We start from the raw sequence: 72089 nt of genomic DNA, 5'->3' as shown, positions 1-72089 counted from the left end.
CTCTGTCTGAGGGGTTGGAGCAAATGTGGTTATATCGTAGAGACGACCCAACACTCTCACAAATCTTGGGAGACAGGCCAGTGCTTGCCTATAGACAGCCCCCCAACCTGAAGCGAATACTCACCAGCAACCACATACCACACAACAGAACCACTAACCCAGGAACCTATCCTTGCAACAAAGCCCGTTGCCAACTGTGCCCACATATCTATTCAGGGGACACCATCACAGGGCTTAATAACATCAGCCACACTATCAGAGGCTCGTTCACCTGCACATCTGCCAATGTGATATATGCCATCATGTACCAGCAATGCCCCTTTGCCATGTATATTGGTCAAACTGGACAGTCTCTATGTAAAAGAATAAATGGACACAAATCAGATGTCAAGAATTATAACATTCATAAACCAGTCGGAGAACACTTCAATCTCTCTGGTCACGCGATTACAGACATGAAAGTTGCGATATTACAACAGAAAAACTTCAGAAACAGACTCCAACAAGAGATTGCTGAATTGGAATTCATTTGCAAATTGGATACAATTAACTTAGGCTTGAATAGAGACTGGGAATGGTTGAGTCATTATAAAAAGTAACCTATTTCCCCTTGTTTATCTCCCCCCCCCCACTGTTCCTCAGACGTTCTTGTTAAACCCTGGATTTGTGCTGGAAATGGCCCACCTTGATTACCATACACATTGTAAGGACAGTGATCACTTTAGCTAAGCTATTACCAGCAGGAAAGTGGGGTTGGGGGAGAGAAAACCTTTTGTAGTGATAAACACTCATTTTTTCATGGTCTGTGTGTATAAAAATATCCTCTGTATTTTCCACTGTATGCATCCAATGAAGTGAGCTGTAGCTCACGAAAGCTTATGCTCAAATAAATTGGTTAGTCTCTAAGGTGCCACAAGTACTCCTTTTCTTTTTGCGAATACAGACTAACACGGCTGTTACTCTGAAATCAGTGGTTTCAGTGTCAGAGAGGATGTTCCCAGATGTTGCTTCAAAATTTGCCATCAATGAGTTGATGCAGTGAAAAATACATAGATGCTTTGAATCACATTAAAAAATTCAGCCTCACTAGAAGCTGCTGCTGCATCACTGACCACCAAGTTCAATGAATGAGAACTGCATGAGACAAAAAACGCTCAAGGGTTTAACTCTTGGACCTGTGTCTGTGCTCCTCTGTTCTTTCCTCTCATGTTGGCACCATTATCGTAGCCCTGACCTCTCATGTCAGCTATCGTAATTCCCATATCTTCCATCTTTTTAAGAAGCACATTTGTCATACCAGCTCCTGTAGTATCATCAATGTCAATAAATTCTAGAAAATGCTCTCTGACAGTCACCTTTGCAGGGACATTTTCACTAGGTTCTGTTGTTGTTACAAAACGCACCATTAAAGTCATTTGTTCCGTATGGCTGGTGTCAGGTGTACAGTCCAGAATAACAGAGTAATATCTTGCTGACTTCAGATCTGCCACAATCTTCTGTTTGACCTTTGTTGCCAGTAACTGCGTGATCTCATTTCGAATTGTTTTTCCAAGGTAGTGGTGTGTGTACATTTCTTGGGTGGTGACTCTTCTTAGATGCTCCTGGAGTACAGCATCAAACTCAGCCATCAGCTCCACAATTTTAAGGAAGTTTCCATTGTTTGGCACAAACAGCTGATCTGAAGTGCCACGCAGTGCTAGGTTTTGGGTAGCAAGCACTCTCACAATGGCAACGAGGCTTTTCAGAACATTTTGCCAATAAAGAGACTGATGCAATCTTCTCTTGATGCTGATTATCTATGGTGGCCTTTAACCTTAGTCTCATCTCAAGCTCTTTCCACCAATGGAATGCTATCTGGTGATTTGCTGCCTTCTCATGGCATGCCAGATTTCTAGCCAGATTTTTCCAGTCCTTTGTTCCTCTAGAACCCAATGTGGCTGGAACATTAGACTGGAAGAGTTTGCAATAAAAACAGTGTGCAGCATTCTGGGTTTTTGAGTACATAAGCCATGGCCTCTCCACTTTGTCACCATTGGGGATTTCAGTAATGTATTGGATGGAAACTTCTATTTTCATTGTCTTTGGGGAACATGAAGTTTTTCACTTGCTGTGGCCCATGCAGTACAAGGAAGTCCCTCAGGCTACTGCTCAAGTGGGTCCAGAGTCCTGAATCATCTAGACTTAAGGAACTAAACTCAGCAGCAGCTGTTTCTTGCGCCTCCACCACACTCTTCTCTGACCTACACTTTTCTTCAGGAATGTGCATGGTTACATCCATCTGAGATGGAGATGTTGATGCTGCAGTAGCTGCCAGGTCACCTGCACTCTGACTAACTGGAAGATCAGGCATCTCCTCACCACTCACATCCTCACTGGGGCCAGAAGGCTCACTGTGAACATTTGTGTCTATGTATCTCAGGAGAGCTGCTTCCTGCTTAGATAGAAAACCTTCCTTTGCTTTCTTTTTCTGAATGCTGCCCCAAAGGGGCGTTTTCTTCTTTCACTCATGACTGCTGTTCTGTGCCAGCTCTAGTGGCTCTCAACACTCAATTGAAGAGGACAAATAAGCAGGCTGGTAGCAGGGCCTGAGTCAGGGAAGATATCAGCATCTTAAGGGCCTAACTGGCTCCTACTACTTGAGTTGACTGCCTGTTCTCCTCAGGTGGGTTCAGGGAAGCAGCAGAAAACAGGAAGCTCCCTGAGAAGCTGGTGTTAATCAGTCCAGGTTCCTGGGGGTGCTAGAAAGGTACATAAGAGGCTTCTCCTCCTCTCTCTCCCTGTAGCTCCTGCTGCTTTCTGTTGTTCCCTCTCACCTTTTCTCCTGCCTGCCTGTTATGTCTCTTGTGCTCTCCTTCCTCCAGCACAGCACTCCACCATCTCTGTGCATCTAGAGCAGAGAGAATACATATGCCCCAGCAGCAGACACAATCTTCTACACTCTGGGTCCTAGCGGTGCCCCCCTCTCCCAAGTCTGGCACCTGAGGTAGCCGCCTCACTTTGCCTCATGGTAAAGCCAGCCCTGCAGTTGAGCTATCCACCACTGCTTCGTCTGCACAGAACATAATTGCTGCCTCTGTCACCCTCCTCCCTGTTTCTCTCCAGGGTGTTTGTTGACTCCAAGATTCTCTCCATCAGCTGGACACTCCACGAATATAGGCCATCACTCCTTAATTTGATTATTGGAACACAGCAATCTTACTAGCTGGGATTTTTGTTCTGTGCTCAGGGCTGATCCCCAGTCAGCTGATCTTTTTTTCTTCAGCTGTTCATAATTAAATTACCCCCATCTCTCTTTTTGCTATTTCTTTTCCTGAAAAGATGACTAAGCCTTTTTTTCGTCTGTGTTTTTCCTTCTATAGTATGTGCTCTTACTGCTGTTGGCACCTATGCAATTCACACTGTCACAGATCCCACATGGGCTGCCACTGTATATGTCACAGTTCAGGGCAACTGCACTGATAGTTCCCTTTAATGATTCAACAATGCCACTTGCTTTTGGCTTCCAGCACCCCAGGCATTGCCTTTGTGGGTGGAGACCCATGTCTCCCTCCCTTCTGACTAGGGTATTCCCAGGCTACACAGTTCACTGCCTTCACAATGTATTTCCCAGCACAGACAGGTTGCCCAAGGACACCTGCTTGCTTTCTCTCCAGAGACTGGTAACAGAGGGATTATCAACAGGTAAGTACCACACAGCTCTCTAAACAAGCTTACTTTACTCTTAAGGTAAAAGGTACTACAGAGAAAACCTATCAGAAACAATAAAAGAACCCAGGCTAATAAGCTTACCAGGCATCCCCAATCCTAAAATGGGCTCTGGCAGGAGCAGTCCTTCAAACCCCCACCCTGGGGACATCCTTATAGTTACAAGTTCATCACAGCTTCAGTTCAGCACAAACACCCCTATACTATGTTCAATGTGCTCTTTATACAGATCAGTGTCTTTGATCTGCAGTTTCCAGAAGCAGATAATTAGTACACAAGGAGTCTCTCCCCAGGACATATCTTCAAAAGGCTGGCTTCAGAGAGGAGAATTTTCATCCCCTTCACCCCAAGGTACTCCCTAGAAATCCACTTCACGCATGTTCCCAAAAGACCTTTGAACTTCCCAGTACCTTCCAGAACTTGCATTAATCTTGTCTTCCTGCCAAATAAGTCCCATACAATCTTGCAATAGTACATAAGCACTTTGCATTTCTAATATGAGGTAGCCCAAAGGTATTAAACGCAATTCAATAAAGTTAATTCAGGATATTGTCAATGTTTCACACTCATAGAATGCTGTGATATGATGTGGGTAAACTAAGAACAGAAATTGGAAAAAAGTGAACTTCTCTGGGTTGTGGAATAGAGTGGCCAACAGGATATTTGGGAGACCACCTCTTTCTCTCCTACAGTGGGTGGAGGGGTTGGAAGGGAAAGAATATAACCATTATCAGAGTCTGTCTGAAAAAGGAAGATATAGGCAGAAGTCTGCTGGCTAGCATTCTTACTCACCCCTCTGCACTTGCAGGAGTTACTGACATTTGTAAAGTGCTGAAATTTTGTCGACTGGTGCAAGCCTAGTTCCCACCCCTTCAGTGCTTATAGCAGTGGCTATGATGCTATGGGTTCTTGGTATCTCTGCATTCAGCTTTTCTCTTGGCTTGCAGGTAAGCATTGCCTGTTGAGCTGGGAGTTGCACAATTAACTGTGGCAATTTAAGACAAGTGAAATGTGCAGACCCACTTGTGGGTGGCAGTGATAGCAACCAGCTTATCGAAACTGATAACAGACTAGGAATTCCAGCTCTCTCATTGAGACCTAAATAACAGTGTTCATATTTATCAACTAGCTGGAAGGTAAAAAGAATTTTGGGAGTGGAGGACATGCCAAAAAACAAACAAATCCCAAGACCTCACTGGTTCTTCCAAAATCCTACAGTTCGTACTGTAGAAAGTACCCAGCCCACAACTGCCTTTTCCACTCACCCTCCCAAAACGGAACTAGATTGATTGTTCTCTTAACAGCGGTGTTCACCTTTATTGCCAGCTGCTCAGTTGCACAATGCATGGCCTTTAAATCTGGTAGGTCACATGAGGGGCTCAGTAGTAAGGGGTATAACTTCTTGTCCTCCTGGCCCATGTCATATAACCAAAGACAGGATATTACATTCAGTCTCTTAATGATTCTCTTCTGCCTCTCACCTTTTAAAGACCAATAGCAGGGTTGGGACAGTTTCTATAACGCAGAAGCTACCAACATTTGGAAACTACAGCTAGGAATCTGCTTATTCCTGAGCACTTACGCCCCCTAAACTTTAAAAATGTTTTAACATAGATAACTCTGCTAGTTGTCCCAAGCATGTTACAGGTCCTTGTGGTACCCTGCTGTTTAGCTCTCTCCATTGTGAAAACTGACCATTTATTCCTACCCTTTGTTTCCTATCTTTTAACCAATTACTGATCCAAGAGCGGACCTTCCCTGTTATGGCATGACTACCCAAGAGCTTTTGGTGAAGGACCTTGTTAATGGATTTCTGAAAATCCATGTACACTGTATCAACAGGATCCCTCTTATCCACATGCTTGTAGACCCCCTCAGAGAATTCTAATAGATTGGTGAGGCATAACTTCCCTTTACAAAAGCCATGTTGACTCTTCCTCAACAAATCATGTTCATCATGTAACTGATCATTCTGTTTTTACTACAGTTTCAACCAATTTGCCTGGTATTGAGGTTAGGCTTACCAGCCTGTAACTGCAAGGATTGTCTCTGGTGCCTTTTTTTTTTATAATCAGCATTACATTAGCTATCTTCCAGTCATCTGATATAGAGACTTTTTTCATCAATAGGTTACATACAAGAGTTAGTTATTCTGCAATTTCATATCTGAGTTCCTTCAGAACTCTTGGGTGAATACCATCTGGTCCTGGTGACTGATTACTGGACTGGGATTGTAATATGGTAATTTACCAGTTAAGATCCAGAAGGCCATTTCTCCTTTCTCCTATGCGATTTTTTTTTTTTAGGTCTACCAGACACTTTTATTTTATTTGAAATTACCTGCCTGAAACACATTGATTGTACTCTCCCTTTCCCTCCTCCCTCAGTATTCTTCTCTTTGTTTTGCCAAAGGCTTTCATAGGAGGCACTAATCATATTTTGTTATGGAATTCTGCAATAACTCATATGTTTGTGTTGCACAAGGAAGAAAAGAATAATGGAAAATTACTATCTAGGGGCCATATCTCTCCCTCTATTGTATGGTGAGGAGAGAATGATATGAAAGCAAATAAATTACTGTCTGATTCTAGCCAGTCACCCACTCATTTAACACTGCACGGAGGGTGCTCCATTCCATTTGTTTCAGCATGTACGGATGGTGGGAGGCAGGGCACAGAGACAGGTGCTCCAGGCAACACTGAGCCCTGGCAAACCACCAGAAATATTGCTGCATAAATTCCAGGTTTGCTCGTGTTCTGCGCAGCATTTCATTCTGTAGCATTAACTCTTTCCTTCCAGAAAGGGGAATACTCCAACACAGCTACATGACTTCAGTCCTGCGTGACCTGTGCACTCCAGCTAGTGGGAAGGGGAAGCTCAGGAGCAGCATGAAAAAGCTGGCTCCCTATGCAGGTACCTCAAGGTCCGTAGAGATGGGACTGGATTTCTCCTCCAGCCTTGTGCATCTGAGCAGTTTCAGGCCCACCCCATCCACACACTGCTCCCTCAGAGGATGATGCCTTATATTACAAAAGCTGAAACTCTCATAGTTGTCTGTGTACCTTTTTTCTCCCTTTAGTGGCTTTTTAGTCCTAAAGTGCTGAAAGTGACAATGATTCATGGTTTTTAATGTAGAAATCAGTTACTGTAAAAATGTAATGTCATGTTTTCCTGAGACCCTTCCCTACAGGAAAACCGGGATGGGAGCTTTTAGCCCTAATAACTCGTAAATATCTCCTTTTGAATTAATTAGTAGGGGATGAAATTGGTTGGACTACTTGTGAGTGTACAGAAACTGTCTGGAAAGCTTACAGGATGCATATCAAAACCACACTGTGAAGTGAATAATTGTGATGTTTGTCTGGGGCCAAAAGATAAGACCCATATCAGGGGACTAACTTAATTAATGGGTAGTAATACTAATCAAATTAATAATAATTATTAATGGTTTTAAGTTTTATCAGACATGCATGCCAAAGGCCACTGAGTGCCTAAAGGAAACAAACTGAAATAAAGTAAGAAAGGCAATATAGTCCAATAAATTTTACAGCTGGCAGAAAAATCCACAGTAGTACCTCTCCATTCATTTCATAATTTTTTTTTAAAAAAAGCCAGATCTATGAAACTAAAAGAAAACAAAAGGGCTTGAGCATCAATGGAAAAAATGCCACAGATGTACGTGACCATACATTGATGGGGAGTGCCTTCCAGAGTAGCATGTCTTTAGTGAACAAGACTCTGTTGCCCACATTCTCACAATATACTATACCATGGGATGGTGAGCTGCTCCACCCCTACTTATCTCAGTAGCCGTGTTGGGACAGATGGCAACAAATGGTCTCTGTGGTAGTCTAGTCCTGTACTATTTAGGACTTCGAATGCTAGCAATAAAATTTTCAAGTGCATTCACTAGACAACAGGAAGCCCGTATAGCTCAAAGAGCAAAGGTCAAAGAAAGACTGTGTAAATTCAACTGACAATTTACCAGAGCAAAATTGGAGTTTACAAAAGATAAGGGGCTAGATTCACCTTTGGGGTGAGTGAGATACAAAATATACCTCTCCCAGTCACCAGGGACCCAAGGCAGACACATGATGGGGAAGCAGGCAGTATGCCAATCACTTAAGTGTTTTGGGAATTCACTTGATTCTGTGTAACTCCAGACTCCATTCCAGGGTATTACCTTCAAATAACACTTCAGGCGCTGATTTTCAGAGAGGTTGACTGAGCGTTTCCAGCTCCACTTTACATCAATGGGAGCTGAAGGGGCTCAACACCTCTGAAAATCAGATCCTTATTCAGCAAAAACAAAACAGATTCCTTAGATGTAGTGAAGATATCTTGATTGTGGTTTTTGGTTGTTGTGAGCCAAGGAGTCCATTCTCTCCTGCAGTTTGTTCATGCTCATAGATTCAATTTTTCTACCAAGCAAAGCTATTGCCAGCTGCATTTTGTCTTGCTGCGAAAGTATTTGCTCAAACATGCTACCTACTGACAAATTGTCCTACCCTGAGCCTCCTTCCGTGCTCCCTTCCAAGACCACTGTCAGAGTTGACACTGCTGGCTTGAGGGTTGTGGTTTGAAGTCCTTTTTGAGGCTGGTTAGCTCTGTATTTTAACACTTTTAAGTTGCAGCTTCAAGATAAACATAGGAGAATTGCTATCTCCTCCCCTTCACATTGCTGGCTGGAGCAGAGAGCTGGGTGCTGCCCCTACTGTCCCTTTTGTCACCGTCTCAGTACACCCGGAGGGGACTGAGTTTGCTGCTGCCTCCCTTTCTCTTCTTCTCTTCACTTCAGGGCCAATCAGGAAGCAAGATGGCTGCTAAGATAAAAAGGTTATTGAATACAATTGTGGATATTCCTATTGTCCACATAAAAGTCCAGTTTCTTTTAAATCGTACTTAATTTTTGTCCCTTGATATCTTGTGGCAATGAGTACTATAGGTTAATTATGCATTGTGGTAAAAAATTGTTTCTTTTTATCAATTTTAACTTTGTTGCCTTTCAATTTTATTTTATGACCTCTTGTTTTAGGAGCATCAGATTTATCTTCTCTACACCAGTCATTATTTTATCTCTATCACATCTCTTCATCGTTGTCTTCTCTCTAAACTGAACAATCCTGATCTCTTCAGTCTGTGCTCAGACAGCAATCTCCCCATTTCCATTTACCTGTCATTTCCTGTCTCTTGCGCCCTCTGTCTCTCCTCCAGCTAGAGCCCTCCGATCTACTTCTGTATGCCAGCAGCAGAGATAGAAATGTTTAGGCTGTGGCCCAAGCAGCACACCACTTTAAAGAGATACCCAAGCCCACTGGATAACAGAGCTCGGTCTCATCAGGCCTTTCGGAATTCAATTCTTATACTCCCTCACTAGTCTGTAAAAGGAGACTATGATGTTTCTGGTCAATACGAACTAAAATAAACTAATGGCACTAAAATATAATGGGGGAGGGGTAGATATGATTAATTACAGTAACTCTCAGGGGTCTATACTGCCCTTTGATTGAACTCATTATCTGAGGAGCAATCGGCCAGGTTACCAAGAAATCAGAATGCAGATTTTTACATCTACAATACATGTTAAAGATCAAAGTCAGAAAAGCAGCCTGTAAACTACTTTGGGCCAGTTTCCTGAATTAATTAGCTAATAAGAAGTGCAAACCTAACGGTGGGTCTGGTCCAATCCCCACCGAAGTCATTGGGTGCATTTCCATTGGACTGGACACTAAAGCAGCAAATGTTCTTCCTGTTCAGCTAAGCGATGGATAAAAAGCCACGCTCCCTTTCACTTTTACTCTGACTGGGGAGAAAAGACTCGAAGTGTCTTGACAGTTATGACTGAACCAAAGCAGATATGCCCCAGCCTCTGGGCTAAAAGTTATAAGGTGGGCACTACAGCCACCCTCACCCCACTTTGTGTGGAGTGATCAGGCGCCTTTCTCATTCTGCAAGGGATTCCTAAACCATCTAACTCCAGGCAACTGGTTCCTGTTTGTGGATCCCGAAGCAGAGATAGTACCAGTCACACCCTTGTGACTCACACCCCTCTGGTGGCATCTCCCATTGGCTAGCTTAGGTGGCTCTGTCTGGCATGCTGGCTCTGGGGGATCCCATTGTAAGGCACCTCTCTCTCTCCATTCATTGTACAGGAACCAAGGTGCCTAACTCAGCTTTGTGGATCACAGTGGTGCTTCTGAAATTTTTATTTTTATTTTTATTTTTTTGGCTAGATGCTTAAATGTGAGGCCCTGTGATACTCAGTGTAGCAATGCCCAAGTCCCTTTGGATCCCACCCTCAGGCCCCTTTGGCTGCTCTGGAAGTGCAAAGGTGCCTAGGACAGGGTGTAAGCACTGCCTAAGATTAAATACTCCTTTTTCAGGGAAACACCCCCATTGGTGTAGAACTGGCAGAGACTGCTCAAGCCAATCTGTCACCCTAGGCAACAACACTTCAGTGTGCTGCCCCCACCCCTACTCCCTTGGAAGTTCATGACAGGGACTCACACCCAATCTGCCCTGGCAACCCTCCCCTAGCTGCCTCTTTCCACTCCCTCTCCCCCTGTAACCTTTCCCCTGGAGCCGCTCAGCTCAACCACCGTGGAACCCAGGCTCCCTCCAGCCCAGCACCTATCCGGATGAGCTCTATGCTGTCAGGCTTATGGCACAGGATGAGTCCAAGGCTGCAGGAGGTGCTGGGAGCTGCCCAACCAGCAGAGCCCATGGGGGCAAGGTGCAGAGTGGAAGGCGTGGGCTGGGCACCCACATGGGTCCAGGGGGATCATTCTACTTAGAGCCGAAGCCCTGGTAGTGCCGATGGACCCACCAGGAGCAGCTCTGAGCTGTGCCTGGGCCACAGCTGTGAACCTATCCATGCTGGGAGCAGGGAGCAGCTGGGTCTGGAGTGGGAGTGCTGTCCCTGCAGCCTGCCTGGGGGCCCCTGCCTGCTCACCAGACACCCTCCCACAGGCAGCCCTGCTAGGCTCATCCTGTGGAAGGAACCAGTGGAGGTCTTGAAATCTGCCACTGGCGGCAGCTGCTTAAGTTGCCTCTGCCTAGAGTGGCAGCTGAGAATTGATGTAAGGTATGTGTGCAGGCCTTACTCCCAGCTCCTTGTGTAGTGGGCAGACTGGAGGTGTGGCCAAAATGTACCATACTATAGCTGTTCGCTATATAAGAGCGGCCATACTGGGTCAGACCAAAGGTCCATCTAACCCGGTATCCTGTCTTCCGACAGTGGCCAATGCCAGGTGCCCCAGAGGGAATGGACAGAACAGGTAATCATCAAGTGATCCATCCCCTGTCGCCCATTCCCAACTTCTGGCAAATAGAGGCTCTGGACACCATCCCTGCCCATCTTGGCTAATAGCCATTGATGGACCTATCCTCCATGAACTTATCTAGTTCTTTTTTGAACTCTGCTAGTTTCTTGGCCCTCACAACATCCTCTGGCAAAGAGTTCCACAGGTTGACTATGGGTTGGGTAAATAAAGATTTCCTTTTGTTTGTTTTAAACCTGCTGTCTATTAATTTCATTTGGTGACCTCTAGTTCTTGTGTTATGAGGAGGAGTAAATAACACTTCATTATTCACTTTCTCCATACCACTCATGATTTTATAGACCTCTATCATATCTCCCCTTAGTCATCTCTTTTCCAAGCTGAAAAGTCCCAGTCTTATTAATCTCTCCTCATACGGAAGCCGTTCCATACTCTTAATCATTTTTAAAGGAGTACTTGTGGCACCTTAGAGACTAACCAATTTATTTGAGCATGAGCTTTCGTGAGCTACAGCTCACTTCATCAGATGTTTACCGTGGAAACTGCAGCAGACTTTATATACACACAGAAATCATGAAACAATACCTCCTCCCACCCCACTGTCCTGCTGGTAATAGCTTATCTAAAGTGATCAACAGGTGGGCCATTTCCAGCACAAATCCAGGTTTTCTCACCCTCCACCCCCCCACACAAATTCACTCTCCTGCTGGTGCTAGCCCATCCAAAGTGACAGCTCTTTGCATAATCAAGTCGGGCTATTTCCTGCATAGATCAAGGTTTTCTCACATCCCCCCCACCCCCATACACACACAAACTCACTCTCCTGCTGGTAATAGCTCATCTAAACTGACCATTCTCCAGGTTTAAATCCAAGTTAAACCAGAACATCTGGGGGGGGGGGGGTAGGAAAAAACAAGAGGAAACAGGCTACCTTGCATAATGACTTAGCCACTCCCAGTCTCTATTTAAGCCTAAATTAATAGTATCCAATTTGCAAATGAATTCCAATTCAGCAGTTTCTCGCTGGAGTCTGGATACAGGGAATAAATGCGTTCCTTAAAACTGCCTTCCCCACGTACACTTGATCCTTGCCCCAAGCACATTAACTAGGCATCAGATCCACACAGTAAAGCTACAGGCCCAAAATGCAGCATGATTCCCTATCCTTTTATTTTTCCTTGATTTTCAGAATGAACGGAAGTAAACTATGCATTTCTAGTTAAGCGTTTAGCTAATGAAAGGATGACCCAACACTCTCACAAGTCTTGGGAGACAGGCCAGTCCTTGCCTACAGACAGCCCCGCAACCTGAAGCAAATACTCACCAACAACCACATACCACACAACAGAACCACTAACCCAGGAACTTATCCTTGCAACAAAGCCCGTTGCCAATTGTGCCCACATATCTATTCAGGGGACACCATCACAGGGCCTAATAACATCAGCCACACTATCAGAGGCTCGTTCACCTGCACATCCACCAATGTGATCTATGCCATCATGTGCCAGCAATGCCCCTCTGCCATGTACATTGGTCAAACTGGACAGTCTCTACGTAAAAGAATAAATGGACACAAATCAGATGTCAAGAATTATAACATTCATAAACCAGTCGGAGAACACTTCAATCTCTCTGGTCACGCAATCACAGACATGAAGGTCGCTATCTTAAAACAAAAAAACTTCAAATCCAGACTCCAGCGAGAAACTGCTGAATTGGAATTCATTTGCAAATTGGATACTATTAATTTAGGCTTAAATAGAGACTGGGAGTGGCTAAGTCATTATGCAAGGTAGCCTGTTTCCTCTTGTTTTTTCCTACCCCCCCCCAGATGTTCTGGTTTAACTTGGATTTAAACCTGGAGAATGGTCAGTTTAGATGAGCTATTACCAGCAGGAGAGTGAGTTTGTGTGTGTATGGGGGTGGGGGGGATGTGAGAAAACCTTGATCTATGCAGGAAATAGCCCGACTTGATTATGTAAAGAGCTGTCACTTTGGATGGGCTAGCACCAGCAGGAGAGTGAATTTGTGTGGGGGGGTGGAGGGTGAGAAAACCTGGATTTGTGCTGGAAATGGCCCACCTGTTGATCACTTTAGATAAGCTATTACCAGCAGGACAGTGGGGTGGGAGGAGGTATTGTTTCATGATTTCTGTGTGTATATAAAGTCTGCTGCAGTTTCCACGGTAAACATCTGATGAAGTGAGCTGTAGCTCACGAAAGCTCATGCTCAAATAAATTGGTTAGTCTCTAAGGTGCCACAAGTACTCCTTTTCTTTTTGCGAATACAGACTAACACGGCTGTTCCTCTGAAACCTGAAATTAATCATTTTTGTTGCCCTTTTCTGTACTTTTTCCAATTCCAATATATCTTTTTTTGAGATGGGGTGACCACATCTGCATGCAATATTGAAGATGTGGATTTATATAGAGGCAATATGATAGTTTCTGCTTCCCAAGGGCCATCGAGAGCTACTGAAAGCAGAGTGTCAGCAGCCCTGAGGCTGTTGTGATTTACATCTTGGGCTGGACAGGCCCTTCCACAGCCCCATGATACAGGGAATAAAAGGGTTCCTTAAAACTGCCTTCCCCACGTACACTTGATCCTTGCCCCAAGCACATTAACTAGGCATCAGATCCACACAGTAAAGCTACAGGCCCAAAATGCAGCATGATTCCCTATCCTTTTATTTTTCCTTGATTTTCAGAATGAACGGAAGTAAACTATGCATTTCTAGTTAAGCGTTTAGCTAATGAATTTCTCCATAATGGCAGTGTGGAGTCACAGGGGGGTGGGGACTTACCACTCAGTGGTATGGACAACAGAAATATTAGTATCTTGGCTGACAAAAAGCCATCTTGGAACATTGACTAAAAATACTAATGAAATTATTGGACCACCTGCAAAGGGAAATAAATTGTCAGAAAATATGAGTGTAAGTAAATCAGCTCTGTTAGTGTCACATTGCAGAATGATGAGCAGCGTCCCCAACCTGCAAGGTTTTTTTTAATGCATTTCCTTGGCATCTCAGCTTCTAATTTGGCTCGATGTGTAATGGCAGAGTACTTAGTTGAGATTATTAAAAGCAGCTGTACATGGCTTTCAGAAAGGAAACATGAATAGACTTTCGGAGATTTCCAATAGGGGCGAGTGTTGATAGCTATTCCACACCTTTGTGCTGAAACTTGTTCTCTTGGAATGAAAAATATTGCTCTCCATTATTCTTTATCAGATTGTTTTTGCATTAGCGCTGAATTTATGGGTTTGCAAGAGTGCTGTCCAATTCACTAAACAGCTGGCCGAGATCCATCCTCCAAGTCTTGCCAAGGTAAGGGGGCTGTGACTAACGTGCTTAAAATTATGCTTAATTAGTCCATTTTGTCCTGTGCTGACAATAGTTCACAAGGAGTTGCATTTGTACTTGTCAGGAAGAACCCACCCATGCTGCAGACTTCTCATGAATTAAAGCTCTGTCCATGGGCCTGTAGGATGAAGTGATAAGCTGTAATTTCGGAGAAGGATACACATTCATCTCTGTCAGGTTTGCATGCTTTACAGATTCATACACTAATTTGGTTCACAAATACACACCTTTCATTTTCTACTGATCTCCTTCTTTGGGTGACCTCCAAAGTCAACACTTTGTCATCTAATTTTTTTAATCCTCTCCTTTCTTCCCAGTACCTGATGAAACTCATAATGTCTACAGTGGTGATTTAATTTTCTCCCTTTAAATACTTTCAAGGGCCTGGCCGTGTTATGCCTGCATGTCCATCTTTTTTAGTTTTGATATACATAAATATATATTTTAAACTCTGTTAGGACAGAAGGACATGACATGTAAATCAGAGCCCCGCTTACCGGAACAGCTGTCCTGCACCACCTGAAAAGTTAACATTCCAGACACCACAAGGTAGGTCTCTAAAGAACAGCATGAGCTGATTCTTTTGCATCTTTATTGCCTCATATTCATGCTCCATATATTTTAATCCCAAAAGTCAAATTGATCCTAAATACAAATTAGAGACCAGAATTGACTTTGACTGATTCAATCTTTGTTTTGCCCACAAGGCTACCAGAAACACTAGCCCCAGCAGCAGTAACAACAGCCAGCTACCCCAGTCTACCTTTGATGAATTGTTGCTGGAACAGTGTACCAATAGAATCATAAGGGCTAACTTATGGTATGTAGCCTACTGCTGCCATTCTTCATTCAGATGAAGTGCTGTGAACTGTAAAGGGTAACAATTCTTCAGGTCACTGAGTGAACAATGTGAAGTACATGAGAGGACTGGGGTTTATATATAAGTACTTGGCCCCACAGCTGCTGCTACATTGTTTAAGATTTATTTGGATTTGGAGGCAGACTGGTTTTAAATGTAGCACAAAACCACAGAAAACAAGGAAACATTTTCTTTTCCTCTTGTTTAGGGTAAATGATGGGTTCTTTTCAGGCCAGGGAAAGCTTCCCAAGCGGCCGAACTTCAAACATGTTGACTAATATATGCTGACTAGCATATACATATATGTCTCATTAATATGTATTATCCACAGCATATATATAATTAGTGTGCATGAAACACCAATAACATAAAGCACAAATATTCTAACAATGGTATAGCCTAAACCAGGGATCGGCAACCTTTGGCATGCGGCCATCAGGAAAACCCGTGTTGGGCCGGGGCGGTTTGTTTACCTGCAGCATCCGCAGGTTCGGCCAATTGCAGCTTCCACTGGCGGTGGTTCGCCATTCCAGGCCAATAGGGGCTGCGGGAAGTGGCAGCCAGCACATCCTTTGGCCCACACCGCTTCCCGCAGCCCCCATTGGCTTGGAGCGGCGAACCGTAGCCAGTGGGAGCCGTGATCGGCCGAACCTGCGGACATGGCAGCTAAACAAACCGGCCCGGTGCACCAGGGGCTTTCTCTGATGGACCATGTGCCAAAGGTTGCTGATCACTGTCCTAGACTAATCTATACTATAATCCTGTTCACTTCTGCTAAGTATCCCATAACTCCCTAAGCAAATGCAAATAAGTGTAAGCAGAGTCGAGATGAGCTCCACCCTGACATCTGGTGGTGAGGTGTAGCAAGTTGTGGAAAAGAACTTCAGGGGCCAATCTCATTTGCATAGGCACACCCACCCCACCTAGAATGAGGCCATAGCTGCCCAAATGGTCACTTTGGCTGCTGTGGGATCCCCAGTGTCTCTGTTATTGGGGCAGGAAGAAAAAATTGTTATTACCCTGATTATGGGAATCAAAGACAGTGGAACTGTACTTGGCCTTTTGTTATGATGGAGAGACTCGCCATCAACTAAGTAGCACTCGCTAGGCAAGGGACATGGGTTCCAAAACCCTGTGAATTGAGAGAGGCTGGGGACAGTTATTAATACTTGGTGGCATGGGCCCCCTGGTGAGGGCCTTATATGCTGATTGCACTTCTTCCTCTCTCCACTGTGGAGTATCAGAGCTAATTTTGATTCCACTAGGAGTCTAGTTACAGGCTGCTGAGCTGAATTCACTTTGGGCTAATGGTGCACCAGCACTGAGGCTCCCCTACTACAAGCTGAAATCACAAAAGAGCTGAACTGACTAAGAGCTGAAATCACTGAGTGTTGTGTTAAGTAGTGGGGGAGCCTGAAGATATATTGTGGAGCAGTTTGTGGGATGGCGAGCAGAGTGGCTGGTGGAGCAGAGCAGTTTGTCAGACGCCTAGAGCAGCTCATGGGGCGGCCGGCAGAGCGGAGCCCCATGGAGAGGTGGGGCCATCAGCTTTGGACCACGTAAGGTGCCCCTTAATGCCCCCCCATCTCCACCCAGGTTGGGAGGTAAAACTCTGCAGATAAACTTTCAAACTCTGGGGCTGCCCTGACCAGGGACAGAGACTTTTGGGTCATTGGACTTTTGGGACTTTGGGTGATTTTGGGTTGCTGGACTCAAGAACCAAAGGAAAAGGACACACCCCAATTTGCTTGGGGTGGGTTTTTTTTGCTCATGAGTTGTGTTATGAATCCTGTTGCTGGTGTTTCCCCCAACATAATGCCACATTGTTTCTCTCTGTTATTAAAAGGCTTTTTGCTACACTCAGACTATGTGCGTGCGAGAGGGGAAGTATTGCCTCTTGGAGGCGCCCAGCGGGGGTGGTATATATTTGTCCCAGGTCACTGGGTGGGGGCTCGAGCCGGTTTTGCATTGTGTTATTGGAATGGAACCCCTAGATACTGAACCCGGCCCTTGTTGCTGCCAACTCTGACAGGCAGAAGGGTTACATAAGCATTTGGCATAAGCAGATACATTTGTTCTATGCTTTACCAGAAGCTAGGGAAGTACCTTCGTGGACCAGTACCTGGAATGCTAATATCCAAAACAAAGATAAGGAAAGAACAGAACAACAAGTTAGGGAACTGGGACAAGCTGATGGGTTGGATTTTAGTGACATGTGAAGAGAGGTGTAACTTGTAAAATCATCGTATAAATGATACCGTCTGAAATGTGTAACTTGGGGAGCGTACATTTTGTGTAAGGTAAATGTAACCTTGTTGCACGGGACAGCTCCTCGGAGACTAGTATCATATAGAATCTTTTTCCTGTACCATATTAATAAACCTGACTGACACTGGTCATTTGCTCTCTTGAGTATATTTCATAGTGAACCAAAGTGTGGTCAAGCAATTGATTATACAATTTATCAACAGCCTTAATTTACCTATGGCAAGCTCATTAGCACAGGGATCTGCACTTGACATATAGGGTTTAGTCTTCAATGATAAGAAGCCACCACATTCCCTATTCTGAAAAATATCCTCTGATGTTACAGTAGTTGGCAGACATCCCATAGGTCTACTCCTTACATTTGCAAGCCCAGGCCAAGAGTAACAGAGAGACCAGCAGGCCACAGGATCTACTAAGAAATAATCTAGCAATATTTGTTCAAAGCAAAAGTTCGTCTGAAAGTGACTCTGTTTTCATGCTTTGATTTTGTTTAGTAAGTAGATATGCTAAGCTGTTTTAGATATTGCAGTGCTACCCCAATGCCATTGCTACAAGAATGTATATGGTATCACACTCAGCTGTGTGAATACTGTACAGCATTTTTCATGACAGGAACAGCCCTCTGCCATAAGGGCACGTGCAGCCTGAATGTAAATTAGAGTATGAGGGCTGCTCTGACTTATACCAGCAATTGAACATCCCCCCTGCAGAGCCCAGAATATGGGTGGCAGAGAGGTGATTTACTATTGCCTTTTGCCCACCATCCCACCAGAACATCAGTATGTCTTAGGCAGACTGGAGAATCAGGCCCACAGAGAATTGTTCCCACTCAATCCATAGACTATATATAGAAAAGGAGGACTTGTGGAACCTTAGAGACTAACCAATTCATTTGAGCATAAGCTTTCGTGAGCTACAGCTCACTTCATCGGATGCATACGGTGGAAAGTACAGAAGACGTTTTTATACACACAAACCATGAAAAAATGGGTGATTATCACTACAAAAGGTTTTCTCTCCCCCCACTCCACTCTCCTGCTGGTAACAGCTTATCTAAAGTGATCACTCTCCTTACAATGTGTATGATAATCAAGTTGGGCCATTTCCAGCACATATCCAGGGTTTAACAAGAACGTCTTGGGGGGGGGGGGGAATAGGAAAAAACAAGGGGAAATAGGTTACCTTGCATAATGACTTAGCCACTCCCAGTCTCTATTCAAGCCGAAGTTAATTGTATCCAATTTGCAAATGAATTCCAATTCAGCAGTCTCTCGCTGGAGTCTGGATTTGAAGTTTTTCTGTTGTAATATCACAACTTTCATGTCTGTAATCGCGTGACCAGAGAGATTGAAGTGTTCTCCGACTGGTTTATGAATGTTATGATTCTTGACATCTGATTTGTGTCCATTTATTCTTTTACATAGAGACTGTCCAGTTTGATCAATATACATGGCAAAGGGGCATTGCTGGTACATGATGGCATGTATCACATTGGCAGATGTGTATGTGAACGAGCCTCTGATAGTGTAGCTGATGTTATTAAGCCCTGTGATGGTGTCCCCTGAATAGATATGTGGGCACAGTTGGCAACTGGCTTTGTTGCAAGGATAGGTTCCTGGGTCAGTGGTTCTGTTGTGTGGTATGTGGTTGCTGGTGAGTATTCGCTTCAGGTTGGGGGGTTGTCTGTAGGTAAGGACTGACCTGTCTCCCAAGATTTGTGAGAGTGTTGGGTCATCCTTCAGGATAGGTTGTAGATCCTTGATAATGCGTTGGAAGGGTTTTAGTTGGGGGTGAAGGTGACAGCTAGTGGCGTTCTGTTATTTTCTTTGTTAGGCCTGTCCTGTAGTAGGTGACTTCTGGGAACTCTTCTGGCTCTATCAATCTGTTTTTCACTTCTGCAGGTGGGTATTGTAGTTGTAAGAATGCTTGATAGAGATCGTGTAGGTGTTTGTCTCTGTCTGAGGGGTTGGAGCAAATGCGGCTGTTACTCTGAAACCTGTAGACTATATATGTTTTCTTTTTTTCTTTTGCTTGATTTGCTCCTGGACATTCTTCAAGGAGGCTAAATTAGCTGGATAAATTATTCATTACAAATTATTCACTCTATGCAGCATATTCTGATTGTTTACGAAATTCATTCTTTCTGTCCTAGAACTGTCACTGGCTGTAACTTATCTTCTCACCGACACGTTCTGTGGACTGCTTGCTCGCTGACCTTAACTAATATATGGTTTATGGATTATAAGAATCATCCTAGCCACTTCTCTTTACACAAGAGGATCTCAAAGGCCCCCATCCACAAAGGCACGTAAGTGCCTAAATTCCAGTTTTAGGCTCCACTACTATCCAAAAACTCCTGCCGAACCCTGTAGACACCTACACTCACTCGGCTCCTAAATTTTTGCCTCTGTGTATGCATACTGCTGCCTGGCTGTAGGCGTTCAGACATGCATCTCCTATCTAAGCCCCAGTGTGACCCATGAAGCTAGGGGGCAGGGGTGAGAGGCATTTGTCTGCCCATCTCACATGTGGGCTCGGTCCAGTAAGCATTCGCAGAAGCTGCCTGCTGGATCAGGTCCCATTGAAAAAATCTATCTGGAGGAGGAGATGCTGCTGCCCACCTTATAATGTTAACCCCAGTGATTAGAGCACTCACCTGGGATGCGGGAGACCCAGATTCAATTCTCCACTTGGCCTGCTGGGAAGAAGGGAAACCCATATTTAGAGCACTCTCCAGAGGGGTAGGATTTGATTTGTTAGGATATAGATATTCAGGCCTGTCGGTAAAGGCCTGTACTCTAAGAATTTAGGTGTATTCTTATCACTTGGCTAGTTATAGAGGTATAAAAGAAAGAATCAAAATCACTGTCTGCCAGTGTAAGGTCCTTCTCTTACTGTGACAGTCTGAGGCCCTGTGCTTAGGCTAAGGCCTTTGGCTAAGCAGCAGAGGCAGCCATAAGCTGGGAAGCGACTGGTCACATCCTCACATTCCAAACTAGTCACATTGAAAGAAGGTGCTATTGGGCTGTTAGGAATACAATCCTGTTGCCGGCACCCAGTGCCGAGAGGCTGAACAACAGCTTGAGTTGGTTCGTTACCCGGTGTGCTGCACCCAATAATCACAACGGGGTGGAGAAGCAGAAAAGTTTATTTGCGGCTGCAAAAAGGTACAGGGAGAATAAAATCTCAAATCCTGCACAACAGAGCAGGAAGTTACACAGGCTTTTATACATCCTTTTTCCCAGCATACTTATCCAATAGCAAGCTGCTCCAAGTATCCATATAGCCAGCCAATCCAGTTCCCAGCTAGTTCCCTGATTCTCTGTATCATTTGTTAAACTATACATAAAGCTGCTTTATTCAGCATTGTTCTTCCATATCTGCCCGGTTTGGCCTTGCTTAGTTTCAGGCAGTCTGACTCTGCAACATACTGTTGCAGACTCTCAGCATAACTGCTGTGTGTGCCTCCAGGCGGGGGGGCCAAGGACACTTGGGCCTAGCACGCAGAGCTACTGCAAGTGCCTCCAGGCGGGAGGGGGGGGGGCAAGGACACCGGGGCCTAGTGCGAGGGGGCTTCATCGACACTCGTGGTCTTCCATCCCCTCGAGTTACCTAGTGGCCATGCCCCAGTGTTCCCAACAATCCTGTCCTGATAGTGCCTATCACCTCCAGAGAAAGGGAAGTGCCTAGAAAATGTAAAAGGAAACTTAGTTTGATAGTTTTCTGTCTGGTAAGAACTCACTTATCAATAGACACAGCTGGGGTACTCTTATGTCTTTATAGATGTAGTTGTGAAATCCTCACTTCTGTATTGTTCTTTCATTATAGTTCCCACTTTGCTATTGTTTATTGGCATGGTCTCTGTCTGGTTCTGTGATTGTTTCTGTCTGCTGTATAATTAATTTTGCTGGGTGTAAACTAATTAAGGTGGTGGGATATAATTGGTTAGCTAATCATGTTACAATATGTTAGGATTGGTTAGTTAAATTTCAGTAGAATGATTGGTTAAGGTATAGCTAAGAATATTACTATATAAATTAGGGGCAAACAGGAAGTTGGGATTCGAAAATAAGGAAAAAGGAACTTGTATTTAAGCTTGCTGGAAGTTCACCCCAATAAACATGTAATTGCTTGCACCTTTGGACTTCGGGAATTGTTGCTCTCTGTTCATGCAAGAAGGACCAGGGAAGTGGGAGAGTGAAGGAATAAGCTCTCTAACACTGATCACCTAAACTATGACATATTTTGCTGTTGGGGGAGGGGAGGCTCTCCTCCATCTCTCCCGTTGAAACTGTTCCATGGTGGGTATATAAAGAAAAAGTGATTGAACCAGGGGGACAGACCACAGGGTCTCCTATCTCCCAGGTGGGTGATCTAATCACCAGGCTACAGAATCATTCCCACTCACCCCTTGGCCCAATGACTAATTCAACATTTATCCACAATGGAACGGTCATTAGCCAGAGAGAGAGAGAATGACTCTGGAGGTTAGATCACCCACTGGGGAGGTGGGAGACCTCAGTTCAGCCCCCTGCTCCAATCACTCTCTTTATCTGCAATGGAACAGCTTCAACAGGAGAGATGGACAGAACCCCACACATCCCACAGCTCAGTGGTTCAAGTAGCCCTCCTGAGATTTGAACAAGCGTCTCCCTCCTCCAGCAGGGAATTGAACTTGGATCACCCACAATCTAAGGGAATGCTCTAACCACTGGGCTAACAGTCAGATGATAGGTGGTAGCAGCAACAACATCTCCTCTGGCTGTTTTGTGTAGCATAAGGCAGGCGAGGTGCCTAAGCCACCTGACTCTTGGAGAGGGGTTCCCATTCGTGGATCACTAAGCAGAGATAGACGCCTCCCTGAAGCCTGGTCTTAGGTGTCTATCTCTGATAGAGGGGTGGGGCTTAGGACATGCCCCTCCCATCAGCATCTCCCATTAGCTTGCTTAGAGAGCTCTCTACCTACTGTGCTGGCTTTGTGGATCCCATTTGAAGGTGCCTGTCTTTCCCCATTTATTGTATAGGGAGCCTAGGCACCTAACTCAGGCTTTGTGGATTGCGGTATTGTTGTTGCTGTGGTTTTCTAGGCACCTAGAAGTTAAGCACCATGATGCTCAGTGTTGCAACGTCTAAGTCTCTTTGTGGATCCAGGCCTAAATGCTTTGGAAATGTTTATGAATCTCCAGAGCACCTGTCAGGTAAAGAATTCTTATCTTTATGGCAAGTTTGTGGATTTCAGACCCTATGAGGAAGTGTAAAACTATTCTGCTGATTCACACAAGCCTTTACATGAGGTGGGTCACATTAACTCCAACTCACCAAGATAAAAGGCTGAGTGCTACATGAGCAGGGACAGGAAATTATATAGGGAAAACCTCTGGGAGTAGCTTTTTTAGGAATAAATTAGAAATTAAGGTTTCTGTTGAACTGTGTGAAAGCATTGTCCTGTCTCAAGGTTTGGTTCTTAGTAAAGTCATTGAGGCAGCTGAATAAAAGCCAGTCTCCAGAAAGGGGGTGAATGGGATAAGATCCTACCTTGGGATAGATCTGTAACCCTTTTTGTGTTTTGCAAAGCACAAAGCAGTTAAAGAGCTGATTCATTTGTGAGCTAAGGATTCTCCTTGCATAAGGGAATCTCTGGGTGATGTAAAGTTCTGGTGAGGCTGTTCGCTGCATTATGTTGGGGCCAAATTGGCTTTGGCCAGCCAGACGAGTGGAATATGTGTCAAGGTGGCTTTGAGCCACCTTACCCAACTCCAGGGTCCTGCACCAAGCACAGCTTGGTCAGACCTGAGGACCAGGACCCTTGAGTCTGTGTTACAGGATGTGCCTCTGTTCATTTGATCTCCAGTTTACAGACTGGTAAACTGAGGCACAAAAAGGTTATACTTGCCCAGTTGTTGGAAGATGACACCCAGGAGTTCTAACCTGAAGTCCTGTGTGGGAAAACATCAGCCCACAGGTTTGTTTGTTCTCCCCTGTGTTTGTTTCCTACTATTCCTCTCCTTGCCACATTTGAAATAAAAACTTATGTAGGATAACAATATAAGTACGTCTTTTAAAGTGGGCACTTGGAAAGCCAAGTATTTCATGTTCTGCATCACAGGAGCTTGGGTCAATTACAGTATGTACATGGCCAGACTGCTCTCTCATGTCAGTTTTATATTGCTTCTAAAAGTGGAAGGATATAGGAGGCTTGTGGCAGAGATTGAGGAAAAGACACATACTTTACATTGAAAATGACCAAGCAAGAGACAAGGTTAATACTTACACATTACCAATGCTGGACAATTTATTTTAACAAATAAACTGGAGATGGAAAAAGAACAGAATACAGAGGGAAATGGGAATGTGACATTTAGCACAGTCTCTTGTCCAAAAGCATACAATATGGCAGCTAATACTTGTGCTTTTAAAAACATGATTATTTTCTAATCTAAAAAACGAACTCAGTAGCTGCACAGACAGAGAGAGTGATAGACGGAGACCGCCGTATGGCTGCAGGCTGTGACACAGGGCTGCTGACACTGCTTTGGCATTGACACATTTGTTTGAGAAAGGAGAAAACAACTAATTTTTCCAGTGATTCAAAGGGAAAACAGTGTTCCAGCTTAGAGAGGCACATACAGAAAGACAGGCACTGACCTAGACCCAGAGAGAGTGATAGAAAGAAGCTTATGTATGGCTGCAGGTTGTACTGCAGGGTTCCTGGCTTTGGGATGGATCAATGTGAATGCCTGATTAAATAAAGGGTGTGGGGGGGGGAGCAAACAGATCTGTGTTTAAATTTAGCTAAAGCATTCTTTCTATCCTTTGTTCAAAGCTCTGTAGCATCAAGAGGAAATAGACTGATTGCATCTGCATGACCTGATTCTAATCTCACATCAGTGATTAGCAGGAATATCTTCCTGGAAGTTAATGGCTTTAGACTGGTCTGTAAACTAGAGGAAAGTCTGGTCCTAAATCTAAGGATTTATCGACACAGTGCATTTGTCTGCTTCAGAGGGGTGAGGATTCTAGTCCACACTTGGGTGTCACATGCTAACCGGCCCTTACTGGTGTTCACTCCTTAGTGCGAGTTATTGTTTCAGACAAGACTACATTACTGTTTGGGCCAGTTAGTGCATGACACGCTAGTGCCAATGTGAATTTACACCCCTCTGGTGCAAACTAATGCACCATGTAGAGCAGCCCTAAAACTAAAGAAGTGATAGTAGAGGATCCAGCAGATCTCCTCCACAGAAATAACCCTGGCACTGTTAGTAATGAGGGGTTTGTCATTAGTTGTACAGAAAGATACTTAGAAGCACAAAACATGTTGCCACATTTTCCTGTGTACTGCCTATTTCAATGTCACAGAGCATAGAGTCTGAGTCAGAGAGATGATGGGATAGCCCTTGAAATCTTTTACTGAATGGCTGTTCTTAGTCTTACAAAGTTTAGAGACCACTATGTCAATCTTCACCTCGACAAAATGGCCACTCATAAATCTGAGAGGAGGAAGCTGGACAGGGAGGCTGTCTGCTACTGTAAACTGGTTTTCTCACACTCATTAGAGCACTTATCCAGGCAGAGTTCCTGTACAAAATGTCCCTTGATTCCCTTGACACCTTTTTGGAGCAGCAAGAATTGTTTGGATTCCTGCTAAGTGTCCTCTTCTGGATCCCCAGTTTGAACATTTGACCTCACTTCTGTTGCCAGTACTTAGTTGACCCTTGTATTTTTGTCACCCTCCCCTCTGCTGAGGCAGAGACCCACAGTTATCAAACAGGCTGTATAGTTGTTCTCTTCACTCAGGTGATGCCAGAGAATAGGACTCATAATAAAGAAGCATGAAACATAAGAACATAAGAGCGGCCATAGTGGGTCAGACCAAAGGTCCATCCAGCCCAGTGTCCTGTCTTCTGACAGTGGCCAATGCCAGGTGCCCCAGAGGGAATGAGCAGAACAGGTAATCATCAAGTGATCCTTCCACTGTTGCCCATTCCCAGCTTCTGGCAAACAGACGCTAGGGACACCATCCCTGCGCATCCTGGCTAATAGCCATTGATGGACCTATTCTCCATGAATTTATCTAGTTCTTTTTTTGAACCCTGTTATGGTGTTGGCCTTCACAACATCCTCTGGCAAGGAGTTCCACAGGTTGACTATGCGTTGTGTGAAGAAATACTTCCTTTTATTTGTTTTAAACCTGCTGCCTATTAATTTCATTGGGTGATCTCTAGTTCTTGTTTTATGAGAAGGAGTAAACAACATTTGCTGATCTATTTTCTCTATACCAGTCATGATTTTATAGACCTCAATCATATCTCCCCTTAGCCGTCTCTTTTCCAAGCTGAAAAGTCCCAGTCTTAATAATCTCTCCTCATACGGAAGCCGTTCCAAACCCCTTATAATTTTTGTTGCCCTTTTCTGAAACTTTTCCAATTCCAATATATCTTTTTTGAGATGGGGCAACCACATCTGCACACAGTATTCAAGCTGTGAGCGTATCATGGATTTATATAGAGGCAACATGATCTTTTATGTCCTATTATCTATCCCTTTCTTAATTATTCCCAGCATTCTGTTCGCTTTTTTGACTGCCGCTGCACATTGAGTTGATGTTTTCAGAGAACTATCCACAATGACTGCAAGATCTCTTTCTTGAGAGGTAACAGCTAATTTAGACCCCCATCCTTTTAAATGTATAGTTGGGATTATGCTTTCCAATGTGCATTACTTTGCATTTATCAACATTAAATTTCATCTGCCATTTTGTTGCCCAATCACCCAGTTTTGTTCAACATCTTCATTAATTATCTGGATGATGGGATGGATTTCACCCTCAGCAAGTTTGCGGATGACACTAAGCTGGGGGGAGAGGTAGATATGCTGGAGATTAGGGATAGGGTCCAGAGCAGTGGTGTGCTGCACATGGCCCATCAGGGTAATCCTCTGGGGGGGCCTCAAGATCATTTGTTTACACTGACTGTCCGCAGGCCCAGTCGCCCACAGCTCCCAGGGCCATGGTTTGCCTCGATTCGACACCGGTGAGGCCATATCTATTCCCCTGTATTTGACACTGGCGAGGCCATATCTGGAGCATAGCATCCAGTTTTGGGCCCCCACTACAGAAAGGATGTGGACAAATTGGAGAGAGTCCAGCAGAGGGCAACGAAAATTATTAGAGGGTTGGGGCACATGACTTACGAGGAGAGGCTGAGGGAACTGGGATTATTTAGTCTGCAGAAGAGAAAAGTCAGGAGCGATTTGATAGCAGCCTTCAACTACCTGAAGGGGGGCTCCAAAGAGGATGGAGCTCAGCTGTTCTCAGTGGTGGCAGATGACAGAACAAGGAGCAATGGTCTCAAGTTTCAGTGGGGGAGGTCTAGGTTGGATATTAGGAAAAACTATTTCACTAGGAGGGTGGTGAAACACTGGAATGGGTTACCTAGGGAGGTGGTGGAATCTCCATCATTACAGGTTTTTAAGGCCCGGCTTGACAAAGCCCTGGCTGGGATGATTTAGTTGGGGTGGGTCCTGCTTTGAGCAGGGGGTTGGACTAGATGGCCTCCTGAAGTCTTTTCCAACCCTAATCTTCTATGGCTCAAGAGCATGAGCACCATCCTCAGGGCAAACTGTTAAGAACCAGGGTACAAACACCAAACTGGTTGTGAGTCCTATACTTAGATGTCATCAACCATTTATCCAGTGTGAACTCCTCAAGCACTATAACAGCCATAACATGGAGTCACAGGCAGTCCCCTTGGGTACTCTAACTATCTTGCCACCCAGGTAAGCTTACCTTTGTGATAGATGATCTCTTATACACGCTAATATTTAGGTTACTCCCAGTCCCAAAGGACCAGTCATTTACCCCAGGTCAATTGCACCTTAGATCTCACACCAAAGACAACGTTTGTAGGCAATCCTATAATAAATTATCTAAAGATTTATTAATTAGGAAAAGGAAATAAAACTTATTTACAAATTAAAACAGATAACATATAAACACACAAATGAGTTCCAGTCTTAAGCTTCAAAAGATAATCATTTCTATAATAAGCAAGCTCTACATGTCCTTTTAAAGGACAGGGGCGTAGGGGGTTTGGCCTAGTGGTCATAGCCAGGCTGAGGTCAGCACACCAAGGATGGTAGTCATCAAGCAGGAGTTGGAGGAATCACAAGAGCCAGGTCCCATAAACAAGAGTGAGGGTAAGAGTCAGGCTAGAGTTGGAGGACAGAGATCGGAGGCAGTACCAGGCTAAAATCAAGAGACAGGAATCAGGGTCAGAATCAGACTGGAGTTGGAGACAGGAGATCAAGCAAAGTCTTGATTGCCCAGACAACTTCTCGGAGCAATCACTGGGGTTAAATAGGGTTCTTGGCCAATCAAAGGGCCACAAGGTACTCTGGGTCTCTTTGGGTCGTATTTTTTGCAGCTCCTACTCTCCATGGTGCTCCTTGGCTGTGCATCTGCATGGCTTCCTGGTGGCACAGTGGGAGCATCAGCTGTTCCAGGCTGTGTAAATGTGGGTTCTAGTCCCTGGATCCTTCCATCCCCTTAGGGCTAACCCAGGCCAGCTACTGGAGATCTTATGCTTAGTAATTCTTGCCCCCCAGAGTCCAAGAAGGATAAAAGATGCAGTTTCTCTATGATAGGGCCTTTCATTCTCTCCCTCCCACCCCTTCTGATTTAAATTGCAAGTTCAGCTTTTGGGAGGAACTCAGTTGCACATCTTCTCTTCATGGTGGAGGGGCAGGCAGGAGCAATCAGCAAAATCTTTTGTCCTCTGATGTTTCACAGTGGTTCGTCTGTTGATGGACCTTCTTTTGTTGGGCCGGAGATAACACCTCCTATGGCAAACTAGTATTTCACACTTAATAATGCTACTCTCCTATCCGGTGACTTAATGCTGCAGTGTAGACATAGCCCAAGTCGACACAAGTTACGCTGATGATCATAAATCACAATAATAACATTGTTTGTGCATGTTCACACATTGTTCCCTGTGTCATCGGAGCACGTCCACAGTTGGTTCTCTAGCATCTACAGAGAGAGCAGTGCACCGTCAGTAGCTATCTCACTGTGCAACTCCCCACCTTCTGCCACTAGGATTTGTGGGAATGGGGAATGGATCCCAGTGCACCATGGTTGCGGACTCACCATCCCATGATGCAGCTTTTTATGTCCCATCATTCCATGGGTTTCCAACTACATTTCATGCCATTTTTCAACAGCCCCTATAAACTGTGCGCCTTCCATGTCCACCTGAAAGCATGGATCCTGCACTGCTCTCCAGTCTTGTAATAAGCGTTATGTGTGAGTAGTGATATAGAATGGCCACCCAGAAAAGGATTATAATGTGTTTGGGACGGAATTAAAAAAGAAAGGGCCAAATCTACTCCATGGGCTTCTGGAGAACTACAGCAGGGATAATTTGTTTCAGTCACAGAGCAAATTGAAAGCATTCTGGCAAGAAAACCTGAATGCGTACCTCTGTGGCTGGAGTTGTGAAACTGATGACACGTCGTGTGTAAGCTTTTGGCTGGGTTGTTTGTTTCATTCATCCTTGATAAAGGTAATAAGAGGAACTATGTTTACCCTTTACATAAAAGTAAAATAGGAGAGAGAATGTCCCGAGTCTGTCTCCATTCATTTTTCTTTCCATGAAGAAATAACAACCCTGTTCAGGATTAGTAAACTAGTAAAACCCTTCTTTACTAGTTGGAAGCCAGGACAGTATCCTGATAGCAGTCTGAACAGAGCAGACAATAGGTGACTAGGCACAGAGGCCAAAGTACCCCTTCTCCAAAGATGTGGGTTGAGGCACATTAGTGGGGAAGCTTGTATTGCTGACGTCTCTGCTATGTATAGACACACGGCTTCAGTTTTCAGGGCTGACACTTTGGCATCTCTCACAAACACTGAAACACTCTTAAGAAAGCAAAAACTAATTTTAAAAAGTTCTGGTGGTATGAGTTATTGCTCACCTTCTTATGCTATCGTTGCTGTGTGTGCTATTTCTATGTGCTGTCCATTCTCCTTCATTACATTTTCCTCATTCTTACTTGTCATAGTGAAGTGTATTTCCCCTGCTTTCCAGATTCCCCACGTGCCCCCACAAAAAACATTACCATCATTAAAAATGACCACTAATATGCTGTTGAGACTGCTTTAATGAATTTCACCTGTTAGAGGGATTTTCAAACTACTGCAGGGTATTGTGTTTTGTATTTTATTTTCCCATTCTCGGCTTATTTTCGCATATATTCACAGCTCCTGCTCTCTAAGTATTAGCTCTTAGATACGGTGCCATTAGGTTACTCTTCCTTCCCCTCCCCCCTTCATCTAGAAAATTTGTAATTTCCTTAATCACTTTGATTTTTCTGCTCAGCTCTTGTGCTACAAGTTTAGCACTTCTTACATCACTTGGGCTTTCTGGCTGATGTGGCTGAGACTTAAAAGAGGAGCTTTTCCAAAAATATAATTCTGTTTTACCCGAAATACTGCTATTTCAACTTTTTGTTTTCATCTCAAAATGGGACGAAACGTCAAACTATGTATATTTTTAAAAAGTGGATTGAACATTCTGAGAATTTTTTATTAAAAACTTTGAAAGTAAAAATGTTGACATTGTTGATTTTTTTCAAAGCAAAATATTAACCTTTCAAAATGTTTCATTTTTGAATTTTCTCATTGAAAAATTTAATTGAAATTTTAAATCTAACATTTTCCTGTGAATATATTCAATTTTGACGACTCCCATATTTCATCAGAAATTTTTTTCACTCACATTTCAACCAAAAAATGTTATACACATATGTATCATTGTGTATAAAATAATGGTACCCTCTTCCTGTAGATTGCTTTTGTTTTGCATTCCTAAGATTTTACCTTGCTTACTTTTGCATGTTTGCAGTGAGAGATATGTCTTCAACCTGTTTGTCACACTGAGTGGAGCCTGTGGTAGTTCATTACTGTCAGTTAAAACGTATTATGCTATTAGCAAAGAGAAGATATCGGTGGGACCTGCAAAGCCAACAGAAACTTCTCTTTTTATTTTGTCTTCAATCCTTACAAGCTAGATGCTGACATATAATAATGACTTTAAAGAACACTAATAAAAGACAGTTGCTTTTTTTTCTGTTCCTGTTTAGAAAGGGGCTTATGAAATTCTTGCAGGCCTCAGATCTCATTTGAATCATCGTGTTTTTTAAAAAAACTGTTTAATACTCTTATTTAATATAATGGGTCTTCTCTCTTTTTTTCTTTTGTCAAGTCATTCTTAGTCTCCTAAATGATTCTTTCACCTTCCATTCCAAATTAATGCATCTGAATAATAGTATAAACCATAACATCCAAAGAATGTCAAAACCCCTGCGTGCTTAGCATGCTGTGTGGCACAGTTCATATGGAGGGTCCACTATTCAGGTTTTTATGTCATTCTTACTTCCTAGACCAGTGGAGCTTGGCCATCGGTGAAATGTTCAGACTCTTGGGGCAGAGAGACATGGTAAGTGTGTTAGCTATTCTGTTCTCTTAGCATTCCTTTGCCCACTGATTCACAGGATGATATTTGCAGCAGTCCTGAATGGCTCTATTTCCCCATGCATGGGAGTGAAAGGAAGAACATTGCTATTGATGGTGTTCCCACATGGATCCCCACTGCAAATAAGAGAAAACAGAAGAATGAATGCAGTTTCTCCTTGCATTCTTATATCAACTATACTGATGCAGAAATTGCAATGCAAAAGAGGTAAAGAAAACTCCAGACTTCTTAGATTTCATACATTTAGGATTTTAGGATTTATAGGAAAAAGTCATTTGTTTGTACATTCCCAATCTTTATTTAATGAATAGACAGCTATCCTAATGAGAGTGGTTTGTAACAGATTTATGAGCCAGTCTTATGCATTTAATTAACATATAGCACTGTAATCTACTTACAGACAAAACGAATAAAGAATGGAAACAGATGGACTTTTTATCTTGCACAGAATGAAGACATACTCAATTCTTTTGTCCATGATGTAATCCAATATTGATCTATAGCCAGAGATTCTGATGATAAATCCATTCGCTGAATTATTCAAGGTGTAAAAACAGTCAAGATTAAGATCCACGATCTTATCTTCAAACTGTCTGCCTAGGAAGTGTAAAACTGTTCATGTTCCTGGGTGTATCAGTTTCCTCTCTCTCCCCCTGATATCATAATTGTTTTTAATGATTTCCCTCACCATTCTATTGAAAAACATCATCCACAAAGTCAGAGACAGTCAGAATATGAATGCCAGAAATATACAGGCTGGGTGTGACCTCAATGATCAGTTAAACAAGGTCAGATGTAGGCTGGTAAATCAGTCATATGTGCAAGAGGCTCCATAGGGATGATCTGTGTCTTGCTAGCAGCTGCTAACAGTAACTGCAATAATGGTCTCTTATGCCTGCGTGGTGTTCCCAGATAGCCGTTTAGCATTATAACAACAACTTTGACCTGATTAATGCGGCGCAGCAAGGATTTCAATAGAAAGCAGTAGTAGCATGCCTTGGAGTATATGAACTTAACATTAAGTAGCTACAGGTGGCCTTTTTGTGTTGGAGGGAAGAAAATGTAACTTCATATTGCTGAATCCTCTTGGAATCACATATCATGGGCACTATTATCCCTAAGCATAAAAATCACATGCTTCCTACATTGTTGTGTTTTTTGTATTTTGGAATCGTCATCATTTGGGAACAGAACATTAATCAGCCATGCTTTTTTCCCGTGAAAATAATCTGTATGAGGCTACAAATTAAGGTGTTAAAACAGTGAGACCAGGACTCTGAGCTAAATTTTGCTCTTATTTACATTGGTGTAGAGCCAGAGTATCTCCACTGAAGTCAATAGATTTTCTCTAGATTTGCAGTACTGTAATTGGGAAATGGCCCAAAGAGCAGATGGTACATTATGCACCACTGTGGCAAAATTAAATATGGAAGGATTAGATTTTTATCAGTTGATGTTGGTATACATCGATTTCACTGTGCATAATCAAACTGATGAAAAAATATTTCCATCGATGATAATCAAAAATTACAGATAGGCATAGTAAGAAAAATGCTGTTTGAGAACTTAAGAGTATGATTTCAGGATGTTTTCTGAGTGAATGATGACAATTTTTGTGTGTTAATGGTTATAAAGCTTTAATTTTTTGAATCTCAACATCTACTGTCATTAAATAATTGTCTGACCCTCCATTCCTTGTTGTCTGACTCCCAGCCCCCAATTTCCCATGTTTATGAAAGTGTAAATCAATAAAAATAGAAAAAATGCTTAAAATATATATCAATATTATCCACTGAAATTATAAAAAAAAATTAAAATTGAATTCTGCCAAACCTAGACACAATGCATTTTTCTCCTTTAGATTACAGCTGTGCAGGAACCAAATTTTTTGTTTCATGGGAAACTGTTGTTGTTGTTGTTTGTTGTTTGTTTGCTTTTTAAAAAACAAAACAAAAAACAATTCCATTAGGAAACAAAACAAAATCAAACCATTTCAAAATTTCCTGTAAAACAAAATTTGAAAAAAATGTTTTGGGTCAATTGCAATGTTTCATTTAATCAAATCCAGACATTTCATTCCAATTTTGATGTTTTATATTATGTTAAAATTAAAATTAAAACATGTGAAATGAAAAGTCATTTTGAAAAGGAAAATTGAAAGGTTCAAATTTTTTCCTAAATTTAATTTTGTTGAAATTGATCCATTTCTGCAAAATGTTTTTATTTTGGCAATGGCATTTTCCAATGGAAAAATGTTCCATTGGGAAATTTCTGACTAGCTGCAGTCTTGATCAAATGGAGTTAGTGTGTGAAATTAGAAGAACTGTGCTCTGAATATGCAAGTCTGATATTATCCCCTACTTAATGAAGTTGTTCATTGAACTACTCCATCATGAGTTTCAATAGAGTGTAAAAGTGAAATATGTTTGTTGAGACATCTAAAAGAACATGTAAAAGCTTCCAATATTCTAAATATTCACAGGAAAACTGGGGGTTGCATAAAGGGAAAGGGCCAAACAAGCAGGGATGCTGGAATAAGTTTTATAGCAGGGCTGCTCAGAGCCCTTGAACAAAATTGTAAACCCTGTATATGATGGAAACCACTCCAAGCACCCCTAGTTACAGCACCTATGCTCACAATCAGCTGAGAGCACAGTCAATTGTGAGTATAATGATCAAATGCAGACCTATAATTGTATGATTTGTGGGTGCAATCAAATAATTATGTCAACATTTCATAATTTGTTTGCACAGTTCATTGCAGGCACATAAGTGTAGGTGCAAAATTAGAGGCCTATTTTTTTCAAATTTGGCCGATAATTAAGGCTATGTTTTAGTAACGGGTATTTTTAGTAAAAGTAATGGACAGGTCATGGGCAGTAAACAAAAATTCATGGCCCGTGATCTGTCCATGACTTGTACTATAGACCCCTAACTAAAATTTGTCCTGGAGTGCAATGGGTGCTGGGGGAGAGTGGTGGCCCGGGACCCCCGGTAGTGCTGGGGGTGGGGGCAGGCACAGGACTCCAGCTGGAGCTGGCGAGGGAGGTTGGCTGGGCAGGCAGGCTGCCTACCTGACTCTGTGTGTCCCTGCTGCTCCTAGGGGGAGGGAAGGCCAGGGGGCTCTGCACATTGCCCCCACCATGAGCTCCAGCTCCACAGCTCCCATTGGCCAAGAACTGCAGCCAATGAGAGCTGTGGGGGCAGTGCCTGCAAATAGGGACAGTGCGCAGAGACCCCTGACCCCTCTGCCTATATCAGGAGATGCCAGCAGCCTCTGGGGAGACCCCCTGCAGCTAAGCGCCGCCTCGCACCTCAGTCCCCTGACCCAGCCCTCAGCCCTCTCCAACACCCAAACTGCTGCTGGTTCAGGGGCTGCCCGAGTGTTTGGGCAACCCCTGAGCCAGCCGCACCAGCCACTGCAAAAGTCATGGAGGTCATGGAAATCTATAATCCATGACTTCCATGACCTCCATGACAGACACACAGCCTTACCCATAATTAATAGTAAATTGTATTATATACAGTAATGTTAGGCTCCCAAATGAGTATGGCCCTACCTTTTTCCAGGAGATTATGATATCATGGAAATGATTTTGCAAACATGGGGAGAAAGCCAGGGCTGCCAGCTGCTCCCAGGAGTCATCAGGATACAGAGCATCCCAGCTATCAAGGTTCCAGTGTTCTCTTCACCACTGCACAGATCTCCCACTGTGGGTACCGCTTGCAGCTCTTTTTTTGACGTGGCCTTTCATTGTTCCTAGAACAGACCAATAACACCAAGGACACCCCTTCACAACCTCCCACCGAAGCCTGACCTCATCTTCAGCTTTCTTACTAACAGAAGAATGTCCTTACTGGGTCAGACCAATGGTCCACGTAGCCCAGTATGTTGTCTTCCAACAGTGGCCAGTGCCAGATGCTTCAGAGGGAATGAAGAGAACAGGGCAATTATTGAGTGATCCATTCTCTGTTGTTCAGTTCCAGCTTCCTGCGGTCACAGGCTTAGGGTCATCTGAAACATGGTTTTGCATCTCTGACCATCTTGGTTAACAGCTATTGATGGACCTATCCTCAATGAAGTTATCCAATTCTTTTTTGTTATTCTTTTAGTCTTCATAACATCCCATGGCAACATATTCCATGAGTTGACAGTACTTCTTCACGCAATGCACATCCTTATGTTTTTTTTAAACCTGCTGCCTATTAATGTCATTGGGTGACTGGTGGTTCTTATAAAAAGAAAAGGAGTACTTGTGGCACCTTAGAGACTAACCAAGTTATTTGAGCATAAGCTTTCGTGAGCTACAGCTCACTTCATCAGATGGTGGTTCTTATGTTATGTGAAGAGGTAAATAACACTTTTTCTCCACAGAATTCATAATTTTATTGACCTCTATCATAGCCTCTCCCTCCCCTCATTAGTTGTCTCTTTTCTAAGCTAAATGGTCCCAGTCTTTTTAATCTTTCCTCATATGGAAGCTATTCCATACCCCTCATCATTTTTGTTGCCCTTCTCTGTACTTTTTCCAATTCTAATTTTTTTTTTGAGATGGGGCAATGAGAACTGCACACAGCATTCCAGCATTCAAGCATGGGCGTACCATGGATTTATATGGTGGCATCATGATATTTTGTGTTATCTATCCCTTTTTTAATGGTTTCTAACATTGTTAGTTTCTTTTGATAGCCACTGTACACTGAGCAGATGTTTTCAGAGAACTACCCACAATGACTCTAAGATCTTTCTTGAGTGCTAACAGCTAATTTAGACCCCATCATTTTGTATGTATAGTTGGGATTATGATTTCCAGTGTGCACTACTTTGCATTTATCAACACTGAATTTCACTGGCCATTTTATCACCCAGTCACCCAGTTTTGTGAGATACCTTTGTAAATCTTTACAGTCAGCTTAGTACTTAACTATCTTCAGTAATTTTGTACCATCTGCAACCTTTGCCACCTTACTCTTTACCCCCTTTTTCCAGATCATTTATGAATATGTTGAACAGCACGGATCCCAGTACATAGCCTTGGGGAACCATGCTATATACCTCTCTCCACTGTGAAAACTGACCACTTATTCCTGTCCTTTATTTCCTATCTTTTAACTCTTGTTCCTCCTGATGTCATCAGCACTTCTCCACTTCATTGCAAGGGATTCCAGACACTTACCATGCAATGTCACTACCATGACAGGGTTCATGGGGTTTGGGGTGCAATCCAGACTAGTGAGGGACTGTGTCACCACTTGCCCTGCAACCCTGGGTGCCTCTCAATGCTTTGATGTTGTAGTTCCCAGTCTGGATTGCTCACAACCAGCCTACCAGCATGCAGGTCACACCATGAATGTTTATGTTCTAGACAGCCCTGATTCAGCACCTCTGACCCCAGCAGCCTGTCTACAGCCCCACTCTGGCTTTCATCAGCTGTTACAACCAGTAAGGTGACCACAACATGCTTCCAGTCCTAAATTTCCCCAAAACCATGCACTCTGCAATGTCCATCCCACTCCTGGAGAGTTCAGAGAAATAATATGGTTCATTCGTTCCTCTAAAGAGACAAAAAGCACATCACAGCTCATTAACTTAATGGGGCTGTAGTGGGGTAGCTGCCCTACTCCTAAACTAGAGGGAACTCCAGCAGGCCAGAAAGGCTGTGCGAGTGGGTGGCCAATCAGAGAAGGCTTGCTAGGGAGCCAATCAGAGGCTGAGTAAGAGATAGTCAATCAGGGCCAGGCTCAGCCCTATATAAAGGCTGCCCAGGAAGGGAGCAGGCATTCTCTCTCAGACCTTCAGAGGGTGAAGGTTTGTCTCCTCTGTGAGGGGACTAGCACCAGGGACAGCGCAGCAGCGCAGGCAAGGGGAGCAGAAGGAAACTCCAGCCTGGTATCTGCCAGGCTGCAAGCCCCGAGGGAAGGGCTTGGCCAGGCCGGGGCAAAGGGGATGAAGGGGAAGTGACCCAGGGAGAGAGGCAGAAAAGGGGAGAGAAGGAGGGCAGGAAGGCTGCCACCAAAGGGTCCCTGGGTTGGGACTCAGAGTAGAGGGCGGGCCTGGGTCCCCCCCCTTTGCACTTACACCCAGCTATTGGATGTGGCGATAGTAGACTGCACTCGGGAGGTGGTAGAATCTCCTTCCTTAGATATTTTTAAGGTCAGGCTTGAGAAAGCCCTGGCTGGGATGATTTAGTTGGGGATTGGTCCTGCTTTGAGCAGGGGGTTGGACTAGATGATCTCCTGAGGTCCCTTCCAACCCTGATATTCTATGATTCTATGATATACTGGACCCCTGGCAAAAGGGGTTAGACTTTGGGGTGTGGTTGGCAGCTGGGTGAAGTGAAAGACTGCTGGGGTGTGTAAGGGGGTGAACGAGGACTAGGGGGCACTGCTGGAGGGCAGTGTCTTGAAGAGGATGCCACAAGAAGGGAGCAACACGGGTCCAGGCACCAAGAGAGGGTGAGAGACAGATGGGACACCACCAGTGGAGGGCGTGCCACACTGGACTGAGCTAATTCCCTGATGAGTCCGCAGGAGGCCCTGCGGTGGTGAGTCCCAACCCCGTCACAGGGACTAAACACTGCGTTTCATTTAAACACCACACTGAGTTTGTATATAGTACAAAAATAAAACAAATGTATTAATAGCAGGACATAGCTTAAGTGATGCCAAATAAAAGGAATAAAGTTAGAAAGGGTTACAAACAAATAAAAGTGAAAACACACATCTAAAAGTCTAAAACGTATTCAAGATGGTTTATCTCACCAGACATTCTTCTCCCCAGCCATGGCTGACTTTCCCTCATGTAGGACTTTCCACAAAAGTACAAAGTGCTGGCTTCCCTTGTTTTGTTAGGTTAAAGATCTTTGCCTAAGAAGGTTTCTCACCTATATTAAACTCCAGAGACTTCAATACCCCTGAGGTGAAGGACTTGTCTTTCTCAGTTTTCAAGAGCTCTGGTCCCTTGTGTCTCTCTAGAGATGGATGCCAAAGATGGCTTCTGTCCTTGCTTATATCTTTCAAAGTTCAATGAACTTGTTTCAAGAGGTAGTCTGACCTCATGTTGTTCTTCCCTTCCTGCAGGCTTCCCATCCCCCTATATTATTTCTGTGCAATTGGGGCTTCCTTTTTTTATGGTCACACCTTGCTTTAATCTCATTGGAGACTGGTCTGGGAGGGACCTGTTTCTTCTTTCGTTGGGACACCAATTGTAAAACATAATATCAAGGATCCCTATTTCCTCGTATAGTGTTAATGCATCCATTTCACAATTATATTAATCACCAGTGTGTCATTAGCTTTCCAATAAGACCTCACTCTATATACATTTTTATAACACAATATTATTTTATACAATCATTATATTGTTTATCACTTGAAGCTGAGCCCTGCTGTCTTTATAGACCAGTAAACCTTTGAAATGGATTCTTCTGAAAAGTAAAACCCAGGCCAAGCTTCTTTCTCCTGCTGGGGCATAGATGCCATGCTGTCTCCTTCTCAACTTGTAAGTGTGAGGTTTATACCACCCCTTGTGGTTTGGTGGGTCTGTTTACGCAATATGTAAATACATTTTCATTCTCTTTGGAAGTAACCCGTGGGTGGGGAAAATATTTTCTCTTGTCTAGTGCAGACCTGTTTACCAACCCCCTGGCATGCCTCGTTTAAACACACTTCAGTCATAATTCTAGTATATATCCATAACTCTTAAAACCCACCATCTACATACATCATGCCAGAACATGAATGATCAATGAGTTATTAGTTTTCAAATTATACCTCACAAGGCACGTTTTGTACAAAGATTATTACGCTAGTATGTAGGGTGTGAATACAGAGGTGCTTAGTGTCACAACTATTACATACCCGTTGGGGCCAAGTTCTCTCCTACTCTCCACTTCTCAGTCACTTTGATTTAACTATCTTCTCATCATGTTTCCTGTTTCTCACCTCTAGCCTTTACACTACTTCTCTTCCCCATTCCTATCTCTCTTCCCCTGCATTCTCTTGTGGCCCATACCTCCCACCTCTTGCACTTTGGGCTCTCTTTCTCTCTCTCTCTGTCACACACACATGCACACACACAAATATTGCTATAATAAATTTACTCCTATAAAAAAAAGAAATCCCTCCCAATAAAACCAGACTTAAACCACCTTTAAAAGATGAAGAACTGTAAAGGTGCCAGCATAACAAAACAAGGTGACAGCTGCATGATTTTATTGTTGTGATGCTTGTCTTCCTAGCTCCCCTTGTTTGTAGTTAGTACTTGTCATGTTATGACTACACTTAGATTGTAAATTTAAGACAGGGACTAGTTCTTTAATTTGTCTGTAAAGCACTGTGCACACCTTCAATATAGCCATGTATAAATAATTACAGAATAATCTCTGATGCAATTAATGGTATATTTTTCAAAGCTAATTGGATAATGCAGCATATACTTTCTGGATCTTAATACTTTGGCAACTGCTGTCCCTGAAAACTATCCCCTAAGGACTCTTGACCGTCGTAGTTCATATATGAAAGATTGATAGTCACAGTTATCCCTTTCTATTTGCTTAATTTTAATTTATTCAGCTTAAGTCAGATTTTTTTACACACATAAAATGTGTTAATTTCTTTCTTATTCCTTAATGTCCCTCCCAGGAGAGGAGATGATGTAATAGAGATATGGAATACATAATCAAGTTGTCATTTTGATTATATTTTTGTCTTCCAAAGAAGGACAAGGGGATTGGCTCCAGCAGTGCTCTCCCTTTATACATTCACTAATGACTGAAAGAGGTTTAATGTAATGACTTAGCATTGTAGGGAGATACCACACCAAGTAAAGAAAACTGCAGTGTACTAATTTAATAGGTCATTGATGTGTCAGTATGTCCCTTGGTGCATTATCTGTATCTATGGCTCCTGGTTTAGTGTAATTGATTTTAAAGCCTGATAGTTTGCCAAACTGATAATATGAATCACTGCCAGGACTGAAGTTCTAGATACAGATATAAATAATAAAATATCAACATATACAGTCAGCCTATGCCCATACCTGCTGCCTTCTTTATTACTGTTATGATGATTCTCACCAATTCCTCTGAGAGGCTTGAGGAACAGTATGAAAAATAAAGGGACAGAATGGGTTCCTTGCTTTGTGCCCATGGGCAGTGAGTAGCATGGGCCGGGGAAGGCTGTGCCTCCCCAAACAGCCTGGCATGGCCCCACCCATGCTCTGCCCCCAGACCCCCTCCTGCCTGCTTCCAGTTCCCTTCGTGGTACTCTTCTGTGGCCAAGAGGCTGGGACAGGCAGGCTGGGGCCAGTGCTCACAAGGCCTGGGGCTGGGCATGCTGGGGCCATGCCATGCCACCTGTGTCCCCAGCGCTGGAGTTGGGGTGCTCTGGCTGCGCTGCCTGCTCCGGCCACACTGCCCGCCCAGAGTGTTGGGATTAGGGGCACTCCAGCTATGCTGCCTGCCTGGCGCTCCGGGGGCGCAGGCGGTGTGCTCTGGGCTTTGGTGGGGGTGCAAGGGAAGGGGCAGAGCAGAGGGAGAGGGGCCAGGGGCTAGTCTTCCGCAATGGTTTGTTCAACCACTGTCCATGTTTGTGCCTCCTTTATAAAGGAAAAGAATACGAATGTGAGTTGTCTAGTTAGCACCCATTATGGGCCTGTATCCAAGCTCATACTGGCATTTTGCTTGTATAACTCCATTGACTTTACTGGATTTGTTCCTGATTTACATCAGTGTGAGTGAAATGAGAATTAGACACCTGTCTCCAAGGCCATGATACAGGAAAGCATCCCTTTTTTAGTCTATGGCTAAACTTAAGCACACAAAATTAAGTGAATGGGATTTAAGTACATGATTAAATGTAAGCACATGCTTAAGTATTTTCCCGCATTGGGGCCCAAGGAAAGAATATAAAAATTATGTTCATCCAAATATTGCCTAAAAGCATACAAAACTGTTGAAAACCATTCAGCTCAAAGGCATGTCTTTCTAGCATCTAAGAGGATATAAGTGTTGCTTTGATAATCAGCGTATATAATAAACACAAGGACGAATGAATATCAGTGGTTGAACGTTTGCAGATGATGCTACATGCTTTAACAGAATCAAGTGAGCTGGGAAGAATTCTTTAATATTGGAGAAAATATTTTATACCCTCATATAGTGGCAGACATGAAAGAGGAAATCTTTATCTTGTCTGTATTGTAATGAATTGTGATATTTTCCCATTCATAGAATGTAATATTCTGCTGAGATTTTATTGTGATAAGATTCTTTGTGTGTGCATCAGTCTGCATGTGGTTGGGATATTGGTATGTAAGGAAGTGGGCACATCTGCACTGTTGCAGTTCTGGACTAGGACTTTAAATCTGTGCAAGTTCCTGAACAATGGACAGGTATCAATCGATATTTGCAAATGAGTCCTCATGTAAAAGAAGAAAATATATCTGTAATAGGAGAGCAGGGTCTCCTATTACCCTAGATTTCCCTACTTAACCTATCTTTCATGCAGTGCCTTTTCTTTCTTGTGAAGTGCAGTATCCTCACATAATTGCTCCAAAGAAAATGAATGAATCAGGAAACTCCTTAGTTCATCGGTTGTAGGGAGATATTTCATTCCAAAAGGCATTAAACATCTTGAGACTTTGAGAGTCATAAAGTGAGGAAGTAACTGGGCAAAATCTTATATCCATTTATTGTAGTCATACTCTATTAATGTCATTGCTAGCGTAGAGTGTTGTATGATACTTTAGTCGCTTTCAGGCCATGATCACCAGATCATGATACAGCTTGTGTTGACCAGGAACAGAAATACATTCAAAGCTAGGATCAGAGCACCTTGTTGCCTTTGAAAATGACCCCAATACTGATATGCTATATATAGATGCCTCAACAAACCCTCTAAATCTTCTGGGTACCATAACATTCTTCAGAGGCCCCCAGTGTTTTGATTCTCGTTAGGTTAGGACTCTAAAATTGGAATCAAACTGGAATGAACTTTTTCTCTTTTCACCTTTATTAATACCCAGATCCTTTAGGGTATATCTACATTGCAATGTAAGCCCAGAGTTTGAACTCAGGCTCAAACCTAATCCCTCTTCTGTCTACAGACAAATTGCTCTAACCAGGGCTTGGATCCAGGATCTCCCAGGGTGAAGTGTCCAAGCCTGAGTCAAGCCAGGACCCAAGCTTTAAGCCCTATTGCTTTGCAGTGTTCTGGAAGTCCACCAAGAGTATCCCACAGACTGACTTTCTTTGTCCTCTGAACAGTCAAGTTGTTTGGACAGTCAAGTTTTTCCACATTGCACCACAAACAAAGGGGTAGAGCAGCCACATATTGGGATGGTGCTAGGAAGTCTGGGATATGGGTGGTTGGATTTGGGCCTGCATAATGCAGTGCAGACCCTGGAGCCCCAGGCTGGGATCCAGGGTTCAACAGTTCCTAACTTGGGGTTACAAATGAGTGTAGATGCTCAAGTCCTAGGTAAACAAACCCAGAGACTGCTAACTTGAGTTTTACTAACTCTGGGTTTATACTACAGTGTAGACATACCCTTAAAGTAAGAATCAGGTCAGACTCAATCCTGCTGCTGCAACCTTCTACAAAACTAGTCATGCAAAAGTACTATGTATGTGCAAATGTGGCCAAGTGAAGGTTGTTTTGGGAAACTTAAGGTGGAGAATTTAAGTGCATAAAATTCAAGAGTCAAAATTAACATACTGGTAGCTTTCTTTTTCTCCATTGAATTTACACAAGAGCCTCAAGAAGCTTTATGAAAGGCTTTACAGTTTCTTGTAAAGGATGTTGCTGGGTGGGACATCATCCAGTCGTTGAGGAAGGACATAAATGAAACTGCCTTTTGAAACAAAGAAGGTCTCAAAGAGAAATGACTAGTTCTTTCACAGAGAAGTCTATTTCTGCATCTATTCAACAGGAATTTATTTTCTCCCCATCTATTCAACATCATGACGGATGCAGATTTTGAAACAAAAAAGCTGGTTCCCACCCAGCTCTACTCTCCTGTCTGCCACAAACTCAGCAGTACATAACTCTTCCTTTTGCATTCCTGTCCCTCTGACAATGGCTGATAGTTGTTTGACAAGGCATTGTAAGTAAACTGGTAATATTAGAATATCATGCCCTTTTTCTAACATTTTTCTACTCCAGTCTTCTCCGTAATAGGAACAATTTTGTATCTGAACCCTGTTCTTTTCAGAGTTCTGTTATTTAAAGCTTACATGTTGGATCAATGGAAATTCTTTTCAGAGATAAATGTCATTCAGATAACCTATCCTGGAGATAGCTAAAATGTACTGGTAGGTGTAATTTTTAACTCCTGGCTGCAAAACACCACCACCACAAATGAAAAACTGTTAGAATTGGAGCACTGAATTGCTTGCTGCTTTACAGGAGGTCAAAGAAAGGGGAACTACTTCTAGCTGGCTGGCTGAAACCAGACACAGCCAGGTATGCACATAATCAGGTCTTCACTGTATGTGAATCTTCTTTGTGCAATGTGACCTGGTGTTACAAGCAGGGAAATGATTCAAGGAAGATACTGGCCCAATTGATTCAGGAGCACAGAGATTCAAATCCAGTTTTAGGGCCATGGAGTGCAGAAAATGTTATCTTAATACAAAACCTCCAGAGCTCAAGCAATAGCCAAAACCTCTTTCTTTGCATGATGCCTCACTGTTTACTGAGAAAAAGCACCATGCAGAAGCAGGGCCGGCTGCAGACACCAGCTTTCCAAGCAGGTGCTTGGGGTGGCATTCAGAATGGGGCGGCAGTTCATGTCCCGCGGCAGCAATTTGGCAGCAGCTCCGCCGCTCTTCCGGGGGTGGCGGAAATTTGGCAGCAACTGCTTGGGGTGGCAAACTTGGTAGAGCCACCCCTAGAATCATAGAATATCAGGGTTGGAAGGGACCTCAGGAGGTCATCTAGTCCAACTCCCTGCTCAAAGCAGGACCAATCCCTAATTTTTGCCCCAGATCCCTAAATGGCCCCCTCAAGGATTGAACTCACAACCCTGGGTTTAGCAGGCCAACGCGCAAATCACTGAGCTATCCCTCCCCATCTGAGCTATCCCTCCTCCCCTGCACAGAAGATCTGCAGAATACAAAAATGGGAGTCTGTGCAAGTGTGGGAATAGTCAGGGAGGAGAGGAAGTGATATTTATGATGCCCTGGAATCAAAACGTAATGTACAATAGAAAAACATCTGCATTTGGGTATGGCATAACATAAATATGAGTGGATTTCCAGGTATATAAGAGTCATTAACAAACAATTGCGGGGGGGGCTACATTTCAAGAAGCAAGAGTATTGAAAAATTATCACTAATTGCTGTTGTATACTCTGGCCCCTACTCTGCAGGAACATGCAAAGAAATATAAAACTACATGGTCTCTGCCAGGGTCTACAAGTTTCATCTTCTACAATGGGTTTAATGTAGCCATCACTTACTCCCCAACCCATCCTAGGAGTTGCCACACCTTGGTTTTCTGTGGATCATGTTATATGGCAACATATTATGCCAACTTCCTATAATTGTTAGTGTATTGCTGAGCCTTTCTGCAGAAAAGGAACTGTTGCCCTTTGTAATTATGCCTCAAAGAGCAAGAGTTGAGGAAAAGTAAAGGAGTTGCTACAATTTTTTCTGCGGGTTTTATTCCTTACAAGGTGTAGGTTCAGAACAAAAAATGATGTGCCAGGCTTTCAGCTGGTGCAGGGTGAGAAGTACGCCAGTTTATGCATGCTGAGGAGCTGAAATGGAGTTGGTTGTGAAACAAAGAAAATAGGTTTTGTGAAGGAAAAAAAATGAAATGTTAACATCGCTTTGTTTCAATACTGATTTTTTTAAAAAAAATTTGCAAGAAATTTTTTTACATTTCAAATCCCCAAAGTATTGACATTTCCATTTTCAGTGGAAAAACCAGAAAATTTTGAAAAACTGGAAGCTTTTTGTGAAATTTTCCAGTTTTGAAAAGAGGCCATTTAAAAAATTTTTTTTTGTATGACTAGCTCCAATCTCCTCTCCCCAGTCATTGAGTTGCTTTTCTTTTCTTTCCTTACTGGAGATGGGAGGAGGGAGGAAGAGAGGGCGGGGGAGAGAGAGAGATCCTTGTTGTGTTTCCTTTCAGAACAATCTGTGTATTAGGGTAAACGCCAATAAACCTATGTACCTTACTCTTTGGATTTGTTCTTCCTGGGCTTTTTTTAATGCCTCAGAGTCATTTATGGTGCTGAAATAATGCAGAAGCTGCTCTTCTCATGCTATTTTCACCACCAGGAACTGAAATACCATAAAAATAAGTCTCTTGTTGTTTGAGCCACAGAAAGTGCTCACCCAAGACATTTAGAAAGGCCCACAAAAATACGAACAATAAATATAGTCAAGTGTAAGAAATACAATTGCAGTGACATGCACAAAAATCAGAACCCTTTGCACGGTGAAATAAGTGATGTCCCACATATTGAGGTGCTCTTCTCTATGTTGCTGTAATTTGGGGGATAAGTGGCATTTGGTAAATGGGATCACTGAAAAAGGCAGTTGGGTTAACAGAAGAAGGGATCAAATTTAGTGTATTTAACGGGACTGGACAAAGAACAAATGCCTTTAGAGACTGTTGGAGGGACTCAAGTTTCTAGCACACTCTTGGTGCAATAGAACTAATACAAAATACGGCACCAGATTCTTAGCTGATGTCAATTGTCATAATGCCATTACGTCAATGGAGCTATGCCACTTTTTATCAGCTGAGCCTCTTACCCAATGAATTCACATAAACAGACATCTGGAATTTAGAACGAGGTTGGGTAGTGAGTCGGTTGGGCCAAAAAGGCAATTGAAGAGGAGGAGAGCTATGATGATAGCTTTCACTCTGCATAGAGCCATGCGATTGAAAATAATCTGACATTTTCTCTGGATTTGATTGCCTAGGAGCTTCCCATTGTGGCATAATTTAAAACAATGCCCTTCTGGCTCCCTGGCAAGTTTAGAGCTAGCCAAACTTTGCTCAGACTAGATACAGATATCAGCTAGATACTATAGAAGTAATAAAATGTTCAAGATATTAACCGTTGAGCTTGCAGCAGCCTTTCCCCACTGAGGATTGCATGCCTTCATTTGTTTTCATTTCTGCTAACGAAAACAAATAGAAATGAGAATTCCAGGGAGAGAAGGAAGAAACTACATTTATGTTTCAAAGCTCTGCAGTCTGTTCTCTGGGCTGCAGTGTGCAGCCCAGTGCTATGTGCATGCCTCATTAAAGAAAAAACAGAGAGAGCAGGAGTGATATTTTACGGAAAGCACAGATTTAGCCTCCCATTCACTGTTATACAGATCCCTAGCAGCATCTGGCCTAGGGCTATATGAACACGTAATAATAGCAACTTCCTTGCTCATCTCAAAAACACAAACACAATCTCACCAGAAATCAGCTTCAAGTTAAAATGGGTGAAAAGCTCCCTAAATGTTGCAAGCTGACTCATTCTTAATGCAACCAGAAAAGACCAATATCAAGTCCCTTTTCAGCTCCTGTCTCTCCAGGAGAGTGGGAACGTGGACTGACTTATGAGTGGGTCTGCCTTCCTGCGTGGGCCCCACAAGTACTTCAACAGTCAAAATCCAATACATTAATCTGTTCTTTCTCCATTTAGTATTCCAATTAGCCCCTGAAAAGGAGGTTGTTTTAAAACCTCCATCTGTGTTCTTACTTCCTAATAATTTCAAGGGAAGTGGCAATTAAAAATCTTTGTGTTAATCAGAACACTAACTGCTGCCTGATTTTCAGACAATAGTCAATCAGCAAGACCAGCTCAGAGAAAGCTGACAAACAAGCAGTAAGCACTGCCCCACATGCATGGATAAAATGTTGAGTACATTAGCCCCGACCATTTTCCCACCAAAGAGGATGCATAATATGTCACCCCAGAGGCAAATGCATATTGTTGATGAGTAGGACCTGCGGCGATAGCACCACAAGATGTGATCTCATCAGATTTTATGAGTTAAGCTGCATCAAACAAACCTGGTCTATGCTTGGTTCTGTGGCCTCTTTCTCAAAAAATCCAACGTGCTGGAGGAAGTGGTGTTGCTGATTCGGTAGCTAGCACTATCCCTGTTAGTCAGGTTCGAATGAATGTTTCAGCATGGTGCTAGAAGGCACCGTGTTACTGGAGGAGCTGTCTTTCAGGTCAGATATTGGGTCATTTTAAGAAAATCCATATGAAAGCCTGTTCTACTGAGAGGTGAACTGCCATGTTCTTAATATAGTTTTCACTGAAATCCTTCAAGACAGAAAAAAGGAGAAAAACAAGAAATCTAACATGTCCAGTAGGGTTTGACTGCTCCACTCTGACATTGCTTACAAGCTACAGCACTTACAGCTTATAAAACTCATTCATACATGTTTGCTCTTTACTCAGCCTACAATGCAGGCTTCCCACTTCAAAGACCTCATTGAGTTTGTACTGCCTGCTTCAGTTCACCTAGCTATCCTTTCAAAAATGTTGCTTTTAGTGTCAGAGTGAATGCTACATTTGTTAAGCATAAGGGGAGGGGGCTTGGTTCATTCTCCCTCTTTTGTTGTGTTGTCCGATTATAAGTCAGCCATTGTCGTATGTAATTGTAGCTATGTCAGTCCCAGAATATTAGTACCTTTTCCCAGACTTGAAGAAGAGCTCTGTGTGGCTTGAAAGTTTGTCTCTCTCACCAACAGCAGTTGATCCAGTAAAAGAGATTACTTCACCCAACTTGTTTCTCTATAAGTCGGCCAGTCTCTCCAATCCCTTTGTTGTATTTTTCTCCCTCTTCTCCTTATTTCTCCTTCCTTCCTCTCTATTAGAATTGTGACATCAGAGGTAAGGTAGCTATTCATCAGAAAATACAACCAATTCCTAAGAAGTCTATGGCCCAGATTCTACTTCCATTTACAGTGGCGCAGTCCTATTGAGTGAGATAGTGGCTCACTCAGTGCATCTCAGAGCAGAATTTGGCCAGGAGTATCTGGTAAATCTTGAAAAGAAAAGGAGTACTTGTGGCACCTTAGAGACTAACCAATTTATTAGAGCATAAGCTTTCGTGAGCTACAGCTCACTTCATCAGATGCAAGATAAAGGTAAATCTTGCTCCATTTCTGCTTCAAACTTTCCTATGATCAAATAACTAGCTTGACCCTTCTGGATCCGTTCTTCTCCACAAGCTCTTTTAAATCTATTTGTGCATATGGTAAAATAAGTATTTGACCATGTAATTAGAGTTTCAAGAACAGCATCAAGACAGCATATGGCCCTAGTTCATGAAAGTATCACTATGCAGGACAGCACTAAGCATGTGCTTAAGTCCCAAATGAAGTCATGGGACTTAAGAACTTATTTAAAATTAGCCACAAATTTAAATGCTGTCCTGAATTGGGCCCCATGGCCCTGACAGATGTTTCCCAATATAATTGTAATGTAGGTCAGATTGATGGGAGTAACCCCATCGAAACCACATAAAAATCCAGAGGAGTCCCTTGTGATGACAATACCTAACTCCTGGAGAAAGTTTGTCAGGTTTTAATGTGGGTGAAAAGAATGAGAAACTTCGCCATTGTGTTACTGGGGGTTGTGCCTCTATGGGCAGCACTGCCCATACAGTCTGGGCAGGGCTTTGTGAAGCTCTTGTTACATATAGCTAGTTGAAACTGGACTTAGAATAAAGCAGAGCTCTGGCAGCACCTTAAGCACTGAGTGATCAGTGAAACACCACATGGTGCCAGGAGTAAAACAACCGAAAACAATACTCTGAATGGAAGAATGAAACCGTTAAAAACCCCACCAGAGCTGAAACTCTCTGGAAATATGAGAGCACCTGTTAGAATTAGAGAGCAATTTTATTTGGTGGTTTGTTTGACTGTATTGTCGGTGTAAAACTAAACTGCACAATGAATATGAAGGGAAATGAACTTAGAACAAGAACAGAAGAAGTAAAAAAAAAAAGAAGACATATTTAAGGCCTGATCTTGTAGATGTCCTACATATGAAACTCCCATCAGTCTTTCATACTATCTAATGCTTACATTAAATGTTATCTATACATTATTCTTTCCTACGAATCTGTTTCTGTAATCCATGCTCTTACATTAGGCTTTGAGTCTGCTTTCCAGTGGCTTAAAATTATATAACACTTTATCCATATTAGACTCTATAGATAATATTAATAGTTTACACAGCATTTAAAAGATGCAATTCAGAAAAAACAGGGACCATATGACTGGTAATTACCTGTATTCGGTTTCAATGTGGTAGAGTACAAATTTTATTTTTATAATGAAGACGACAAAATTAAGTGCTTCTAAAAAATTAGAATAGTTCCACATTATAATATTAGCTTAAGGGTACATCTATGCTACCTAGATGACAGCTAGTGTCAATGTGCCCAACCAAGCTGCGATCACACCTCTGATTGACATGCCCTAATTATGTCTATACTGCGACACTAGAAAGTTAGATTGACCCAACTATATTGTTCAGGGATTTTTCACACCCTTTACAGACTTAATTAAGCCAACCTATCCCCCAGTGTAGACAGCACTAGGTTGACGGAAGAATTCTTCCATTAACCTAGCTACTGCCTCTCAGAGAGGTGGATTTACTACAGCAATGGGCGAACCACTTCCATGGCTGTAGTAAGTGTCTATACTACAGCAGCAGGGCTGCAGTTGTACCCTATAGTGTTTCTAGTATACAGACATAGGCTTAGTTGCACTGTTTTGGCTGAGCTGTATGAAAGCTTGCAGAGCACCCATCTACCTGTCTCTAACCAATGCTAATAGCCTTTCTTTGTATAAGTCCTAATATTCGCCTAAATGTTAGCATACAAAGACAAACATTGAAGAAGCCACAACCACAGTAAGAAAAGCAGAGCACACCATACACAGTGATCTTATCTTCCTGACTTCAACTGATAAATAGCTAACAACATTTCTTCCTGCATTTTCATTCTAAAAACTGCTGCCTTGGTTTCTATAGCAACTTCTTTTGTTTGTAACTTCTAACCCATACTAAAAATACCCTATTTTTAGGGGAGAAATATTCTGAAAAAACTTTGGCATAAATAGTAATAGTAAAGAGAAAAGACTGGAACCTTAAAATGAATACAAAGTCCAATACGTATTCTAAATAAGTAGCTTATTCATTATCAGTAGCACTGAATGCAACATCCATTAAGTAGTTTAAAAATATAAATAGCAATTTTATTTGTATTTTTCAGGTTCTTTACCACAATCTGAATTATTGCCAAATTGAATTACTAGCTGGCATTGTCACTTATAAATTCAATTTCTCTGTAATGAATTGAGAGCAATTCTGCAGCCACATATGCACATCCTATTGCAGTAGGACCTCAGTTACATAGACATAAGAACAATATGTGAAATTAATGTGGTCGTTTTTCAACTCCAGCTAGTTCAGCAGTAAAAGTCCCATGTCACATGAAACTGAATTTTGAGGAAAGAAGCTCTGCAAATACCCAGTGCTCACAAGATAAATTGTGACAGGCACTGCCCTCCTCTTTTTCCCCTAAAACAAAAAAGAAATAAATCTTTTTAGTATTATCCTTCACCAACCTATCAGTGTTGTAGATTTGCAGAGCTTTATAGTCAGATAAAGTCTGTGAAAACATTAGGATGATTATTCTATGTTACTTTATTTTTGTGTATATATATATATATATATATATGGGTGTATTATGGTGTGTGGATGTGTGTGTTTAAACACAGAGACTTAATATAAAATATGTACCTTTTGAACATTTTGCTCCTTAGCACTGTAGTACAACATATGTAAGAGTAGTAATATTCTTAGAGAACTAAATTTCAGGTGAATCCTGGTCAGCTGACCGCTACATCTCATCTCTTCTCTAATGCTCTGATTCAGCAAGGTACTTAAGCACATGCTTATCTATTAAGTAGTGAGAGGGGATCATATATTACAGTGACGAGGGCTGAAGTACTTGGATGGATGGAAGCACATGAGTAATATGATTAAGCATTTTGTTGAAAGGGGATGGGATTACTTACATTCTTAAGGGCTACACTTATTGTCAGCATTCAATACATGTAATCATAATAAATAGAGTTGTCTTATTATGGCACAGTTCTGTACAAGAAGTTTCTGCTGGGACTGTGTTAATGTGGTTGGATGCTTCTCCCTTGAACTTATTTTGTTACTTTCTGCATCCTCTAGGCAGATATTCCTTAGGTTTTCCTTAGTAGCTCCTTGACAAGCTGTAATGTTACCCCTAAAAGGAGACCCACCTATTGCCCCTTCCTGGGCCTACCAAAGGTTCCCTTTGCTTTACTCATTGATCTGTTTTTGCAAGGTGAAAGGGGGCCTGCCCCAGAGAAACTGTCAGGGTTTTACAGGAAACACTTTTAGGAAAAACTTACCAGCATAGCTTAGACCTGTCACACTTGGAAGCACACGGATACAGCCGTCTGCTCAAAGGATTGACACCCAGGCAGTACTTTTCCAAAAGCAGGGCCGTCCCTAGTAAGCAGGGCATGGGGCCCATGGTGGAAGTGACAGACTTGTCTTTTCCGGGACTGACCACGCCGGCCAATCATACCAAAGCCCAGGGCCCGGAGCCAGGGGGGGCCCAGGGCAGAAGTGATGGATTCGTCTCTTCTGGGACCAACCATGCCGGCCAATTGCACCGGCCCATGTGGCCCCACGAGGCATGGGGCCCGGAGTGATAGCCCTGATCTGCCCTACCCAAGGGATGGCTCTGTCCAAAATGAAGTATTTTCTTTATTTAGTGTAACCAATCTTTCCTAATACAATTAATCTAAACCTAAATTAAAACATAAACAAATCCCTTAGCACAGGTATACAAATTATAGTACCCGAGACCGTAATGTCATACATTGGAATGTCTTAAGTGATTAAGTTCTACACATGGTGATCAGTCATATGCAGGACACTGACAGGAAGCGTAATAAACTTCAAACTTTATACATAGTAACAGACATACACAACACAGACAGCCCCTTTATTATCCCAAGCATACACATTCATTAACCCTATTTCTATACTATAGCTGGCATGCTTACTCTCCGTAGGCTTCTTTCCCTCTGTTCTATCAGGGACCTTCTGCTCTGTCCCGGCAACACTGCTGCTGCTCCCCTGCAACTGCTGTTACAGCTGCTGCTTGTGGTGTTTGCTTGTTCCACCACAAAAACCCAACAGAGTTCTAGCCCTGATCTTCTCTTCTTCTGAGCCTTCAGTCTTCTTCTCCTACTCCTGACCATCCAGTCTACCAACTGACTTTTACCTGCTGACCCTCTAACCTTTTATACAGTTGTTGACCTGTTCTGATTGGCTTGTTTCCCAGGCCTCATATTAGCATACTCTAGCCTCCAGTTACCTTTAAACCCTCTCTGACTGGGCCATCCTTTCAGACCAATCACAACTGCTAAATTTAACTATCAAACAAGTCTTCGTATTATAGTCTGTTTACTATTTTGGTGACCTTTTTGCACTGAGCATGCCTGACTGACCCCTCCTTGCAGTGTTGGAGTGACCTTTACCTGACTTCAGTCTACACTTGTCTGCCTACCAGCATACTAGCCATAGGCTAAAACTGAAACAGCTAACTCATTCATCTTGGCTGTGTGCCAACATTTTACACATACCAGATTACCAAAACTATTAAACTGTAAGCAGTTACCTCATCCCTTTTCGTATATATTCACATGTTAATTTATGCATCTTAATGTTAAGGTCTGCTGTTGCCATCCTATTTCTTACCAATTTAGTTAATTTTATTTCAGTTCTTCCCCTATTGTCAGCTAATGATGGCAAAGCAATGTTTTCAGTGCAGTCCCTAGGAAACAGAATAGAATAGCCCAAAATTTTCCATATCAGTAACAGCTGCCCAGGGGGGCACAAAAGATGTCTTAGTTTCCCTCATTTCACACTTAAATTTATGCACTTCGCTCATCCCCAATTGCTGGCAACTGTCATTACCTTTTAACACCATTAGGGTCCTTATTGGATTATTCTGTCATCACCCAGCCAATCGATGGAACAGAACTCCAAAGCCTCCCTCTGGTCATTAAATTCTCAGGACAGATGTTTCAGGCAAGGGGGCAGGGTTAGTATGCAGGACACAGTGTTGTCTAATGGTTAGATCAAAAAATCTCTTAAGAATTAGGAAAATAGAGTTCCATTCCTGACTCTGCCGTAGACCCTGGGCAAGTCACACAAGCTCCCTGTGCCTCCGTTTCTTCCCTTTCTAGAAAATGGCGAGTGTGTGTGTGTTTGTTGTAAAGTATTTTGTGAACCTCAGATGGCAGATGCTAGTTCAAATATTTAGTAGATATCCCATAAAAACTGTGGTGACACTGAGCAGTTATGCACTCAGGAAATGATGAAATTAAGGAACGCATTTATGTATTTTTGTCTTCTTTTAATACAGTTTAGCAGCTGGATACGAGGACAGCCAGCATCAGGTGACCTGCCCTGTCTCCACAGATCACCAGCCACTGTTCTGTGGAGCACAGTTTGGGAACCTCAGGTTTTTTTAACACTACTTTTTCTGGCCCTCAGGGGGCTGGGGGGCCCCAGGAAACCTGGGAGAGGAAAGCAGAATGTGAGATGCTGCTTCTGCACCTGCCTCCTCCTGTCTCAGCTGAATGGCCAAACCCCCCCCACACACACACACACCCGCAAATGCCTTGGAATCTTCAAACTCCAGCATTCAGCCTGGCAGTTCCCATCTACAATCCCCCTCTCTCTGCACTGTGGATGTATTCACACTGCAGTAGTATTTCACTAGCCATAGTGCAACGGTTATTCACCTTGTCCCTCTTTTTTTCCTTCTACACTATTCAAACCTTTCTCTTTCTCTCCACTGCTTCAGTTTCTCTGCTGCTGGCCTGAGCGGGGAGGACAGGGAATTTAAGTGGCTTCTGAGATTTCTTCTGCTCTAGACAGAAGCCCAGAAAGGCACCTTTCTCAGACTCCGAAGCATTTGCCATTCTGTTCAACTCAATTGTTTTTCCAGTGCAAGAAGCAACTAGTGATTGAATCCAGTTTAGTGGGAAAGATCCTAAGAGATATAGATCTAACATAAAGCTGCCATCTCCTCCTAAAAGTAAGCTGTGTATTAGACAGACAATATTGTTTCCTCTGTGCTTGACCAGTCACAGTTTACTGAAGTTCTGGATTTAATTCCAGTTTATTTAGTTACTTGTATTTGAGTCTCTAAGCTAAATCCCAAGGGCCAATAGAAAAACAAAATCACAAATACAGGCCCAGGTCCTCAGATGTAGGTGGGCACAATTCTATTTAAAGCCAATGTGGCTGCACCTTATTAAAGCAGCTGATGATCTGCCCCTGCAATCTATCCAGATTCCTGTGTGTTCTTGAGATGTTAAAGATTTGCTGAAAAATTTCAAACCCTATTAGCCTAGAGAACCCTAAAAGTGCAAGCTGGTCCTTTGGTAAAGCATTCAATAGAAAGCTATATGCCTCTGACTGTTTACTTGCTGCCAATGTCGTCAGATCCTTTGTTGTGATAAATGCATTTCTAAAATTAATTTCTATTAAAAATCTGCTGTCTCAGGAAGGTGCCACGCAGCCTTTCAAATCAGTTAGCATTTTAATCTTTAGTAGGGAAGACTTTATTTGCATTCAAAATATGGTCAGAGTGAATGGTAATGCATCCATTTGTTTTGCACAGCAGTATTGAAAGGATGCCACATTAAGTATTCCAAATATAGGTAACTTTCCTAAGCTGCTACTGAATATTCAGAAATATACTTCTGTGCCTAAAAATTTGATGCAGCTGTAGTGGATTGTAGCTGGCATGGCCTTTAACAGAGGGGTTTGTGTAAACAGGTGAGTATGCTTGTTTCAGCACAGTTTCTAGTACCTAATGTCCAATTTTAATTCAAACATATGTTCAAGAAATTCCAAGTATCCAGCACTAAGCAAGTTTCTGAATTACCTTTTTGTCCACCTTAAGAACAGTAATAGTCACTAGGGCTAAAATTGCCCCCTTTGTAGAAAGTATGCAGGAGGCTCTCAGCATTGCAGGAGCTCTGTGAAATAGCCAGAGGATGTCCTCTCCAGATTCTTGACCAGGACTTTGGAACAACCAAGGGATAGTCTGCCATTGGACAATCCATCCCCGGTTTTAAAATGAGCCCCATGCATACTGGGACAAGACTTTGAGAGTTTAGTTAGTTCTGTATGAATACACATTGTGCAGATATGAGCAGTACAGCTCAGGGCTGTGTATCAAAAAACCCCACCTTGATTAGTGTTTTGATTTAAGGAGCTCTCAGTAGCATGAGTCACAAGCTCCTGCAGAGGGGTGATGTGTGGATGGAGTGGTTATGTAGCGGGGCCCCCTACATTCTTCTGACTGGACTCAAAATAGTCCTGTGCAATGGGGAATGTTGAGGGTTTTCTAGATAAGGGCCACTGGATCTGCTCAGTACCCTTACATAGCAGGACAGTGGCCCCTATGCCAACTCATAAACTGGTAAGCAGCCAAGAAGGCTTTGAAGGTGCTATGCTGCAGCCTCTCTGCTTATCCCTGGGCTAGAAGGGGGTAGACTTAGGTCTCTCCCACAAATGGCAGCCACATAAAAGCCTGATTATTTGGTCTTTATCCAGGATTCCAGAATTTCACTCTGGATCATCTCCTAGATGCTCAAGCCAGAGTTTGATGAAAACTACCCCTGTATTTGGTTGGCTGGAGTGATTCAGCCATAGTTTGTCTGGTGAAAATGTGTCTGCCTATTGAATGCCTCCAGAGTGCACATTGCTTGAAAACAGCAGCTTGCTCAAGATATAATTAGGAGGGTTGTAACCAGCCACCTTTGGGGCCCTATCACTTTTGTGAGAAATTTTACCAACCTAAGTAAGAAATAAAATTTACAAATCAACAATAACAACAACCTTTTCTGTATTCAGTTGGTTCTCAGCATAAATACACATAATTAGCAGGGGTACAATTTCAGTTTGGGGAAGTTCAACTCATTCCCTCTCCCTCTCTCCTTGCAATATTTCAATCATCACAGCTTGTTGAGGAGAAAAATCTTCCTAGCTGCAGATTGTAACCAGCCTAACTTTGGCTCTAATCAAATCCACATCTGGGATTTATTACCACACACTGGCATTTTTAAAATATGGGTGTCAAGCTTTACTCATTTATTCACATTTTGACATATGATACTCACATTGAATTCAAGACCAATTTTGGTCTTTTGATTTTAAATTTATCTTTTAATGTTGGCTCCATTCTGTTGCCTTTTTCTTCTGGAAATGGATTTGTGTTGGCCTGTGATCAACTCCATTATTCAAGGGCAGAGTCTCTTAAAACAACAGTTAGATTTTATGCAAGACAAGGAAGAAGGTTCAATTTAAAAGAAAATAATATAGAGGGGTTTTTTTAATCTACGCTTTATTTGCTTTTGAAGAGCGTGATGAAGTTTCTTCTACCTAAGGGGCAGCTCTTGGATACTGCCTTATTCTCTTCCTCCAAACAACTCAGTTCTCCTGTGCAGAATATGAGTACATGCATTCAGCAGTGACAGAGAATAATAACTGACATCCAAACCCACTCTTGCAGAAAACTAATATCTGAGGGGTGTTTCTCTTAGATTATCCTGTCCTATTAATATTAATCCATCTTCATCCTATGAAGAACAGCACTGGGAATTTGGTCCAATGAGACTTCTGAATCAAAATGAAGAGAGCAGAGAGGATTGAGCTGACTGGTCTGGAAGTGCTTCTCCACCCCTAATCGCCCCTCGCTTAAGAGCTGAAGGAAGAGAATGCAATTAAAGAGAAAATATCTTTTTAGGGAGAGCAAAGGGTGTCATTTCTCTCTCTTCGCCCACAAATCCTAAACCCTTTTTGCCTTTTAAAGTAACCCAAAACAAGTTAAAGGAAAGCAATAGATACCCACCAAAAACATATGTAAGTGTTGAAACTTCCTTAAAATCAGCTGAAACCAGAGTGCGTTCATCCTTTTTTATTTGCAGTAATAGGAAAGAGCTTCTCAAAAATGTCAGTAACCTCCTTGGGATGAGTGAGTTTTACTATTTTTAAAATTGTCTACAGTGTGAATTTAAAGGAAAGAGTCATTTCTTTTGTTGTGGATTACAAAAATCACTAATGGCTTTCTTTGAGTATAGTCCTTTTGCACAGTGCATAGCACTGTACTGAAAGTGCCCCTGGATGGCCTTAATCAGAATCTGAAGAGACCAACCAGGACTTGTAAGCATAAGGAACTGCAGAGTGTAGCTCTACTATAAGAGATTTATAAGACTAAATCTGGTTGGCAACTACCAGTACGGTCATTATCATGAAGTATATACAATGTCTTGTTTGGCAAGCACCACAATACGTTAAATATCTACTTTTTCAGAGCATGCTGACAGAGGGCACAATCCTGTTCTTACTGAAGCAGTAGTGATAGTCCTGTTCCATTCAATGGTGGCAGTATATGCTGGAATTTTACATCCACACAAGCACACTCCGAAGCCATGTCTGTTCCTAAGTAGAAGGAGATGAGCAAAAAAATTGAATTACTTGAATAATTTGGAGTATTATCCAGCTGACATTTCAGGTTGAAATAGGTGCAAATGCAGGTTGGTGAAAGAACTTTCCTGACGAGCAACTGATTCTTTTCAGTTTTCAGGAAGCTAGATCATGTAACCAGGCTTTCCTTCATTGAAAACTGCCACTATCAAACTAATCTTTTGGCTATAAAATATGCATGTAAGAGAAAAGCTCTGTAAAGTCTGAGAAAAATCTGAGAAACCAGCTCAGCCATTAAAACGTGTGGCAAGGTATACTGGGCTGTGAATTCAACTCCTTCTCTTTTAACTTTTTCATTTAATTAATGTTTGTCTGAAGGTCATGTTCTTGTTACTCAGAAGCATGTCTCAACGGTGCTAATGTACAGCTGAGGTGACCTCAAATTGGTTAACAATGATCACCCTATAGTTTTCCGGCCAGTTATCTCCAAAGGTACTGGAAAGGATTATTTATTACACTTGTTTAAAAAAAAAGAAAAACAAACCTGAAAATTAATTTAGTTTCCTTAAGGAAAATTATAAATCCATGATATAACATTATGAAAGGGCTATGAACAGTAGCCATGTTTTTAATTGATCTCTGAATTTTCATACAATCTCCCTTCTCACCTAAGATATCATACAGTTGCAAAATGCTTTGGGGTTGTTTGGTACTTTTGCTGTATGAATTGCAGCAAAGATAGTTTCTTAAGGTGTTGTGGAAGAATTAATGTAGCATAAGCACATATATGGGGATGCGTGCTCTGTGGGTAGATAATATATAGTGTGCTCTACATAGTCATACTTACAATACACACATATCCCATTTATATAAATAGGATTGCACAGAATAGCTACTCTGTGTGTGTGTGTGCGTTTGTGTAAAAGTACACATTGAGTTCCATATATATATGAGTTCCATTTATATGTCCAGTATTTCTATTGGCCTAGGTTTTTATATTGTTTCCCCCTTTGATCCCTTTTGACTTGAGTAGCTAGCAAAAAATGTGGGCTCTTGCATGTTCTGGTTAGGAAGAGAAATTGATTATGGAACCAGGAATCTTTGGTGCAATCCTGTTTATTTACAAGGAATTTACGAAGTCCTGTTTCCCTGAACAGAGGAGGAATCAAACAACAGAAGATATATTCTTTACTCCAAGCCTCTTTCAGCCAGCACTCTATGCAAAAGCTTTCTCTATCTAGGCATTTTCTCAGGGTCATGCTCCAGTGCTTCTGTTGCTATGTCTGCCTTCCTGCTCCTTCTGTGTCTCTGTTGCTGTGCAGTCACACACACAAAGATACAAACCCCCTACCCAAAACAGTGCCCAGGTAAGCCGCCCACTCACATAGTGCTAATTCCTGAATGGACTTGCATATTTTGTGGGGAGTGACATGTGCCTATGTTTTGCTTTGAGGCCCTCTATTGTTTCTTACATTGAACCTGAATGTAGAGGGGTGGTTACACTCACCAGTTTCAATAAGATTTAACAGAGCTTACAACATTATCAATTTAGTCTCTACATTTTTTTCAACCAACAACACAGCTTTCCTTAAGTGTAATTTAAGGGGATGAGATAGTTAACTCTATGAAGCTAATATACCATGCACACACATACACACATTGAACATCCTTAACTGTAACTCAGATGAGACAGTTAATTATGAGGGTAACTTTGTTGCACCCCCAGGTGACCTATGAATACCAGCCAATGTTCACCGTTATTCTATGAGGCACTCATCTTCTGGAGTGTGTTGAGTATTTTGACTAGGTAGTTTTCATATCAGTGACTTTAATGTACTCTCTCTCTCCCTAGAACACACACAGTGGTACACAATACTGCAGGAATACAATACTGCTGTAGAATTATATCTCAAATTGGGAAAATATTATATGATGTATTATTTTAGAAATAGTTTGAACATGTAGCTAAGGGCCATAGTCCAGATTGTCTTAACCACAAGCCCATTCTTTCCCCAGATGGTCCTGATAGTATTAGGGTTACCATAGGAACAAAAACTGAGGGATCTGTGGTGCTCATAGAGCCCCAAGATGTGTTTAGTCTTAATCATGTGTTTTTGTGTTGCTCTGCTGTACAGTATGTAACCATGAAATAATCTACTTGCCAAAGCACCTGGGGAAAGGGCAAGCAAGTAGGTTTTGTGCCTGGGCTAATTTTCCTGACAGTTTTTAACAGCTGCTCTTCATATATTTGACAACTTACACAATTGGATATTGAGAAGGTTTTGCGCTAGAAGTCAAGGTTCTATTCTATTCATGTTACACCATCCTTACCCCTTTCTAGAAGTGCATTAAGTAATTAATATATGCTATTTCCGTACCATCAGGTCTACATATCAAATTACTTAAAATACCGATAAGTCCTTTACAACTAATAGTCAGTCCCATGGGATAGTGATGGTACAATACCAGTATATAGTGAAACCAAAGTTTAAAGAAGGGTCTGAGGATTACATCCCTAAGGGTCTAAATTGGCTGCTCCTACGAAGAGTGAACAGCGCAGAAGAGAAGCTGTCTTCAGTATATCTTGGCCTAACATGCTTACTGACCCACCACAGAAAAGGCTAATATCAGTTAATAGATAATGGATGGTGTGGGAGAAACAAAACAGAAATAAACTGCAATAAAGCAAACTACGTGCATCCGAAACCTTCCTGAAGAGCTGCTGTTCATATCCCTAGACTCCTAATTTATCTGGTTTCTCCTATTTTATTCACTTTCATGCTTGTTACAGATATCTGTCACTTATCTGCTTAACTGTGTTATGATATTTTGGAATGCAGAACCTGAAACAGAGAATTTAAAATGAACATGTCAGTGATCACAGCACAGTTTAATTAGTCAAAACAAGTAATTCTCTACTACAGCATTACATGTAAATGACTCCTCAACATCTCATAAAATTTATAATAGGCATGACTCAAACCATGGACAAAACCCCTCAGCACTCTACCCGTTCTCATCACTCAGTGGTTCAGAAGGTAAGCTGGTAACAATTTTTCCTAGACGTGCATACATATAACCTGACCAGATTGCAAATGAACACCTAGAGTGAAATCTCACTCAAGAATGCCCCTTTTGTCACTGACTTTGGACTGTGATTTGAAGCAGGAATTTATAATATCTCAGTGCAGCACCTCTCCCTTCATATGTCAGCTGATCTAAATTGTTTTGTCATTGTTTCCACCCATGATCGGATTCTAGATGTACAAGGATAAATTATGGGCTGGATACAGGAATCAATTGGAAAAATTCTATGTGTCTGTGTTATGCAGGAGATAAGTCTATCTAGATTTACATAATGGTCCCTTCTGGCCTGAGAGCATTTACCCAGTTCTCTACCACCCTCTTGACACAATTACTGCTAGGGTCCACCTCTACCATCATTCTATCTAGCACCATGCCAGGTGGCAAGAACCATTGGCCTTGCTTCTGAAGCAACCAATGTCCTCATCCCTGGTGTCCTTGATCAATCAGCCTGTCTTTGTGGGGTGATATCATAACTCTGCCAGGAAGTCAAGTGTGTTAATGAACTGAACAGCAGTCCACAACATGGAAGAGGGAGATTAATCCCCGGTCCTGTGATTTCTCTTGTCCCCTAAAACTATGTCAGACACATAATAACCCATATGGCTATAAAAGTGAGGTATTTCATAGTCTGTCTCATGCAGACTTGAACATTAGTACCTGTTTTAACAAGAGAGGTCATATTTACAAGAACATGGGGTATCTCTGACTCTTTTCAGTAAGTGACATAGGATCTCTATCTTCTACTCAGACAGTCAGCAAAAGACATATGAAGGTTTAGCATCTCATCTAAAGTCTGGTGCATCTGACACAAGTCCTCAGCCCAGCACCCCTTAACACTAACCTGTAAGCATCTGCTTCTCCATCCTGTCCTGACAATGGAGGCCTTGGGAAATGCTACCAACTGACCCAAAATGATAATTCAGTAAGAGCTGGGAATAGTGAAGAAGCAGGATTTATTTTTCATTTTCCCTGCTATGTTTGCACTGGCTTAATGAGTAGCCTTTCACTCTGGGTCCAAAGAGTCCTTGGGTCACAAGGAAAGCAGAATTTCAGAAAGCTCAGCCTATCAGAAAGCTGCCACACAGTCTGTCAACCTCTGGCATGATTAGCTGTCTTTGTTCAGGACAGGCTGCGGACTGAAATAGGAGGAAGAAGGACAAAAACAAGGCGCACTGGAAGAGCGGTATGGGGCAGCTTACCCAGTGCCTGCCCAGGCTATGCCTGGCTCTAGCTACACTGTCAGTCTCTCGCTTTCGTAAATACCAACTTCTGACAGTATTTAAAATAAAAAAGGAAGTGTTTGTTAGCACTGTGGTCACTCAGTCAGTGTCCCTCAAAATTTGTGTTTGAAGTAAGGCCAAGAATCACCATCTCCAATGAAGTAAGTTATAGCTCACTAAAGCTTATGCTCAAATAAATTTGTTAGTCTCTAAGGTGCCACAAGTACTCCTTTTCTGTTTGTGGATACAGACTAACAGAGCTGCTACTCTGACACCTCCCAGGGTTTGTTGTAAGTGGTATCAAATGATAATGACATCCATCAGTGTTTTATCTTCATTGCATTTGACTGAATGGCTTTTTTCTGTATGGAAATTAACTGCATTCATCTGGTCACCAGGCCTCTCTATTTTCAGCAGGAAAACCTATATAACCCACTTGAAAATCAAAACGGTGGGTCATCCTTCCAGTTTGATTTTTATAGATTAATCTCACATGGATATACATCTGATCAAGGGACTGCAGCTGCGACTGTAAAGTGATAATTGATGTTTTGAGCCTTTGGGGGTTTTTTGGAGAGAGTTTTTCCTGTGCTTGACAAGTGTAGAAAAGCCTACTTGGAAGCAATTTATTGAGAAGGGGAAAGGGACCTCTTATCAGCATAAGATTTTCTGATTCACATTCCCCTTTACAACTGCTTTGCATTGCAAAAGTAAGAATCAATTGACTTTCTAGATGCAAAAGAAAATCTAAAAGGCCATGAAGATTCAGGTTTTCAGATGAAAGCTAAGTGAATTTTTGGCTGAAGCTCTTTTATGGCAGAAAATGAAAATTAGGCAACACTAAAACATTTTGTGAATTCATGTCACTGTTGCTAAATTGATTCAGTCAACCCCCCCATTTTCCCCTCACAAAAAATCCAACAAATGAAAACACACTTTACTTTGACATTAACAAAACATTTTGATTTTTTTTTCTATTCAAGATGACTCTTTGATTCAAAATTTCCTTTAATTTTATTAATAAAACAACCGAAAACAGTTAAAGTGGTCAAAACCAAAATGGAACATTTCAATTTTGTCTAAACAAAACATTTTGTTCTGACTTGAAATAATTTTTTTCAACTTTTTGATTCACTGAAGATTTTGAAAAATTTCAATTTTGGTTTGCCGAGATTTTTTTTGGTGTTGTTTTTTTTTTTAAATCTGCTACTCGTACATCTCAATTTCAGGTACTCCCAGATATGACCAAAGTTGTTTGAAGAAGCTAAGGATCATTGGAACCCCTTCCATGTCAGCGACCCCACCGAGAGATAATGTCTGTAATATCTTAATACGGATTCACTAATTAATTATGCTGTTGGGCTGCTAAGTGTCAAACTAATGTGCCTTCTAGAACATTACCATTGGATTTATGCTACAGTACTGTAAATAACAGGAGGGTTTAAATACTCTCACCTTCAAAGTAGAGTTTCAACTGAAAAAAGTATTTTTTAAATTGGCAAAAGGCATAGCACTAGCATAGGCCTTGTGGGGACCTGCTCTGCCACAGACTTCCATTGTGACCTTGGGCAAGTCACTTAGCCACTGTTTCTCAGTTCCCCATCTGTAAAGTGGGGATAATACTTTCCTCACAGGGGCATAGGGAGGATAAAAATACATTAAAGATGACAGCCCTTTCAGATCTACTGATGACAAGTGCTATATATAAGCTAGGTACTATTATATTTATTAGCACATTTCGTCTTCAAAGCATGTTATAAATATTAAGTGATTAATCCTGACATTACTCCTGTAAGATAGGTAGGTAAGTATTATAATTCCTCATTTTACAAAGGGGAAAATTTGATTCCACAGAGAGTGGAAGGAAGTTGTCACAAGGGAAGTCAGTGGCAGAACCAGAATTTAGAATACAGGAGTTCCGGGCTCCCAAGTGTTCATCCTAATAATCTCTGTCTCTCTGTGTCTTACTGTTCTAAATAAGCCATTATCTGCCTTCTAAAATATTCATTTTCTAGCTACAGCATGACAAAAAAATCATCTGAAACCTGGGAAAATGCCAGTGTTGTCTCTCAAAATCTAAGAGCTTAATTGAGAAAACTTTGTTTTAAAAAGTCTTTTATCAGGTTAGATACTATGGTGACAGGTGATCTATAAATACCACAGGTGGACAGACAGAAAGCTAGGTAGAACTTGAGTGACAAGCTTAACCTAAGAAGATTTTTAATAGTCTTGAGCGAGATCACACTCTCCCACAGGGAAAAAAAAGTACAGGACAATTTCCATGAGTCTCACCTTCCATAGATTCCTGTTAAGCATCCCCTTAAGGGGGTGTGGTTTGGGGTTCCTGCAGGAGGAGCTCTTTTGCTATTAGCTGGGTCCCTTTATTCAGTTGCAGTATAGACGAAACTATCTGAAGCAGCATTAATTCCCTCTAGAATGTCCACCCAGGCACCCAGTGGGAAAGAAAGGGATATTGTCATGGAGCATAGCCAGTCCTCTGTTCCAACCCCTTCTGTTCCAGCCCCAAACCCAAAACTGTGTGGTCACTGATCCCATAGAACCTTGGCAAAAGGGAATCCATGGGTCCCTCCTTTCACATGGGCAAGGAATATCTGGGTCCCCTGTGCAGTCATATGCAGAGGACGTATTGAGGCCTCTTCTACCATTTTTATGTTTATACTGGAAACCTTGACAGGTCTTCACAGCAGTGGTGCTACCAGGGCTGCTCAAACAATTCAGTACCTTTGAGGAGAGAGGAGTTAACATACAGGACCTTTGATTTTTATGAGATGTCACTGGGTCGCCTTCCTATTGGTCTGTGTGGCGATCTTAATATTATATGCAATATTTCTTTCTATTGTTCAAACTGCTGCTGCAGCTGACTACAGGAGGAAGATTGATCTAGTTTAATATATCTTTTGTTTGTAACGGTGATAGGGGCTAGTTTAGCTCACTAAGTTAAAGAGCAAGGTTTAATGTGCTCCTGGATGGGCCTGCACTTATAATCATAATGATAGCTGAAGCAAAGCGTCTCTGCTCAGTGTGCCCGGCGAGAGGTTACTGTGGCAGATGTTTTGAGTGACTGTGTTAGAGCGTGCAGAGTCTCAAAGCATAACAGGCAGCGTGACATGTTTCTTTAAGAGCTGCTGCTACAATGCCTAGCGAGACAGGGTACAAGAAGCTGCTGCAACTCTGAGTTACTGTGTGCATGTTTGATTACTTGATCTATCAGTAAAACACTCCATCTGTACTGCACGTTTTGGCAAAATTGCATGGCTGAACTCTCCTTTCCTCTGCCTCCCTTCACTCTCTTAGTCCCAGCTCTTTCCCCTCTGCCTGAGGAAATGTTGGTGAAAACATTCACTACAGTGAGGTTTTCCATATGGATCTACTCCCAGTTTCCTATTAGGAGTAAGGATCCTCACTCCCAAGCTGATCCTTTTTCTGCCCAGATAGGCCTGCAAGGACCAGCCGTAGATACAAGAAATACAAAGTTTCCAAAAGCAAAGGACCCGAGTGTAGGTAAAGTCCACAGTAAAGCCAGTGATGGGCATAATGGCTCTCTAAAGACAACATAAAATGTCCCCTTAATTCTGCAGTATAAAAGCCCTAGTTACTCTAGAACAAAATGGGTGTTCACCTGTGTGGTGCCCAGACTTCTTCCCCCAACACATCTCCTACATAGCCAATGCTTATAGTCACAGCCACTCCTCCCACATGATCCAGACTTTTCAAATAGCCAGATCTCACCTGCCGCGGCTATTTGGCTCCCCGTCACTCATATGCCTCCCCAGTACACTTGGGCAAACATTTATGTTCCTCAGCACAATCATTACATAAATGTATGAAAACCAATATGGAATAGAATTACATAGAGGTCAAACAAAAAATAGTGATTGTGACTATTTCACTCATGATCACCTTATCTCAGGAATAACTCTATAACTGCTGCATGGTAGGAGTAGCCCTACTATACTAGTGAAATAGCACTGAATAGAGGAGGTGTATGTGACCTGTTGCCAAGCTGTTGGGTAAGAAGCCAGGGATAGCATGGTGGCTCCCTTCTGGCACATTAGAACTACAACAGGGCTTCTTTAAGTTACATCGGGATCTAATCCACTTCTGCATGATTTAGAACAGATGTAGAATAGCACTAGACTGTACACACCCTCTTTTTCTTGCTGGATGTGTCTCTTTTGCTGTTTCCTTCCCGGTGCTGTGGGGTCCATGCCCTTCCATCGTAACCCCACAGCTATCTGATTTGGCTGTTGACTACTTTTAATACAAACTTGTTGGGAGCATAGGCTGCAGAGTTGGCAGCGGGTACCTGGGCCATGGCCCACCTACTTTTTGGCCAGGCCAAACCCGAGTGGCACTGTACACCAGGTTGCAACACCACTCACTCAGATTTGGTTTGGATGCCCCTCTGTCATAATGAAGGGGCAGCTGGGCCAAATTTGAGTGAGGGCAGTGCAACCTGGCCGGTAGAGTCACAGCAGTACTCATGTTAGAACCTGAGTGATGCTGTCACCCTTTGTGTGTGGTCACAATGTCACTCACTCAGGTTTGGAGAGGGTGGGTGTAGGGGCTCATGGGCATGGGGGGGATCAAACTGCTGGGGTGGGCTGAGATAGGAATAGGCGATTCAGACAGCAGGGGTTAAAGCTATGCCCCCCACTTTAAATGGTGCTCAATAGCCCCTGTGGGGGAACTTTTTACACTACATTTTTTATACGAAACTGGCAAAAATGTTTGTGAATCCCAAAAGTTACATGGTTTATATCATGAGAGTTTATTTGAAAATTCATAGTTGACATTTTGTTTTTCATTAGTCTCCAGTTTCAGTTCTCCAGGCATGGAGCACAAAAAATACCATGTGACCAATAACATAAAGCAAATGAATAATCAAAACAAACAACCCGGAGCCTGAAAATGATTCAATGAGGCTATTCAACGAACAGTCACGAATAATGGATAATCACAGAAATCAGGATGCCTCACAAACAAGGGGCTAACGAAAATAAAAAGGCTAAATTCACCGCAGTTATTTTGTAAAGACTAGTTTGAGCAACTATAGTACCTGACTTCAAGTGTTTAAAGCTTCCCATAGAAAGGCCACAATCCAGCGAAGCACGTAAGCACATGGTTAATTTAAATATGTGATTAGTTCAATAGATTTCAGTGGGACCACTCACGTGTTTGTGCTTAAGTGCTTTGCTGAATCAGGGACTAATTTTAAACATGCTTTAGGAAACAATACTGCAGTATCTTAAAAGCAAGCAACTGCAAAAAAAATGAAGATGAGCAGTGGATACAAAATCCTTTCCATTGGATTCCTGGAGAATGCACAATATTTAACTGAGAATTCTCTTATTTCTCTCTTCCCCTCCCTTCCCCTGCCAGCATGAAAAATTCTCACATACACATACAAAGGATCTAACGCTGTCCTGATCTGACCCTGCTACCAAGTGCTATTCGAAGCAATATGGGATACAGCTTAGCTCTGGGAAAAGCGAAAGCCATCCGAAAACAGCCTCGGTGGGTTTTCTGTTAAGAAGAAGAACAGCTTCCTTTCAGAAGAGCAAATAACTGTGTTTAGCTGTGTTCAAGCACAACACTTCTCCGGCAGAACCTCTCGCTCTGTCTCACTGCAGACTGCTCAAGTGAAGGGCACCTGCATGCCAATGAAGGAGCTGCGTGTCGTTTCACAGGCTGGAGCAGCCACCACATCACGTCCCTGCACGATTTTTGGGTAGGTATTGCTGCCACAAGGAGGTGCTGGGGTTCCTTTGCCACCAGCCCTTTTAGCCCCAGGGTATTGCTGAGCAGCAATCTGTGTACCATAAGGTGTCATTTTTATGCATGAGTGAGTAAGTAACATGTCACTAGTTGGTCTTGTGAGACCATCGTGTAGCTGCACCACTTTGCTTCTATAAATAGATTTTCTTCCTTTCTCTCTGGTATGTTAATAACCTGATTGAAACTTTGACTTTCCTATGAGTGCCTTTGCCCTACTCAAGATTCTGTGGGGGCTGGCAATTTTTGACACTGGCATGCAAGACTTTGTATCCTGCTAACTCAGAAGGAAAGAAAGAATGATGGTGCTTGCTTAGGGCTAGTCCATTAATTTTGCTTTAGCATGAGGCTTCAAACTAAATATTCAGAGCTCAGTTCTCCTTCTGACGTCTGGTGCATATTCTCATATTAGAGTCTCATAGCTGGGCTTTTGCCTTAAGAAAATCCCCATACATATAAGATGCATATTGGGCTTTTAAGGCAGTGCCCTTTGTTTCTAATAGCTATTGATTCCCTGAACACTGGGGAATATGGGATTCAATTAGCTGTTCATAGCACTGTAGCTCAGGGCTTGTCAGCATTTCCAGTATATAAACCTCTGTTTTCAAGGTTTATAATAACATGGCCATAAAAATTCATCCTGCGTTAAACTTGGCATTCAAGCCTTTTTGATAGATGATTAGTTCATAATGCTTACTAGTTGCCTTTATTATTTTACACCAGAGTTCCCAAACGTTTTTCAGGCATGACCCCATTTTAACGACATATTTCCTGCCAGTACTCCAGACAGTATGGAGGATGCCATTTGAAAGCGCAAAATGGTGTTCTCTGTACAGCGTGACCTCGCACACACCATACATAGGAAGTAATGCTGCATGGAGGATGCCATTTTTGCTCTACAAAATGGCATTCTCTATACAGCATGACCTCATATGTATGGTGCATATGAAGTCATGCTGTGAGGAGGATGTCATTTTGTACAGCAAAATGGCATGCTCCATGCTTCATGACCTCACATGCGAGGTCACACTGCGCTGAGCAAAATGGCAACCTCCGCACAGTAGGGATCATTGAGGCCCCTATATCCTGATGGTGTGGCCCCATTTGGGGCCAGGACCCACAGTTTGGGAACCACTGCTTTCTACCATTTTAAAACCACAGCTTACTGCACATGTATAGTGAGATTTCAGCAAAAGGTTCAGAAGGATTTGTAGCACACTAGCCTAGAGCATGGCCATAGCAGCCACACTGAAGGTGATGGATTTTCTGGATGAAGTAAAAATTATTTTTATGTCTCTTGACAAGATACATCACAGCTCCTCCTGCAGCAGCTTTTAAGGGCTGTCGTGTCAAGATCACCAGCAAGATCACCAGATCATCAGAGTTTGTTGATTATGGGTCAGATCCCCAGCCAATAAAGCTCACTGAAATAGATGGAGATTGGAGTTACACTGATTTACAGCTGTGGAGGCTCTGGCCCAATGTGGTTTTAGCCAAGCTAGTTAATAATACTGTGTATTTTTTCAAACTCTCCGCCCCCCAACCTGTACCCCCCTTCACACACACACACACACACACTTCTGAGTGTCTCTGAATTTTTCAGCAGGGGTTTGGAGAGGAAGGGTTTGCCCCACTTCCCCAAAAATAGATATAGGAGATCCAGCCTCCATACCTCATAGATTACCCTGTAATCAGCTGGAGGGTTCTATGCTCCACACTGGCTCTGAGGCCTCCTGGTCACCCTTCAGGTGTCTTGCAGTATCACTATACTATGAGCTGGATGAAACTTTGTTATGGGTTGAGTTAAAAACACACCTTCATTGAACGTTGTTATAAGAGACAGTTAAGGGGGCCGCACCTAAAACAAGGCCTAATAGACGCTGCCCAGAAACTAGCACCGTGTGTGGAGGGTTTTACTGGAATGAGGCGAGGGGGAGGAGAGTGAAGGCAGAACACACAAGAACTGAGAACATATAGAACAGAAAGTGAGCCAGAAACAAAAAGCAAGAAAGCCAAGCAGTAGCCTGGGAGCACTTTGTGATCCTGGAAAAAAACAGAGAGCGTGCTTCTGGGTGTCCTGGCTAAAGAGGCTTGCAGCTGTAAGCTAAGAAACTTTGTTCCTGGTTCTTCCTGTCTTCAGAGAAGCAGAACTTTGTTCTTTCCTTGTCAATAAACATGATTGTATCAAAAAGCACACCAGACTCCACCATCAATTTGTTCTCCCAGCTGAAACAACGGAACTTTGGCTAGTGGCCCAGGTCTAAAAGGGGCAACAACTACATTGTAGTGTTGCCACGGTTTCCTCTAGTAGATCCTCCTTTAGGGGAATCCCAAAGCATAGAGGGACTCTATAAGAAAACTTATACACTCTCAGGCAGCAGTAACTTTCCTGTGCATTCCCAATGGGGTATTGGAGGTAAAACAATACTGTCTCTCCCATCGCCCCCCCGACCCCTCATTGACTTATGGAGTCCCAAGCCACAGAGAGAGCCCTTCACAGATCCAAAATGGGGACACCATCACATAGCTAGGGGCCTATCCAAACTTACAGGTGACCTTCCATGCACAGATCTAAGGGTTATGATCTAGCATTGGGTGACTGGCACTTGCCCAGTCATGTAAGGTTTCTAAAAGGATCACAAGCTTTGAAGACAAAAACATCTTCCTATATCAGACCTTTGTCTGTCCCTAAAAGGAAGGAGCAGGAAAGAGCTTGTTGGGCCAAGGTAGGGTGAACAGAGCTGATAGGGACAGTCCTGATTTTGGGGTCTTTTTCTTATATAGGCTCCTATTACCCCCACCCCAGTCCCAATTTTTCACATTTGCTGTCTGGTCATCCTAGGCCAAAGCTAATACCCTTCCTCTCCTTTGCCGCATCACAATGGTGACACTAAGGCAATGTGTACACCAGCAAGCTTACAGTGGCAGAACTGTACCGATGCATCTGCGCCGCTGTAAGATCTTGTGTAGCCGCTCTATGCAGACTGGGGAGAGCTCTCCCATTGACATAAAACCACCTCAACAAGCAGCAGTAGTTATGTTGGCTGGAGAAGCTCTCCCTCTGACATAGCGCTGTGCACACTTCCACTTATGTCGCGCAGGGGTGTGTTTTTCACACACAAGTGGAGTGTACACATGGCCTTAGTATTGTTGTGTGTTGACTCACTTTTGCCCTCTGCAGCCTCATTAAAAGGCAGCATTAACTAGCAGCTGAAGCACTGGCATTGGGCCACAAATCCTCTGAGTTCTACTTCCAACTCTGCCACTGACTTTCTGTGTGACCTTGTGGAAATCACTTAACCTCTCTGCATCAGCTTCCTGGTAAAGGGAATAATAGTATTTATCTCCCAGTATTGTAAGGCTCAAGTCTTTAGTGTTGTAAATTTCTTAGATTATATGGAGGAGCTGACTAGTTCTAAATATGGTTAGTATAAAATATACTTTGTCAGTACCATTTAATAGGATGAGATTTAATAAGATTTGATTAACTTTGATTTTGCTTCATTTTTTATTGTGATCCAGTAAATGCTACTGATTTTGTAGGTACAATATGTGACAATGTCTGTCACTGTCAGTATTATTTAACCATATCAACTGTGAAAATAAATAAAATAGCATAAAATATTAGAATATACCTCTTAGAAGAAATGTGGATGTTAAAATTTGTTTATATCTAAAAATTTTAAGCTGGAGCAGATTTAATATTATCTAAATAATTGTTTAATATAATGTGAAATCATTTCCTCCTCTTGTATTTATTTACAAAATCTTATCTTCCCAAACAGCATATCTATTTAAACTTGCAAATTAGTATTTGCACACTAAGGATAGTTGGGGTAAAAAGGAATTAGGAGTACCTGATCAGCAAAGGAAGAAGAAATTGCTGAAATGTATCACCATTACCACTGTAATATATGGCAATCTTATGACAGATAAATGTATAAGAACTTATTTGGCAACTCAGAATACACGCTATGGAACATTGATTTAGATATAGCAGTACCTTCTTCTCTTCACTGGACCATAATGTAGCAGTATGCCCTCTGATGTCCTTTACTTTTACAGCTGGTGCAGGGATCCAGCTTAAAAGACTGTAGAAAATGGGTGGGAAGTATAACACAAGACTCTGAAACCATTGCTTTGAAATATGCAGTGCTGTGGGACTAATGCATTTTTGGAAAGTAATAAGAACAGCTATTAACATTATTCTAGGAAGAGGCATCCCTGAAATCACTAAATTATGCATTAAAATGCCATGCATTACAGTAGCACATTTGCACTGCTATAGTTAAGGTTGAGTTGCAGTTTCCATTATAAATCCATGTGCAGTAACTTTTTCTCAGATCCTTTCCTAGTACCTATAGCAGTATTAACTTAATGACAGCTACACACTCGGGTTACTACAATATGATGGACTGTAATGGTTGTAAAG

Source organism: Lepidochelys kempii, chromosome 1, assembly GCF_965140285.1.
Source record: "Lepidochelys kempii isolate rLepKem1 chromosome 1, rLepKem1.hap1, whole genome shotgun sequence".
In the NCBI taxonomy this organism is placed as follows: domain Eukaryota; kingdom Metazoa; phylum Chordata; order Testudines; family Cheloniidae; genus Lepidochelys; species Lepidochelys kempii.
Note: the sequence above shows the minus strand (reverse complement) of the source record.